This window comes from Choristoneura fumiferana, chromosome 6 (genome assembly GCF_025370935.1).
Source record: "Choristoneura fumiferana chromosome 6, NRCan_CFum_1, whole genome shotgun sequence".
NCBI lineage: Eukaryota > Metazoa > Arthropoda > Insecta > Lepidoptera > Tortricidae > Choristoneura > Choristoneura fumiferana.
In genome coordinates, this window is record NC_133477.1 from 8,786,743 (window position 1) to 8,858,117 (window position 71,375).

A 71,375-nucleotide genomic window follows, 5' to 3' on the forward strand; every position below is an offset into this window, starting at 1 on the left:
CTAGTCCCAAACTAACCACGTATAAACATTTTGATGTAGATAAATCATTATATTAAACGTTCAAGACTCGGAAACAAACATTCGTTTTATTCATACAAATATCGGCCCCGACCGGGCCCGGTGATCGGGCCCGGAACCCCAAGGATCATTGTCAGGTTCTCTAGCCCCTTGGCTATCCGGTCGTCGTATAACTGCAGTAAATTTCCTTTATATTAAAATGTATCTCCACCAAACCAATTTTATTTCTAAGTTACTACAGAACCTTATCATTGTGACACTTATGTCATTCAATAAGCATTCGTGGTCGCCACTCGTGGACTTTTCTCCTCCAACGGTTATCTGTTCTTCGAGCGATGTGGCCCGCCCATTGCCACTTCAAATTGTTTTTTTTTCAGCTGTGTCGGTGACATTTAGTTCTAAGACAAATCCCCGGATCTCCGGAAGACGAAGCGTTGGCAGGCCTCGCACCAGGTGGACTGACGACATCTTGAAAGTTGCGGGAAACCGGTGGATGCAAGTGGCGAGTTGTCGTTTATTGTGGCGTTCTAAGGGGGAGGCCTTTGTTCAGCAGTGGACGTCTTCCGGATGATGATGATGATGAATAAGGATTGTTACTGACAAACAAAACTATTTACTTTGATAAGGTTCTATGCTGGCCCAGAAATCAAATAAGCTGACTGTAGTACTGCTATGAATATTTTCACACATACTCAAAAACAATCATTTTAGCTTTAAATTGCACACGTTTCCTTGAATCTAAAATATACTCAGCGATACAAAATATTGCCCACTCTACAAACAAAATTAGAACCTATTACTGCATACATTTGAAGGCCAGACTTTTTGCTGCTCAGTATAGTTTTTGCGCACTTGCAATATTTTTGGAAGACTAGACGAGTAAAAATATTCATGCTCATTTGACTTGTAGGGACTCAGAATAAACAAATTGTTTTTTTCAGCGAATCTACCACTTTTTCGGCGAAAGTATTATTATGGACGTAGGTATGCCAGATAACAGCTTTCTTGTGCTAGATATCACAGACGAACAAGATGGACATGGTTCTTTTTGCCATTTTAGCTACAGAAGTAAACCCAATAAACTCAAGTCAAATTAGACAACGAAACTAAGGCCTTAATATCACATTTATTATCATAAACTTAGACATAATAACATATTAAATTCGCGCAAACAATACATCGGATCTGTTAGAAATACTTCGCTGCGCCTCAGGAAAGAAAGGCAGGATATGTATCCAGGAATCTAAACTCAACGTTAAGATGCTTACCTAGAAAGAGAAAAACTCGTTTCATACAACGCGCCATTTTAGGCTGCGGCTCCATTGAGACGGAGACGAGCGGAGCGCAGAGGAGACGTATAGGGATCACCCAATCCCTACACGTCTGATGATAATGAGGCGGAGACGAGATGTGGATTTAACTAATATGATTGGTCATTCCCTACACATCTCCTCTCCGCTCCGCTCGTCTGCTCATCAAAACCAAAAATAGGATTAACCTCAGAAGGATGTCACTGCCAAGTCAACTTGAATCGGTATAGACTATTTTTTATAATAGCCAGCTTAGAGGCCTTATTATCTAACGCACTCGGAATCACAATCGCTTTCACGACTTTTTTCTGTCAAACAAAATTAGATGAGGATAGAAAAAGAGATTGTGATTGCAATCGCGAGTGCCGGCGTGCTAGACAATACGGCCTCAGGTATTTCTAGGTCGTTCTCCTGTCATTTTTCACTCCGAGGATATTACGGTTACTGACGTATTCAACAAATTTTCTATACTTCTTCTGTCGCTGTTTGATTTTGTTGAAATGTATAAATAAATAAAGTTAAGAGAGTCATAAAAATGCATTAAAAAAAACGTATTCAAAACTATACCATTCATCCAATAACAATGGTAAAATTTTTAGGAATCAAAGCAGGGTTTAGGTAGTCCGTCGGCCAATAATACCTACTTAAGCAAATAAAATGATGTTTTCTTCGTATGCCTACTAAGGTACTTTTGCACGCAATAGCTCCCACCAAAAACATGAACTATTTAATTTCACCTAAGTTTCTGACACAATGCATCCCATAAAGTATACGAGGTCTTCTTAGGTATACTATTTTCTACGTTTTCTTCATCTTAAGTAGGTAAATGACACAGCAGTGGCATCATACAAGGAAACGGAGTTCTTCCAATAAGTTTCTAAACGACTTTAAGCCGATTCCTTCCGCATGAATAGGCATGAAATTAATAAAGCAACAGATTCTCGGCATGTACTTATAAATCTTGACATAAGTCATGCTCCTTCCTTGCCCTGATTGTATTCTATCCGGCATTATTGCTTTTCTTGCTCTATGGAGCCTTTTGTGTAGGTTTTCGGAACCGTACGGTATCAATAAAAGGATATGTCAATTTCGAGGAACGAATGTATCAGACTTGGTTCAATGCCGTACAAATTTACTACTAAACCAATAATCAACACAACAACAAATAAGCAACACTTTCTTGTACTATAAAGCGCGATGTATTTCTACGTTCTTTGAAGACACCAATTTGATGAGACATATTGGATGTTTTGGGTTCCGTGAGCTTACGTTATTTTCAAGAGATTTGAGCCCAGTGACTGTCAAGATTCTTCGCGAAGTAAGCTGTTGATGTTTTGCTTTAACTGTTTACTGTTTTGGTTTTCAGTGCGTACCTTGGTTTCAGCTCTATAGGAGAAGCAGTGGTTGACGCCTCTGTGCAAGCCCTGTAGAATACCGAAGACATCACCAGCTCCCAATAGCTCGTGAGTTGTCTCAGTCAAGTCCGATCGGACCGAGACTACGGACACTGTTCCTGATGACACCCAGTGCATCCTGGCATCACAATCACCTGCCACCACTATGTAGTTCCCTAAAAGAGAGGAATATTATTACATCAGTAATTTTAGGAAGATATTGACTGACCGGTTAACCTCAAAGTCAACGGTTAACTTCAAAGGCGTTGTACGATAAAGTTGGTGCAAGCGGTCGCTCAGTCAAAAGCTCGCACTTCAAATTACATTACTCCTCTCCCAACCACCATTAGCAACAGACATAATAAACTACACCAGGTCATGGCTTGCATATAAGAACGATTCAAATAAGAATATAAATTTAAAGACGGGAAACTTTTCCAGCTTAGATAAAAGTACCTAAAGTTTATTCCGTAGTAAAAACAAAGGTATACCGTAGGTGACAGGCTAGCAACCTGTCACTATTGTACCGTTTTTGTCAATCATTAAACCTAAAATTGCTAAAAGTGGCTCCGAAGCGGTAATGTTTCGTGTGCTCTGCCTACCCCATTTGGGAATACAGGCGCGTTTACCCTATCATTGAGATCTGAAGACCTGACCCGGTTTAATATTTGACGGCTGAGAAGAAGGCATACTAAATGTGTCATAAACATGCATTGGCTAACCACTGGCTCAACTTAATTAGGTGCAGCACCTATAACTAGCTCTCAACTCTCCATTGATGTAAATATCTCATTAAAATGTTCAGAATAAATATATAGTTGGTAACTGCTTTGTCTTTTTTGCACAAATTATGAAGACTGCAACGGATGTATATTTATTCATCTGTCATATTGATCTCTTCTTTTCTATATTATTTAATACAAAGGATCATTATTTCAAAACAATTTTCTTAATCGCTAATTCCTTTCCGAACACAAATCCTTTTTTAATGAAGCAAAAACTTAATTAAACGGGCTTTACCTGGAAAAAATACCGTGTAATCCAGAGCAACGGTAAGTTGACGAAGAAATGGCTCCCCAGTGTCTGCGAAAATGTAGCAGTTTCTCAAATGTTGGCCAAACATCGCAGACATGAGATCGCACCGCCTCACGTACGGGGTTTGAGCCAATAGTGCCGGCAACTGCATATGAAACAAACATTCGTTACCAACAAATACAATGATTCTTTTTTGATTCTATTTTGTTGGGTATAGTACCTATCAACAAGCATTCTTGAATGTTTAATGCATAAATTATTGTTTTATTGGTGTTTGTTTTTTAAGTTTATCAAATATTTTATCGCAAAGATACTGCAAAATATGTAAATAAATAAAATTAAATGAACGAATGAAATTTATTGTTTCGGAATAATATTTTTATTAAGTGATTTGCAGTAATTATTTTATTGCAAACTTAGAAAGGAATGTTTCCCTTGAATACTTCTGCGTCTGTATGAACAGAGATTTCCTAACGCGCAGAGATTTTCTAACGCGACGGGAGCTCGTGATCGCATTCACTATTTCTTTCTACACTCATCCTATACCCTGTGATAGACAGAGGTGGGTAGAACGATTGGAATATCAAGTAGATACACTAGACAACTGGTCTTGAGAATGAATATCGACTGCGTCATACCTGCCGTCCGCGCTCCGTCACCCAAAGTTGTTGAATGTATTTCCACAATTTCTTTAATTGATAATCTTAAACAATAAATATCATAATGAACAACATTTTTTTTTATTCGACTGGATGGCAAACGAGCAAGTGGGTCTCCTGATGGTAAGAGATCACCACCGCCCATAAACATGCGTTGCCAACCTAGAGGCCTAAAATGGGATACCTCAAGTGCCAGTAATTTCACCGGCTGTCTTACTCTCCACGCCGAAACACAACAGTGCAAGCACTGATAGCGAGCAAGATGGTGGTAGCAATTCGGGCGGATCTTGCACATGGTCCTACCACCTGCATAACAGTAATACCTAATTACCAAAGTTAGTTACAGGTTAATAGTTTTAAATTTGAAAAATTTTGACGCAATACGTGTATTTTCTTTACATCTCAATCATCTGTAGCAAAACTGACCTGACAATCCTTGATTTTTCAGTACATCCATAAGTTTCCCCGTAGCTTTTTCATATTTAGTCAATGCATGTTTCGACGCATATGCGACCTAAAAAATTTAGATAATGTAGATTAAATCAAATTTTGCTCAAGTAGAGCAATAAAAAAGTAACCATGGACATGCAAGTGGCTTTAAGCCTAATATGGCATCATTTTCTGAACAGAGTCTGAAATTAAATTTAAATGTCATGAAATTTGTATGAAATTGTCGCTTGTTATACAAATACGGCAAACTAACATGAGTTCACACAAAGCGTGACGACATCAGAGGCATATTTTGTATGGTTTACCTGCATGGCCGTAGTGACTACAACAGCTGCCAGGATCTTTCCAGAGAGCAAGCAAATATTCTGTATAGCTATTGGAAAGTATAACTCGATGAGGTACTCGTCCCCGCCTGTGACTGTTAGCTCTGAGGCTATCAAGTAGAAAGACATGGAGAAGTCCCAATAGGTAGCCGGAGAATCACTAAAAAAAATTTTTTCTTATTTGGGTTTTTTATGCGGTATACCAAGCGTGAGATTTTTTTTAGGATACCTCCCTCATCTTTAAAGTGCAAATTTTCATTAAAGTCGAGCGTTGTCCCCCCTCCCCCCTCTAAAATCTAAACTGTCGGGTGGAAAATTTAAAAAAAAATCAGGATAAGTATATCAAAGGACCATAGGCAGAAATGTCCACCTACCAACAGGAACAAAACACGTCTCATTTAATAGATCTTGGCAACCTGATGATTTTTTGCTATCACGAGGATCTATTAGTTGAGACATGTTACGTTTCTGTTGGTGTGTGCCCATACAAATTTTCCCATTGTCCTTTACAAGGAAAATTATAACGGCTAAGATTGCTTGAGAATTATTAGTATGTAGTTTAAGAGTAAATAGCAGCCTTAGGTATAAAATATACCTAAACTTGGAAGATTCCATATCTATTATACATAATAAGAATCCTTAGAAAAATATTACTTGATTTTTTCGTAAAGGCTACGGAACTCTATCTTGGGCGTGTCCGCTACGCTCTTGGCCGGGTTTTCAAAAGAATTGAATGCTTATAACTATCCAAAAGCCAAAATGTAACTAACATTCAATCAAAAAGGTAGAGCGAGTAAATGTAAACAAGTAATGAGAAGTCCGTTATAAAATGATGAGAAACGTAATATCATTGTACCAGTTTCCACTGTCCTTCTTTCCAATAAGCTCCTAATGACACAACAAGCGGAGAAAAATGAGCACCTTGTTATAAACTAAAAGATACGACGCAATTTCTTCCGAGTTCTGGAATTACGTCGTGTTGTTACTCAATACATATTGTATTATGTAAGATAGACAAGAAATTACGAGATATTGAAAGAAAGAAAGAAAGAAAGAAAATACATTTATTCACAACACAAGACACAACAATAGTATTAAGTACAAATAGACAACACGTAGGAAAGTATGTGTCATTGCGGTTGTGAATCGGACACTGGCTCAGCATAATGCTGAAGCGTTAATAATAAACACCCCAGCGCTGATTTTCAGCCAGCACCGTTGGTGACCCTCGGACCGCTATTGGTATATTATGTGAATTGAATGGACGTAACAGACCTATAAAGGCACTATATTATACCTTAAATGGTACAATTATAGCTCCTCACTGAGTCATAGGTACAGTTTTTTTTATCAGAAATGAAAAGAATTGTTTAAATTAACATAATAGTCGAAATGTTTGCCAATGCTTTAATTAGTAGGTACTAGGTAGGTAACTGAACCGTCCAAGCTACAAACGGTTTTTTTTAAGACGACAGTATATTTTTGAGTGTTTCAACTCGTCAAAAGTTGAACGCAGTGGTGATGGTGATAATTTTATTTATATGGTTGCAGTTTTTTGTAAAATATATGTAGTTGAGAAGCGCGTAAGGTTCTAGGTCAGGGCTCGGCAACGCGCGGCCCGCGACTGTTTTGTAATATCGCTTATAATACCTACCTACACAATAGGTAATAGGTAATAGGTAGATATCTATTAGGTACAAAATTATCTTACAAGTGCGGCGCGCCTTTATCTATTTTTGTTACTATGTGGATCATGTCTGCCAAAAGGTTGCCGACCTCTGTTCCAGGTAATTCATTGTAGTTATACTTACTCGTCAACGTTGTGCATTTTGAGCGTACGTATAGTACTGATGGGCTCCAAAGCACTTACAACAATCAGCCACATACATGTGAATGTGTGGACGAAGAAAATTACTGCGTGCGCTGTCATGGCGGCCTGAGACAAAACAAAAGAAAGTTATTCAAAGGGTATGACGTCAGCTAATACACTTTCGCATTTTTTTTAAACTCATGATCAAGTAGAGACTACCTACTCGTGACCACGGCCGCTACCGATGCCGATGGCGGTTCAATTCAAATAATAAAATAATGGATAATATTAATCGAAAACAGCAAAATTTCCGATGTAAATAAAATTTCAATATGAAATTAAAATAAAGTTTAAAAATATTGAAAACAAGAATGCACAGTAAAATTAAAATATGTCAATGCCAGCTAATGCAATTAAACTATTTCGTTATCAATACTTTTTTTTATTGAACGGGGACCATTGATATTTATTATTATAATTTATTACATAAAAAGGTGAAAACCTATAAAAGACCAATCAAATACTTCCACACAAAATTGTTGCCATATTCAATATTAGGTAGGTATGAAGTGGCGCATTCATTTATTTTTTTATCTACACCCATATAGTAAATCTTCCATTATGTGTTCAAAAACCATAGATAATGACCAGCATTACGACATTGGATTCCATTATGTACACGGCAGTATCGTAATGGTATTTACGATACCGAAATCGATATCGTAATGAGCATTAGGCTACGTATGCACTATGCGGCCAACCGCGCGGTTTTAGCGCGTCGTCTCTTTCTCGACCGATACTTTGAAGAGGGACGGCGCGCCAAAACCGCACGGTTGGCCGCAAAGTGTGTACGTAGCCTTACGCACCGGAGCGGTGGCGGGGCTTCATCTTCAGGCGCAGGAGCTCGTGGGGCAGACATAGTTCTGGTTGCAATGCAGGTCGTTCTCAATGGTTCTTGAACGCATGATAGAGGATTTAATATAGTGGATGTAGATAAAGTAATGTAGGTATGCAACTGTACGTAATTAGGCCTTAAAACACTCGTGTGATCCTTACGTGTAAACCATACTCGTGTTTTAAGGACCCTTATTACGTAACAGTTGCATAAATAAACTACTATAGTATTCTATGTGGAAGTCTGTTGCTTGTTGCCAGACTACTTAGGTCTAAATTTCAACGTCAATTTTTTTTTTTATAATTATGGTTTATAAAGTCAAAGACCGCCACTTTGAACATCCTTACCTGCAAAGCAGTTATATTGTTCGTAAGTTCAGCAGCCGTGTTTCTATAAAACTCGACCAAGTACTTTAGACGAAACAGTTTGTTTGCTCTCAGGTAATGCATCGCAGTCTTTGGTTTTCTACAATATGTAAATAAAAGTTGTCAGTAGTTAATTGAACATGGTTATTTTATGTCACATTACTACTCAGCGATTCTGCGGAATAACTACGTATAAAGGAGACGGCGCGACGATTACGATATATCAAATAGAGGATATAAGTATGATCTTAACAAAGACGATAAATAATATATAGGTACGCTCGAAAAACAAAAGAACGAGCCATTGCCCTGTAGGTAGTGGGATATTACAATACAATACAAAGACTCTTTATTGTACACCAGACATAGTAAGCGATACAGAAAACAGATACATAGCGAAAAAAAATAAGCATATCATAAGATAGATATTCCAATAAGCATACCTAAAAAAATTAATAACGCCTTTTACCAAACTTATACCTAAGACTAACTACTCAAAAACAGCTCAACAATTATTGTCATCATACCCTTTGTTTCATGTAACAAAGATAATCGATCTTATATATGTAAGTAAATGTAAACTTACGGGAAACAAAACGCAAACAACATAAAGGGAAAGTTGACAAATACATCCGAATAGAACTGCAGTTTGCGCCTAAAGTAACGCCTACGGCACTTGACTGCATCCATCACAAGCTCGCCACGTTTGCTTGCGTAACCCTAAAATATATTTTTAAATAAATATCATTCTCTATGGTTCTAAATAAATATTTGATAGGGTAACTATGCATTATTTTCATAACCCCTCGAGTGGAACCAGATTTCGAAAAAAAGAATCTTAAGTACGAAACATCAAACTCTTCTCAGACTTGGAAAATGCATGATCTCTGAACTTAGACAAAGTAAAGATAGAATTCTTCGAACAACAAAGTGAGGCCGGGTAAAAGTCTGCAACTAAACGTATGTTACCGGTCTCACTTTGCCGTTCGGTCCATGTTTATTTTTAATTTATTATGAGTGTTTTGATGTTAAAAAAAAACTTAGTTTCGCGTTAGTAAAAATTACAAAAATGGTCTATAACTAATTATAAATAGGAAGTACCTGATGAATATTCAAAAATATGTTGATGTAGAAGTAGCAATCAGTAACTGCGAACGTCCAGCTTATAAAAAAGCAGTCGTTAAGTGTTATAATGGCGTACAGAACTAGCACGTAATTCATCGTCGCCATGAAACAAGTCAAGTATCCAAAAAGCTGAAAATACACATTTTTAATGCCTAAGCCGGCTTAGAGTGTAATTATTTAAAACGAGGAAAGTATCCTACTGGCTGAAAAGATTTAAAATGGGTAATCCGAACGATGACAATGACGAACGTAAATTTCATAAATTCAATGAACGCAAAGATTCACTGGGCACTTCATACGGGTATTAAAAACTGGATACGGATTGGTATTATTTTTTCGTGCATATTTAAGCTTGGCATTTATAGCTGTTGACAGTTACGACTACTACTGATGTGCCAAAGGAAACTTTCCAAAATTGTAGAATTTTTTCATACAGGAAAACTTCGGAAACTTCTCACAATTTAGTATTTTTTCATTTAAATTTCCAATATTTTTACAGGTTGCTGCGAATGTCGCTGTTTATACCTTTTCAGAGATTTTTAAAACTCATGCGGGATAAAGAACTAGCCTTAAGTAACTATTTATTATTTCACGTGGGCGATAAAATGCAGATAGAAAACTTTCAAAGAAAGCTTAGAAAAAACTTGATATCTATACCTGATAGAGCCAAGTGCCCGGTCGGAACAAGTTGTATAAGTTGATATGACTCTGGTATGTCATCGTACTCATTGACGACTTGGCTTGACTCGTGTTCGAATGTGATTGTGAACTACGGAGAGATATTTGACCAAGACCTTGGGAAACATAAATAGATGCATCCTACATGAAAGTTTTATTATAAGTTTCCTAAACCCTTAGTGAAAAGTGTAGGGTTTAATAAAAGGAGCAAGGTACGATTTACGAAGCGCCATATTAACTTAATTTTAAATTATTAATCTTTGACATGCAATTGAGGACCTTGGCCCAACTTAGCCGAACCTCCTAGGTTGCATGTTCGAGATTTATCAGTTAAAGGCGGTATTGGTGCTTCATTGCCGATATCCTGGAATTAGAAACTATTTCATATTATCTATTTTTGCCTAAAAACATTATATGCGACGCACAGATATCACTGTTCTGCGCGTGTGTTTGCGTAAAAGTAAGGTAATCGATTTTATCTTAATTTATAAAATGAAAACAGACAAAACGCCAAAAATCTCCGATTTAATTTAGTTTCTATTTAACAAATCCATTGACAAGTTACCTTGCAATTCGCATCGGCTAGAGCCACTTCGAGAATCCACTGTCGATCCCATCGACATCCCTTCAGCATCTGATCCATCTACATAAAATACCAATAGATAGGTATAAAAAAATATATCGGGTTTTATGTTTTTTTGAAACACAAAACCTGATGTTTTATGCTAGTTAGATGATAGACAACGATTTAAACTGTATTCCTACAATACCTCCTTGTGGGTTAGTATCATTTCGTCTAAAACGCAGCTGGTCTACGTAGAAAATGAGCAATGGGGAATGGATGAAAATTATAGAAACGCTTAAAACTTTTTTTATCGATAGGAATAACTTTTCTAATAAACAGAAAAAAATATCAGATTTTTAAGTAGCATCATTTAATTTAAAGGACTGATATTTTTTATGTTAATTAGAAAGGTTATTCGATAGGTCGATTAAAAAAGTTTCAAGCGTTTCTAAAAATTTCATCCATTCCCCATTGGTCTAAGTAGCAAGTGGTCTAAGAAGCAACTGGTCTAAGTAGCAACTTGTCTAATTATCAAGTGGTCTAAAATTCTTTGCCTCAAAGTCGACGGAGCTGGAGAAGCTGGCTTGCGAAGTGGACTTTGCGGAGCTCATATTCCGCGTGGCTGAGCCGCTTCGCACCTTGAATCAACTGTAACCTTACCTAACCTACCTATGTTTTTTCAAGTTTTGTACAAAAACAGGTTAGGAACAGTTGCTTTTTAGACCACTTGCTACATAAGCCAGTTGCTTCTTAGACCACTTGCTACTTAGACCAGCTGCTTTTTAGAACAGTTGCTATTTAGACTAGCTGCTTTTTTAGACGAAATGATACTTACTAACCCCTCCTTGTTTATATACTTGTTAAATGATAATCTATTTTAACTCTACCTTAGTGGCATAACTGAAAATAAAATAATAATAACACGAAACCATGTAAAGAACAGGCGCTGTCTCATCGTGGTACTACAACGCAAAGCCAAGCCGCAATACTAGTATTCTGCCAGTACAGTAGTATATAGAATGAAAAATTCATGTACCTAAATATAAACATATAAACAGTAGAGCATTAGTGAAAGTGGTGCTCTACAGTGTGTGGCCCAGAACCGGGGATAATATTAAAAACAGAGGTTCTATAGGTCACCGGTAATTGGATCATCATGGCCCCACTTAATTAAAATCAAAACTTAACTTTTGTTTTTTTTCTAACAAACTTAATCTTGAATTCAATGTACCCAATTCTAGAACCCAACTGATCGCCTGTCACGCTACAAATATCAAACATTTTGCTTTATATTGCTTCTTCGAAAAAATACTGCTGCTGAAAGTAATTTTCTAATATTTATCTACACATTTACGTACTAAGTATAGCTTAAACTTCCTTTTGAAATGTTCAATCGAATTTCAAGTAAAATTAGAAGCACAATACTAAATATCGTACCACTCGAAGAGTCGTCGGCATAATTGACAGTAATCGGCAAGATATAATCTTTGGACACTTGAAACGCATTGTTCAGGGGCTCCTGTATTTTCGGATAGTACTTGACCAAGTTGAAGAATGTCTGGCTGGAAATAACCAGAAGGTCGAGGCTGCGGCTCGCGTAGATTGATACTTCCGAACAGGATATTGGTTGCTAAAATTACAACAGTCATTACAAAAAAAAAAATGGGGCTGTCAAGTATCACACATACAAGGAAAGTGCAAAAATATGTATCCATTTGATCCACTCAACATGATGTTGGTACTATGACCTCATTACGTCAGTGATAAAATATTAAGCTTTAACTACGACAAAAATCTACGTTTAATGAATTAAACCACGTAAACCATTATAGAAACTCATGGTTTTAAAGAGTTATCCAGGGGATGTAACCACGGCATAAAGGTAAGAAAAAGTTATTCCAAATAAATATCATTATTCGTCATCCTTACTCCAGTAAAATTCCCAAACATACCGCCAGGGCCCATACAAGTAATCATTTCATTGTACGAACTCATAACGTCAACCTGCAAAAAATATTACCAAAACACTATTATACTTATGGAGCGGTTATACCTTCCGGTGGCTTTAGAAAGCGTAATAAATTGCAAACCCGCCATTGAAATTTCCTTACCTTTCCTCGATAAATTATATAAATATAGGGTTGTACATCCTTGTATTGTATGACGGTCTCGTGTTTGAGGAAGTACATTTCCGTAAGGTGCTGAGTGATGACCCTGATGAAAGACCGCTCAACTTTGCCGAATAGTGGTACTTCGCGCAACGTTCTCTCATACATGAAAACGAGGGTATCTTCCATTAGAGCTGAGTTTAGACGCCGGCAGATTTTCTAGGGGAAAGAGATAGAACACCAGCTTTTATGCTTTTCGTGCGTTTGGCATGCGAAGCAAATTGATAAAGGTTATTCGACTTCATACGTATCTAATACAAAATATACTATGCACTAGACCTATAACCGAAGATATATTTGACCTTTAGAAAGAGATATAAAATATATAAAGAAAAAAATATTTATCTATACCGACCAAAGATCATTTATGTATCTCTGTACCGTCTTTATTGTTCAGTTAAGTATCGTCTGATGTGACAATTTTACCTTCCCAGGTCAAATCTAATAGAGGTTGTTACGATATCAAATATTGTTCTAAAATTGCAATATGAATTATGGTCAACTCTATTGTCCTAAAAAGAATTGGCCTAGAAAGAAAGAGTCACATGTGACTGACGTATTAGACAGCTAAATCGATAAAATGTGTTTGAATCGACCTATTTAATTTGACTTACTTGCGGACTACTCCCATTAGTTCTCTTCCACAAATATTCGAAATATTTAACCGTCTTCGTTGTCAATACTGGATCAACATTTTCTTGATACAAGAAATTAGCCAAGTCCGAAGTCTTTTCCTGAAGTAAAATCAAAAATGTTGAAAACGTTACCTATATATACTTATATATATCCCATAGAAGATTGGACTCGTTTAACATACTGTGTGATCCAATAAAGCATGTCCGGCAGCTGTACGGGTGGACGCAATATATCCACACATGAAGGCAAAGTAAAGAAAACCTGATAGTTCTAGAAACATTGTTATCCATGCTTCGGTTTCGTTTGCCACTTGCGTCGGCGTGCAGCCAGAACCTAGCAGAAAAAAAAGTAGCATTTTGTACGAACATGGTCAATAATAGAAGTGAACAAATTTGTAATAATTATGAATAATTCAAGCTTTGTTAGAAAACAGTTATTCTTCTTACCTATAAAGATGTTAAAACAGCGAATAAACGCTGATATGTACTCCATTCGGGCATCTAAAAAGTCCAGAAACAGAAAAATAAGCATTACATGATGCTGCATAGGTTTAGGAATTATTTTAGGGAAGCTCGAGTTCAAAACGAAACGACTAACATTAATTTTTCCTTCTCGAAGAAGCGTGATGAAACTGTGCAGAACAGCACCGCTTACACTGCATTTTTGTAATAGCGTAGTTCATTACCACATTATTTCATTTTTAATGGCAACTTGCGATCAATTTACCCAAAGTGAAACAAACAACTGAACGTCTGAATAATTTAATTGCATTGGTACTAGTCTTAAACAATTTTCAGTTTTGCTGGATTTCGTAAACGTACAAAAGATGTAAGAAAAGGGCTTATATCGCTTATCAATATTAGCCGCAATGTTTTTTTTTTTGGTGACGTAGACATTCGTGGATATTACTTATGCTATTACTAAAAAGTGAATAGCCCACTTTTTGCATGGCCGGCAACGCACCAGGAGTTCTTTTCGGCAGTAATTACTTAATATCAAAAATTCTTCGGTTTTTACATTTAAAAAACTTACTTTTTATATCAAACTTATTCCCATTAACGACCAGTGCTCGAGTGCAGTTAGCCATGGTATGCAGTGACCCTGGCCGCCTAAAAGGTACGCAGTAGCTGATAAAAGAAAATGCCGCAGCGAAATTTGTGACCAACAAGGCCAGTGGCAGGAACTTCAACAATATTACTATTTGGTTTACGCGCATTATATCGCTCTCCCAGTACGATAGAGCTCCCATTATTCTCACCACCTGAAAGCATTATACATTTTTAATATATAAATAATAATATATTTCAGGTAGCTATAACCCATTACATAATACTTATGTACGTAAAAATAAAATTTATATTTTTGATGATGATGGTATTATATAGATAAATCAAATGTAAATCAAATACGCCGTTCACAAGACACCGGCAGTTTTCTAATTTGGGACCCTTTCATGACATGCGCATATTTTTACTTTTGTTCTTTTTTTTGTGCAAGATCCACGTTAAATGTTTTCTTTCTCGCTTTCTTTCAAATGTCTATCTATCTAGCTATAATATATTAATTAATATTATATAATTATCTATATAATACCTTTAAACGAGCAATTTTAGTGTATATATGTATAGATATATAATATATAATACATTTTGAGGATCTCGGAAACGGCTCGCAACGATTTCGATGAAATTCGCTATGTATGGGTTTTCGGGGATGAAACATCAATCTAGCTAGGTCTTATCTCTGGTAATTCGCAGAGCAAAGGGACGCGGACTAGGAATAATCTGATCCGCAGACTATTTTTCACCAGTAAATTTCGTAATTGACATATTATTATTGGGAGCTCATTAAAGATACTCACGGTAATCCCTTAAAAATAACCACCACAATGCTTACAAATTATAAATGTGAAAGTAACTCTCTCTGTCTATCTGTTAACTTTTCACTCTTCAGCCGCTGAACTGATTTAGACGAAATTCGGTCTACAGATAGTTGGAATCCCGAGAAAGGACATAGGCTACTTTGAATTCCGTTAAAATTCATAGTACCCGCTGAAAGCGATAAGCGAATTCTGCGCAGACGGATTCACGGGCAACAGCTAGTAGGAAATAATTGAAAATCGAAATCTCACTTGTATTATTTTGTTTATTCGGAACAAGTCCAAATTTGTTTGAGCGTTGATAATTTTGATCTGAAAGCAAATAGCAAGCTTAAAATCAGCACTTGGAAATTCACAATTGGAATGTCAAATATTACTTTGTTGAACTTACCACTTGCTCAAAAGGAAACGTGCTAAGGAAATCGAGCAAAAAAGCATGTTTGACGTATCTAAAGATAGTAAATAGGGGATGTGTAACTAGCAGTGAATGCTCGTTATAGTAGGCTACGTAGCTCATTATTAGAATGTCAAAGTATAGCACTATATCCGTGTAGTACCTTCCATCGAATTTGTAATGAGAAACCTGCGAAAGTTAAATAAGAGTATTTAATTATTATTATTATTTTCAGAAAAGATAATACAATTTGTAGCAACAAATACAGCGTGTATTTTTTTAAACAAACCCAGAAAGTCACCAGATAGCGCTGTGAAGCGATATCACAATAAATTTTAGGTTTTGCTAAACTTATCAGATCGTAATTGTTTTTTTTTTGCAAGCAATTTATTACGTACAATTAATAGGGATGTTGACACTACCAATCAATTGCTGTACTTTTTATGAGCTGTCTAAATACAATTCTCCCAAAGTTTGAATGGAAATAGCAACTTATGACATCACTTGTTCGCACACTCAATCAACTAACTATTTATTTGTTTTAAAGCAACAAATAATCTAATTTTGCAGTTAATCGAAAATTAATCTGGTTTTCAGGGCTAAAATAAAAGGTTTTTTTTGCTAGAGTCGTGTCTTCGAATTATTTTTTCATGGTGTCAACATCCCTTTCTGACAGGAAAGGGAAGCGGATCTGTAATAGCTGTCACGTCAGCAAGAACGGGGTTAGGTTAACCAAAGTAGTGATCAAAGTAATGATACATTGCGTGCTAATTTATTTTATAAGGAAAGGAAGGATAAGTAAAAAGCAAGTTATCCAAGTGAATATTTAAGAACAGAAAAAAAATAGAAAAGTAAGATTTAACTTTCATCCAAATCTTTTTTTAATCGTCACGGGCAACACAAATTTAAGAACTTTATAATTTCCAAGTTGATCGTTTATCGTTTTTTACGTGTAATGTCGATATTTCAACATTTTGAACATAATTCCTGATTGGAATCCACTCTCATACCTCGTAGGCAGGTGAAATAATAAAAAGTTTCAATGTTCCGACCGTTTCAGGAGAAATGGACATATTTCATGGTTATAACTTTTTGTTTTTTGTGCGACTAAAAGTAATTTTAGGAAACTCCAACTCCCTTTCCAAACGCGTGAAATGTTATCAAATTAAATACTAACTGTTCATCATTTCTTCAATGTACAATCGAGGAAACCAAATTGCGTACCAGGCCCTTTACTACGAAGTGCGAAATTCGAACTTCGTATCTTGCCATCCCGCTGATGCTAATAATTATTTAATACGAGAGTGAGAGGGACGGTACGATACGGAATTCGATTTTAGCAGCTCAAAAGTTCCACCCTGAAACACGATTCAGTTTGTTCGATTGTACTTATACTGTGTTTTTGATTCTGAAAGTCGACGCAAAATACTTAATACACAGCAATGATACAGCAGGGCTACTACGAAACTCGAAACTCGTAGTTCGTATCGTAGCGTCCCGCTTCCTCTCGTATTAAAAGGAACCGCACGACACGAACTTCGAGTTTCGATTTCGTAGTAGCCCTGCTGATACAGTTGCCATCTGATATTTCGGAACGCCCTGGAGGCGAAATAATAAAAATTTCAATGTTCCGACCGTTTCAGGAGAAATGGACATATTTCATGGTTATAACTTTTTGTTTTTTGTGCAACTAAGGGTAATTTTAGGAAACTCCAACTCCCTTTCCAAACGCGTGAAATGTTATCAAATTAAATACTGACTGTTCATTATTTCTTCAATGCACAATCGAGGAAACCTAATTGCGTACCAGGCCCTTTACTACGAAGTGCGAAATTCGAACTTCTACTGTACTACTGTACTATCGTGTTCGACTGTACTATCTACTAAGTATTATTATTTTATTACGTACCGCAATGTTATAAGGAATAGCGAAAAGATAATATATAGCAAGGCAGCATCGCACTGTAGACCAGAATTTTAAAAACATCCCGTGAGGTGTAATAACTCCAGGTATCACGACGTATCTAAGGAACCTGAAAATAAAAAATATCATTTAAGACTGAAATAAGTTTTTGTTAAGAAAAAAACATTTTTAATTCAAGCTTTTTTGCTGACTCTACTTTTGTTGACTAATTGCATTGTCATCCAAACTACATTTCCATACCAAATTTCAAGTTGATGCTATTAACCGATGAGGAGTTCCGTTCTGCGAGACGATCCTGGCCGGACTACCAGAATGTGACTAATACATTATTGTGTTGTCACCAGATTTACATAAGTATGCCTTGCAAGTCAGTCAGACTACTGAAAGTCGGTCAAATTTGGCTTCCAAGATTTGACCCAAATAAATAAACATACAGGGCAAGCTAAAGAAAAGCTTGTAAATAAGGTTTTGGTAAAAAAAACATTTTTAATACAAGCTTTTTTGCAGACTGTACTTTCTGTTGACTATACGAGCATTGTCATTCAAACTACATTTCCGTACCAAATTTCAAGTCAATCCGACCACAGGAAGTGGGTCAAATTCAACTTGCAAGATTTGACCCGCACATACATAGATACATACGAGTAAATACATACATTAAACGTACGTTACAAGTTATATAAAAGCTTTAAAAAAAGAAGATTGGAAAAAAACTTGAATTTATTGAACCATTGATAAGAAGTAGTGAAATAAGGAATGAAGACACCATTTCACAATAATATTACGGCCTAATAAAAATAATTAATGCTCAATTTTTCCAATGGTCCAAGATATTATTAAGATTTGAAGAAATAAACATAGGGGTCCCTTCCAAATTATATTTTTTTAAGATGTTTAGCCACAGAACACAAACAACGTCGAGAACTGTGGATTAAAGAAAATAATATTTCTTTGTGACGCAGACCGGTCTAAAATGCGCGGCTCGGCGTAAATAAAAGCATTAGAGAAATGGAAACACGGGGCAGAATAGCAACTCTTTAACTTACATAATTACAATTTCTCAGAAAAAAAAAACAAAATTAAAATGGCGTTAACCTCACTTAAGCGACAAGGAAAATCCGGGGTACGCTGCGACGCGGAAACACTGGAGAAAACATTTCGTTCACAAAAACATCACATTTTTCACAGGAATCATTTGTTATGTTTACGAAAATATAATCTATCTTAATTAATGCTTGCTCTAAAAAATTACCTAATTTAACAGCGCTTCTCTGCAAAAACTTATTCGCAAATAGATTAATAGCACTACAATGAAAATAGATTGCCTAATTTGCAGCTGTTGTACAATCATTGTTAATGGTAAATGCTGTCATAAAAGTATGTAAAATCATAGAAATGGGCAGGTCATGAAGTACCTATTGACAAAATGGTTTTTTAACGTACTAGTTATCATACAACAGGGCCAACACTCAGTTCTATAATGGAAGGTTATATAGAAATTTGTTGATGCCGCAGAATTCATAAATGTATTAGACTAGGTTAGCTGGAAGAGATACCTTTTTAGGGATAACCTCGCCTTTGCTCTCCTTTCTGTGTATTTGTATTTCTTTGTATTTTATTTTTATGTGCAATAAAGAGTTTACATACATAAATACACACATACAAAACTGCGTTCATGAATCATGTGTGTATTATTGTGTTGTCACCAGATTTACATAAGTATGCCAAATTCCAATAAAGTCCGACCACTGCAAGTTCGTCATATTTAACTTGCTAGATTTAACCCGCACATACATACAAGCATACAAACGTACATTGCAAGCTAAAAAAAAGCTTGCACAAAGCTTTTGCTTCTGTGATAAATCCGATGTAACATGGCTTAAGCCATAAGCGAAAATTACGGGAGCGTGCGAGAACTTCAGATTTACGTGTTAATCGACCTCTCGTAGTTGCAAGCCCATAAATATTTACCTCATCACGCCCAACTTGTCAAAGGCTCGCACGTAGTGTTCCCGCACACCGCGACCGGCTAATACGACGAAACTTTCCTTTATTTCTTGCTGCAAGAAAACAAAGTTCGTAATTACAAGTTTGTTGCAGAAGATAATTCAACAATTTTAATGTATAATGTTAGGAGAGTTACTTATACAGCACTCTTCAACAGGGCTGTTTTTATTGAAATCTTAAATATTGTACTTTTTTGCTTGTATATTTTTTATAATGTCATCTGAAATTATCATGGTGTCTGCAAAGAATTCATTTATTGCACGTCCGAGGGGAATATTATTATATTCGGGATAAAACTATCCTGTGTCCTTCTAAGGGTTTGAAACTATCTCCATACCAATTTTTTTTTAAGATTGGTTGGGTACTGTAGACATTAAAGCGAAACTAACAAACATACGCACTTTCACGTTTATAATATTAGTTAGGATCATTCCATAGTATGTCTTTACCGCTATCCGATTCGTCTTGATGTCCAAGCGGCCGGACATAGGTTGGGCTGTCTCATATTGTGCCGCATACCTTTCCAGGTCAGAGTCCCGTAAAACCTAAACAAAAAGTTAAATTAAAACCATGTTTTCCTGATAACATTTTCGTGACATCGTTTTATGGTACCGTAGTCCTATAAGGTACCCTTATAGTTTCGCCGTGGCCATCCGTCCGTTCCTCTGTCTGTTCGCGGCTTATTTTACCTACTGCTAGAAAGCTGTACTTAATGCATGAGTTTATAAGTTAACTACGCCGACAATGGAGTATTAAAATATGTTTTTATACTAAATCGGTATCGTTGAATATTAAAATTTTGCTAAGATTGTTTACAAAATATGATAGATTAGCTTAGCTTTATGATGCTAATTATAAGGGGGAGAAGGGATCGTCCCCCTCCTCCACAAGGTAAACCCATGGCTTGAAAAAACTGGAAAAATCACGATGACAGTATATAACGTGAATTAAAAGTTTTTATTATAGTTTAGTACCTAACTACTTATGTATCTCCCGCTAAATTAACTGCTAGGGGACAGTCAACGTCAATTATTTCGCGCTTGCAACGCCAAACGGCTATTTTACACGCAAACTTTCAGTTCACATAACATAGTTAAAGGGTTAAGTGACAGTTTCATTTTGTTGTCAGAGTACGTACATTATCGTCTTTGAAAATGTGAATGATCAACGCAGACACATAATAATGCAGACCAAAAATGTATATTATGTACAGGGGTCGGACAAAAAGTGCCAATGATCAATGACGTCAAACCACTTATAGGATGATTTCAAATAGTATTTTTGATTTTCATAAACAATTATCACTTATCATTTATCAACCTCTTTATTAAACGATATGAAATTTTTTTTATTCACTGAATTCTATTGATTTATTTACGATTATTTTGTTACTTCATTAATGCTACTTTGTTACTACATGTCACACGGAAGTTTAAATAAAAAAATCATCTTGTGTGCAAGATTACGTAATTTTTACGTCGTCCGCACTTTTTGTCCGACCCCTGATTATGTACAATAAATACTATCTAACATTCAAAATAATAAATAACATAGTTAAAAACACCGTACATCACTGCAGAGAGTGCAGTTAGCAAACGCATGAATCACCTTCATAATGGGGTGGCTGATGTCCGGGAATGTGCTCCAGCACTGCAACAGCGCACTAAATTCCACGTGCAGCAATATGCAGTTTGTTGACGTCAAAACTGTGTATACCTGGGGAGTGCGGCGAACACTGAATGTGTGAGGCAGAATAATAGAAAAAGCGCATTGTTTTACACTAGGTATTCTACTGTTTGGATAAAGATAAAAGTGAAGTGACAAAAAACAATCAATATTTTTATGAAATTAAATTCTAAATTGTCATAATTCTTTTATTTTTATAAGAGTCAGTACCAGGAAAACAAAAGGTAGCCCTTATAAGGCTTTTGTTGTCCGTCTGTTCGTCTGTCCGTTTGTTTACCTTTTCATCTGTCTGTCATGACCGTTTTACTGAGAAATAGAGAAAGATAAACGAGGTCCTACTGAATTATTTATTGGTATTACAGGAGAAGCAGTAGGGCTATATATTATTTTAGACAGTATAAATTCATTTTACATTTTGAAGTTAGATATTAACTATATTTGTTCTGTGCTTACTGCGCACGTCATACGTGTATTCATACATCGTTATATTTCTCTAAACTGGCGCTGCAGTGCAGTAAGTCATAAATAAGTATGCAGAACATAATATTTCAATTATAAAGCTTACTCCTGACGTACAGCATTCTATTCCTGTTTTATCTACGACGAAAACTTATTTATGAGCTCACTCGGAGTTTATAATACTAACTAAAGTTTTTAATAAACAACTACTAATTCAAACTTTTTACTCAACGGAACATTCCGGTTCTAAAATTCCGCCGAACTCAATCTGCCATGTGGTCTAAAATGGATTTATGACAATTGCCCACATATTACCTAATATGTACTATTCAATAACTTTAAAGTTTTTCACTTGTTTTCTTTATCGAAAAGCTCACAGTAAATACCAAATTGCACACATAAATTACAAAAAAAAAACTTTGATGCATCCTACCATCTGCTTCGAACCTTCTACTTGAAAGGGCCATTAGTTTAAATCACCGGGTCTTACGGCTATCAAAAATAGTGGTCATATTGTTTTGATTTAAAGTTAGGTAGGTCCATATTATCAAGGCACTTTACTCTCTTGTTTATGAAAGCTTTTTTGAACTATACATTATTTTACGGCTCCGTACCCCAAAAGGAAAAAAAACAGTGTCCGCCAAAATAATAAATAAATTCCTGAATTTGAAAAAAAAAACTGCAAACTTGATAGTGTGATGAATGGGCTTATTTTGAGAATCTTAAGAAAATACATATGCATGTGATTCATTTGCGAAATATTCAACTTTAAGGTGCAAATTTTCGTTAAAATCGAGCTTCCCCCCCCCCTTTATAAGCTAAACTGTTGGTTTGAAAATTAAAAAAAAAAACATGATGGTAGTAAATACTTATATCAAATAAGGTAACAAGAAAAACTGTGACGGCTAAGTTTGCTTAAGAACTATTTGTATTTTAAGAATAAACAGCATCCTACCAAACTTATAAAATATACTACTTGAAAAATTCCGTACAAAATACTAAATCCTAAGAAAAATGTTACTTGATTTCTCGTAACGGCTACGGAACCCTACCCTGGGTATGTCCGACACGCTCTTTGATGGTTTTTTACCTTTGGTAGTCCAAACAGCATCTCCATGAGTCCAAATTGGCTTCCCGGGCCCACAGACGCCACAACTTTCCCTTGGCTGTCTAAAACGTTGCAGTGCCCCTAGAAATATTATAGAGGAATAAAACCAGTCTCACTTTGAAATATTTTACTGGTGTACAGTCAACTACAAAAAATACGGCTATACAAAAATATGTATTGTAATATGAGCTTAATTTTTAATTTATAAAGTCGTGTATACATAATTTTGTATCTTTGGCCGTCGATCTCTTTGTAGTTAATTTTACAATGTTACGGTGCTCCTAGAAATAATGGGGAATGTCTGAAAAATTTAGAAACGCTTGAAACTTTTTATATCAATAGGAATAACCTTTCCAATTAGCAGAAAAAAATATCAGATTTTTAATTAGCTTCAACTACTTAATTAAAAAAATAGATAGAGTTTTCTTTACCGCCAAATTACGACAGTCCCGTCGGTTACGGGTTGTTCCGTAGTCCAGAATAAAAAACATTAAAAAAAGAATTTGTGTCTTTGACTCGATCATTTTGACAGGTGACACTCCCATAGGAACTGACATGAGCTTCTATGGGCGTGTACATGAAAAACAGGGTCGTTATTTCCATGTCAGTATTATTCGGCCCGGTAAAGAGTGTCGCCTGTGAAAATGATCGAGTCAAAGACACAAATTCTTTTTTAACGTTTTTTATTCTGGACTATGGAACAATGCGTAAACGACCGGACTGTCGTAATTTGGCGGTAAAGAAAACTGTTTCATTTTTTTTTTAATTAATTGGTGCTACTTAAAAATCTGATATTTTTTTCTGTTAATTGGAAAGGTTATTCCTATCGATAAAAAAGTTTCAAGCGTTTCTAATTTTTTCAGACATTCCTCAGTATGGAATATAACCATTTTTAACTTTGAAAGATTTTAGTGGTGTACAATAAACTATAAAGATACCGATACGGCTAAAGATACAGACACACACGAACGAGCTTAATTTTAAGTTCATAAAATCGTGTGTACATATATTGTAACTTTGGCCATATCGATCTATTTGTAGAACCTTAAAACGTTACGGTGCTCCTAGAAATAAATCTTGGAATTCTTGGATAAACCAGTCTCCCTTTGAAAATATTTTACTGTTAAATGAAATAATCTCGCATGTAAAGTGTAGATATTTGCCTAGGTTTAAACCTTAACCGCATATTTAACTGAGTGCTGCTGGAACTGAAATCCGGTAAAGTGAATAGAGAGTAGTGGGTAAACGAAATGAAGAATTTAATATCCGTTCTTGTTACTTGGTGTATCTGCTGTTTTAATCGAGATTTAGAATATATTTGACTTGTTTCTCTTTTACAAAGAACTGTAGAGAAATGTATTCAAAGTATCAAACTTTTATAATTCATTCTAAGTAGAAAAAACACACTCCAAATAAATAATATAAAGGAATTAAATTAATATTCAAGGCTTCGTGTCCTAATATAAAAAAGGAACCGATTAAATCCAGACATTTTGACTAAATAAATAATATTAGGGCATTATTCAGGGCTCCGTGTCTTAACAGAAAAAAAGAACTGATAAAAGCTACATATTTTGACTAAAGTGTAGAGTTTGTGAAGGTAGGCCTTGTAGAGTTAGGGCGTGTAGTTATAACTTTTTGACAGTGCGAGTCATGTGGATTCGTCTTGGCAACATTTTACTTTACATGAATATGTTTTAGGTGGGATCAGCCTGTCTGGGCTCTGCTTAGGAACGTGTATAGGTATAAAGTTGAAATTAATATAATGCAATAAAAACTATAGTCCCTTGCAACTGTAAAAAAATTAAGTCTCCGAGTTTAAGTTTGAAAGATGTTATGTGCTTTTGAAAGTGTATCTTCAAACATTCCATGGTAATCAAAACTAATTTGAAATACATGCTCAAAGGCTAACTTATCCCTTTTAGGGATTTCTACCAGTCAAGCTTTGACTGGATAAGAGGAGCTTTTAGTTAGGGACTGACAAAGAGTGAGTTTAAAACAATAGTGGAAGCTACATTACAAATACAGTGAAATACAAACTTATGATTGGTTTGCTTTAAGATGTGCACGGAACTCCCCACTGAGAGTTGCATGCAATGAAGTTTTGAATCGCATTAGGCGCTTTTCCACAAGAGATGTGCGAGTATGCGATGCGAGGAATATGTTTTTCATGAACCAATAGAAACGCTTCATTTACCTATCCTCGCTCAGGACAGCTCTAGTGAGAAGAGCTCAGCGGAGCGAGGATAGGTAAATGGAGCGTTTCTATTGGTTCATGACAAACAAATTCCTCGCAACGCATCTTATCCCATCTCTGGTGGAAACACAGCCTAAGGCTGGTTTATAAGCTTCTTAAATTATGGACTTTGGCATAGCAACATATCCCTAATTAGTTTTTTTATGTCTTTTTGTGTTTTACAATATAATACAATACAAAGACTCTTTATTGTACACCAGACATAGTAAGCGATACAGAAAACAGATACACAAAGAAAAAACATAATTGTGGCGTTATCTGGGAAAAGGTACCTTGTTGTCGGTATTGAGTTATTGATATCCCCATAATCTACATACATTTAGCTATCGAACCATGTAAGAAACATGCATGTAGGTTTAATAGATATTTAAAAAAAAAAATGTTGAAGCTCAAAAGCCAGAAAAGGTGATTATGAGAAAATTGAATTCAAACTTATACACCCAATAAAAGTATGTTATTGTTGGAAGTTACATAGATCACATGCTATTTGAGGAGTAGATTGTACGGGCTTTCAGGTTTCAAGAACAATTTTGTAATTGGACAACGGTTTTCCTATAGTTTACCTTGCCAAAGTGCATAAAGTAAAAAAAAAAGGTTGATGGATTTTTTACATTTTTTTCTATTTATAGTATATTTCCATTGGATTTTATCGAAGGAAAAAATATTATGCGTAAATTGACACTTAATAAGAACTACTCCGTTTTGAATTACGTTGTTTATTATATAAAAAAATACTTTAACAAAAATAACTTTGTTGTTTACAAATGTAATTAAACAGTAAAAATCAACAAACTTTTATATTTAGTACGCTAAAACATAGCCAAATGAGACCAAATTAACTCAACAAATCTTAAAAAACTAGTTTTTTCAGTCTCAAAATTCAAGGTAAAGTTTAGTAAAAAGTTGGTACAATCACTATATATTTTCTAAAAGGTACCTTATCGTCGGTGGTAAAATATTTAGTGATTATGAAGTGATATCATTTGAAAACGACTAATAACTTACGATTAATTTTAATAGTCTTAATTTAAGAACACTGTAGTATTAAAACTCTTACCAAAAACCTATAATTTTGTCTCAACACACTAAATGATTAACGTATTTGAAAAGGTACCTTATTGTCGGACGTAAAATGTTTAGTGACATAGTTAAGAATAAGATCTAAAAAAATGCTTTGATTTGTAGTTTTAACTATTAATCGTTATTATTATTACTATAAATCAACCTCTAAAGACCAGCAGGTGGTAGGACCTGTGCAAGGTCCGCCCGGATTGCTACCACCATCTTGCTCGCTAATCCTGCCGTGAATAGCAGTGCTTGCATTGTTGTGTTTCGGCGTGGAGAGTAAGACAGCCGGTGAAATTACTGGCATTTGAGGTATCCCATCTTAGGCCTCTAGGTTGGCAACGCATCTGCAATCCCCTGGTGTTGCAGGTGTCTAAGGGCGGTGGTAATCTCTTACCATCAGGTGACCCACTTGCTCGTTTGCCATCCAGTCGAATAAAAAAAAGACAAATTGGCGTAAATAGTCAATAAGGGCCTTATCACTCTAGCGATTCGTGGGAGAGTTGAAAGCGAGGCAAGCGTGCAGTGAATTCGCTGCGAGCGTATAAAGATTTCGCCGCAAGCGCGCAACTATGTCGCTGCTGCGAGCGCATGGCGAGTTCGCTGCTTTAGCGCCAAAAACGCCATATTGTAGACTTTCGTATAATAAATAGGGCGTCTTCGGCGCTAACGCAGCGAACTCGCAGCGACATCGTTGCGCGCTCGCGGCGATATCGTTTCATGCTCGCGGTGAAATCGTTACGCGCTCGAAGCGAACTCGCTGCGCGCTCACCTCGCTTTCAACTCGCCCACAAATCGCTAGTGTAATAAGGGACTAACTGGCTACCGCCTAAGGGTGGCCAGTTATTGATGATGTACCTTACTCTAATTAAACGCATTTTATGATGATTCTTGACGTTTTTTACGCGCCGACAAGCACCGCAATGGGCCCGCGTGGGAACTAATGCCAAGCTCTCTCATTCTGAGAGGAGGCCTGTGCCCAGCAGTGGGACGTATAGGCTAGGATGATGATGATGATGATGACGCGCCGACAAAGTACCAACGTCCGACACGTCTTCCAAACCGATACCGAGCGCACAGAAAGCATTCAAGAGCGGCACCGACAATAAGGTACCTTTCTTACTAAACTTTAAGGGATGTTTTAACTCATAAAAAATCGATTTAAAAACTTGTGTCTCTGTCAAATTAAAATTTAGACCCTGCTTATTAATATAGAGTAAAAAAAGAAAAAATGATTTTTTTCGACATTTTACTTCAAGCGCGATTATCTCGGAAACTAGAACCGACGACAAGGTACCTTTTACCAGATAACGCCACAATTATACATTATTTGTTTTATACATAATTTGAATTTTAAAGCGAATTGGTTTTTTAGCTGCTGTAATTTTTATTGACATTTAAATAAATTAATAAATAGCAACGTCCAATTTAATACATTACTGACCCTTTCGACGATGTACATGTCTCGCCCGATATCAGCCGCGTGTTGGACGACCTCGTCATCCGGTAAAACGATGCTTCTAGTGTTGACCGCCACCGTTTGCAGAAAATCGCGGCTACAATCCTAGTCACAATAGTACATTATTTCCTAGACTTGGAAGTCAATTAAGTACCTACTGAGTTGCTGGTTTAATACAAAATATAAAAACACTAGGTATAAAGAAACTTGCACTTAATTTAATCGAACAAAACGAAATCAATAATCGGACAAAAGCTTTAATCGTATAAAATAGTTGTATTACAACTGAGGAAACAGTGTAAAATAGGTTAATAGTTTTTGGGATAGCGGTTAATTGAGTATTAGTCATTCGGAAATTGTGTCGTATAGGTATAATATTTACTCAAACGAAAAATATTAAAAGCGTAAAAATAAAAAATAAATATTATTATTTATTAAAGTAAACCGACTTCAAAGCTGCATTTAAAAGGGAGAGAAAAGTTTTACCTCATAAAAATCAAAATTACCTAGACAAATCTATTTTTATGCCATTAAAAAAATTAACTTGAGTAGGTACTTCTGTAGCTATATATTTACACAAGCACCGACCTCAAAAAAGTTTTTGATATATTTACTTCAGGTTTTATTTAAGTTTTTTTTTTAATTTCTGGTTGCAGTTTTGAAGTCAGTTAAATTTTATTAAGTAAATAACTTTTCTTATTAAAAGCTTTCTACTTCAATTTACGACATAAGCACGGACCTAGAAAGCATTAATATTCTCTTAAACATGGTCTCAGAATTTTCATAAAATTCATTTTCATTAAAAGCTCTCAAAGCTAAGAGAATAATTAATAAAAGTTTAAGTGTAAGGCTACCTGAAATAGCGGGCATTGTAGCAACGTCTCCACTGTCACGATAGATAATACTTCCTGGCGAATATTAGTCGACATATCTCGAAATAATTCTTCTACAGACACTGCGTTATTGTAATACCTGTAAAAATATTATAACAACATTCATTCTGCTATATCTTTATTCGGTGATCAAGAGATGAAAAATATTTACCAACCAAAATGTTTATTTTAGGTTGCATATACACGTTGAGTTACAATATAAATATGTTGATATGTATTTATACATCTATCTATACTTATGTAATATGTGACATTTTTATGAAAATCTTGAGACATATATATCTCATACAACAGAGAAAATTGTACTGATTTCGTACATGTATATATATAACTCAGTATCTTAAAAAAAATGTCGCTTAGTAAATTTCTCCTTTCTTCTGTCGATATATATACAGGGTGTATTTTTGATACTACCTCAAACTTCGGACAGTTGTCGAATCATAAAGAGAAGATTTCAGTACAGAAACAGAAGGAAATGCAGAACAAACATTTAGAACTACAAACAAAGTATTTAGACCGGATACGTTTTTAAAGAAAAGTGAACAATAAATAAAACTAAAGTTAAGGTATTTTTATTATTCGTCATCGATACAACCTTTTGCTTTGTATTATTGCCATTAGGCAATAATGCTTCCACTAATGAAATCCACTGCCAATACATAACAAAACGATGTGTGCGCAAGAATGTAATTACAACGATACTCCAATTATATTAAATTACTGTGATACTCCAGGCCAAACTTCAATATACTAATAATAACTTAGCAAAGTAAAACCACTCACCACTGAACACAAAAAAACTTTTTCACTCGTGCCTTGATTTTCCCGCTAACATGATTAACCGATAGGAAATAAAAAAGTTCTCGCATCGATTCCTATTGAACAGGGAATTGGTTTTATTTCACAGACTTTTTCATCAAATTTACCCGAAGAAGATATTATAAGTTTGTAATCTGACCTTAAACCTCAGTCTTCGTTGAGTGGCCAGCATGAAGAGGCTGCAAACTTTGGCTATGTAGAAACAACTGAGGTACGACCCAATAATAAATATTGTCACCACCTAAAAATAACCTATCTTTATCCACTTATATAATACCTATAGCCGTGGTGGCCTAGTGGTTTGACCTATCGCCTCTCAAACAGATGGTCGTGGGTTCAAACCCCGGCTCGCACCTCTGAGTTTTTCGAAATTCATGTGCGGAATTACATTTGAAATTTACCACGAGCTTTGCGGTGAAGGAAAACATCGCGAGGAAACCTGCACAAACCTGCGAAGCAATTCAATGGTGCGTGTGAAGTTCCCAATCCGCACTGGGCCCGCGTGGGAACTATGGCCCAAGCCCTCTTGTTCTGAGAGGAGGCCTGTGCCCAGCAGTGGGACGTATCTAGGCTGGGATGACGATGATGATGATAATACCTATAATAACTAATTTTAATCGATGAATAAATTGATAAATGAACATAGGTAACATTTGCTACATTATCGCATTGGGTGTATAAACTGTAAAGATTTGTAAAAACAACCGTTTTTAGAGTTACAACAGTCGTAATTGTGAAAACGAAACCCTAAAAATGTTCTGTTGCGAAAAACAAATCTGACACTCAACTATTTTTTTTTTCAGATTTCAGCGATTTTGACTTAAAACCTACTTTATGTTTTGACCCAAGTTCGGCAATTATAATCTTTTTGAAATTCAGTGGAGGAAACTGAATTGCGTACCAGGTTAGAACCTTTTCATACTCAATTTCACTGTGATTTCTTTGCCACGTGTATGTGATGTCTGTATGACGATAGTAGTACAAAAGTTCCACTCTGGTACGCGATTCAGATTTTGACTGTACAGTAACACTTACAAACAACAAATCAGTAACACCGGGAGATATGTCAGAGGTACCGGCCAAAGTAAAAGCTGATGTCCCAAACAACAGCGAAGTAGTCATCGGCTTCTCGTGCTTTGCATTGTTTGTTAGGAACACCTTCGTCTCCCAGTATATGAGTTGAGTCATCCAAGAGTTCTGGAAAGTCGCAATCCATTAGACGTTTCTATATCTTCATGAAAAAACCGTGGATTAGGTACATGTATACATATAAAAGTTGCTACTTTTCGCTCTGGCATTGCATTAAAGAAGTGCCATTTCTGGACAAAACATAAAAGCAATTTGTAGATCCATGTAATTATTAATTGGTGATTTTTTTAAAGCCTGGATAGAGTTCTGAAGTGTGTCTACAGCCCCTTCCCGTGTGTTACGAATATCGACTATCATACAGTCACCGGTAATTGGATCGTCATGGCCCCACTTAATTAAAATCAAAACTTAACTTTTGTTTTTTTTCTAACAAAGTTAATCGTAAATTCAATGTTCGCTATCCTAGACCCCAGCTGACGTCGCCTGTCACGCTACAAATATCAAACACTTTGACCCGGATAACTCACGCCTTAAATCGAGTTTAGCTCAACATGTCTCGGTCTAATCCGTAGCCCTTCGTCTTCGGAGCAACGCGACTCAGGGGCTGCTGCAACACGCGCACTGCTACTCAAATACTAAATACTCGTGCTGCGTCATCGGTGTGTGTGAACGTACCTTTACAGAGCGATGTTGTTAGTGTTGTGTGCTACCCTACAATTGACAGTTGTAATGAAAATGATGATGAAAACGCGGGTAGTTGTGTGCCCGTGTCAGTTTCGTCGGGTAGTCGCGCGAGCAGAGCGGCGGCGCGCAGTGCGCGTGTTGCAGCAGCCGCTGAGTCGCGTTGCTCCGAAGACGAAGGGCTACGGATTAGCCCGAAACATGTCGAGCTAAACTCGATTTAAGACGTGAGTTATCCGTGTCAATATATTTATTATGAGTGAGTCTCACGGTAGTTTCATGTTCAAAATCAAACACTTTGTTTTACATTGCTTCTTCGGATAAACTTAGTGTAATAAAAATTAAAATACTAATTATTTTTAAAAGTCGCCGAAGTAAAGTTGTTCAGTTTGACGAGCACGATCTATGTTTTGATTATTTGCCCGTGTTATAGGCCACACCCGGTATCCGTCAGCTAGAAATTCCAATCACCACCATCATGGGTGATGGCAGATTAGTTTTAATTCATGGACATTAGTATCCTTAGATGTTCATACTTAACTCAGATAACGGCGGTTGAAACGCTTCAGAGCCCCAGCAACCTAAGATATTATGTACACTAAACAGTGTAAATGAAGATAGAACTTATTTTTTCTGCATATTTTAATGTTTCCTCTGTTACGAACCTTTACATTCATTCTCTAATTCTTGCTTAGAAATAAATATCATCATAAAATAGGTATGAGTAGATCAATGTATATAATGTTGATTAAAAATAAAATAAAGTACCTACAACGCTATGTAGCCATTTTGGTAGAAGTGTAGTAACTTATGTTAAGTAATGAATTGTGGAAGAGCAATAAAGTATTGAGTAATTATCAGTTACTACTCGGCATCGAGGTGATTGAATAGAAAACTTACCTCTCGACACAGTTTTCTTGGACACGAGATCAAGTATAGAAAACATCCAGACCAGTATGAAAATATTGAGAAAACCAGAAAATATTTTATAGCACACAAGGCCTGAAAATATAAATTATGTTGAATCAAAAACTTTCGTAAGTTCAGCAGAAAATATAAAGAAGCTTTATCAAGTTGTTTTGCATATTTTACTCTAATGGAAACCGATAATATTTCAGAAAAACTTTCGTTAACTATAACTGTTGATCTGACCTGATGATGAGGTCTGCAGGGCTACTACGAAACTCGAAACTCGAAGTTCGTGTCCGGCGGTCCCTCTGACACTTATTCTATTTAAAACGAGAGCGAGAGGGACAGCACGACACGAACTTCGAGTTTCGAGTTTCGTAGTAGCCCTGCTGATTTTAAATTCTAAGATTCACAAAGACAGGAATTCACAAGGAAAGCAAAAACGTGCTATGTAGTCTCAAGCAAACCTGGTAATACACGATGCAGGATAAGGTAAAAAAAACAGAGAACCTCTTGGAGTGAAATCAAACGCAAAGCTCAAGACCGATCGGGATGTAGAGTACGTTATGTCAATCGAATTTATAGAAAGGGTAAACAAAGATGCCATTAACCTGACCACAGACATTGAATGCTGTGAAAACCTAGAACCTATTGCAAAATAATTTATCTGTTCAGTAAATCGATTAATTTATTAATTGAATAGATCAAAGTATTTTTGTCTATTTTATTATTTACAATACTTGATTTAATTCCAAAAACTGTTTATTTAATTATAAAAGCAGTAACTATTTTTAAATTTTATGGTAAATAAATAATAATCGCTTATTCAATTGAGTAAATTTTAATAAAATAAAAATTTTAATCGATTTTTAAAATGTCAAATTTTCCACCATCTCTACGCTAGTCTATACTACCAAAGATTATACACGAGTCTCATTCAAGAAATAACGTCAGATTTTGACGAAGATTTTTCAAATTAACATTAAATATTGAAATCAAGTTAATTTTGCTGAAAAAAGTGATTAGACGTCTCGTTAAAAGACATGAATTGTAGATAAATTATGTGTTATTGATTCGATCCAGTTGGTGTTTATACAAGAATTTTGATGAAATTGGTTTGTTTACACTTTCCATAAATTGGATTGACATAACGTATAGTGAACGCGCTATGGCCAATCAAGGGGAAATAGAGTATAATTGTAAAATTGTGTTGGACAAACGTTACTATCGATAAATTAATAATTAGGTACAGTCAAGTGCAAAAATATTGACTTCAAAAATACCTATGTACCACAGACTCTTATTCCGACGTAAAAGATCGTGGTAACATATTTTTGAGTGGTTCGAATAGATAAATATGACTTTTTATGCACTTAACTGTACCTACCTAATACAGTTTACCCACAACCAATTGTTACTGATTGCTAATTGTTAGTAATGTTAGCTACAATTTTTTTCTTTTTTTTTTTGTAATAAATTAAACCTTGATATTGCTTTTGAAGTTCTTTTCCCATTGGTCTATGTAGTCCCAAATGTGCCAAACTTGAAGTATGGGGAACAGCGCGGCCAGTTGGCCAGCCGCTGATTCTCCGTAGGGGTCCAGGGTATCCGTAAATATATAAACGGGGAAAACCGACAAGATGTCCAGGTAAAAGCCAAATGATGACATTTTCACTTCTGCTATTTCCTTCACGGTGACTTTGACGACATTCTTTGAACAAATAAAAAGAAATCTTTTGAATGGAGCGTATCAAAATATTTCTTTTCTACAGGTTAATATTATATCCCACGGAAAACGTCCAACACAGTTTAAGCGCTCGCTCCTTTCAATAGAATGTATGGAGTCAAATTATAGTTCACTAGCTGTTGGCCGTGACTCCGTCTGCGAAGAATTGGTTTGTCGTGATCCCGCTGGATTTATCCAATTTTCCGGGATAAAACTATCTGATGTCCCTCCCTGGGTCTCAAACTATCTTCATATCAAATTTCATTTAAGTCGGTTCAGTGGTTTAAGCGTAAAGAGATAATAGACAGACAGCGTGCTTTCGCGTTTATAATATTAGTATATTGGTGATTACAGTTACCTATATCATTTAAAGTTAATACCTAATGTAAATTATGCTACACTTACTTTATTAAAAATAGCAGTTGTGAGTTGTAAGTAGATATTCAGAAGAAGTCCCGCAACGATGACAATATTAAAAACTTTCTCAAAGTCCGTCTGTGTAAGTCTAATGATGGTGCAATTAGGCACCATGATGCACACATAGAGAATCATGAAGAAATGAGCTATTTGAAACATGTAAGTCTGGAATGAATACGAACTATTTTATTAACATTGATTAATTATGAGTATAGTTAGTGTTCACAGCTTACAAAAAATATGATAATAAGCGTAAAACTCGATAATAAGCGTTTTCTTAGAGAAGACCAAGCTAGATCGATTTGTCATCCCCGAAAATTCCCACATACCAAATTTTAATCGAAATCCTTGGAGCCGTTTTCGAGGTTCTGATTATAGTTTTCGAGGTTCTGATTATATGTACGGTATATATTTATAATATATATATAAGAATTGCTCGTTTAAAGGTACCTATTAGATAGATTTGCCGCGAATTTTTCTTCTAAGAATTCACTTATCGTGTCGTATTTATAACATCAGCAGGCCCACGTAGGATGTAAGATTTCACATTTAAAAAGTACCTACTCGTACTATCAATACCAGAAAATGTACTCTTACCCATATCTATTTGTAAGTAAACTGCTCTGTTAATTTAATAAAGTCAATTTGTTAGAATTAAATGTGTTAACACGTACGAAATCAGTATCTGGTTCCAAAATCCACGGAAACTGTGATCTTATGCATATCCTGGGAGCGTCTACGGTTGTCACTTTAGGAGCCATTTGATACAGCTCCAAGAAGTCATCAGTGAACTTCGGCTGACGGACGTTGTTTTCATCTATGAATAATAATCATTTATGTTACAGCAAATAATATTTTAACATAACATTGTTACGTATAAACCTATTATAAATATAAAAGACACGCTTGAAATGTACCTACCACACTTTAAGTATCAGTACCTGGCTGACCGAGCTTTGCTCGGGCTAAAACTCGATAGTAAGCGTTTTTTCTAGAGATAGAGATAAGACCAGGCTAGATCGATTTGTCATCCACGAAAGCCCACACATACCAAATTTTATCGAAATCGTTGGAGCCGTTTCCGAGATTCTGAATCAGATTATACATACATATATGTGTGTGTTCCGTACAAATTTGTAGGTGAATGTGTGTATAAAATGTGAAATAAATAATAATCCAGTGTTAGCTAGATCAAAAAGACAGACATATGTTTTTAGACCACCTATTTTCTTTCTGGTTATAATTTATTATTTATTTATTTTAATTAGGAGCTAACTTTATACCGAATCGCACGTTTCTATGACAATTGGAAGTATCCTATAGGTTTTGATTTCCCGGCAATCTTTATGGAAACGCCTTTCTTTAATTACTGTATCTTTGATTGCGTTGACTTAGATCTGGGGTCGGCAACCTTTTGGCAGAATTGGGCCACATGGTGAATAAAATAGATACAGGCGGGCCGCACTAGATATCTACCTAGTTATCTATTGTGGGTAGGTACTATAACTGATATTACAAAACAGGAGTCGCGGGCCGCAAGGAGATAGGTCTCGGGCCGCGTGTTGCCTTCCCCTGACTTAGAATTTTGATTTTTTCACAGCTCCAAGGGGTCGCCGAGTTGACTATTTGATATTAATTTCAACCTATAATACCTCCACGTGTTTCCGAAAAAGGTCTTGAGAGAGAATGGACGGACAACAAAGTGATCTTATAAGGGTTCCGTTTTTCCGACTGAGGTACTGAACTCTAAACCGAAAATCTAACATAACGAGACAAAGATACCAAATCGACAATACCTTTGTAATACAAATGAGAGTCGTCTACAAACGTGGGATCCTCCTCTTTTCTTCCAGCTAAGCGGTTTTTGAGCACTTTCATCGGTCGGTAGCGTGTCCTAATTAATCTTGAATCGGCTTTATCGTATTCTGCTATTGCTTTCTGAAAAGTAATAGAAATATTCAACTGGAGTGCGGGGAGGAGGGTGGACTGAAATTCAGCGCTGCGCAATGCAGGCTTACGCTTGCACTCGCAGCAAATGCTGAGTCCGCTCCTTTTGCCACAAAAAACTGTTTTCTGGTTAGGTTTAGTGTAGTTGTTTTTCTTTTTCAACTGTTAATTTTTTTTTGTGGCAATAAATGATTTCTTTCTTTCTTTATTTAAGATCCATCGGTTTAATTCTGGTCATTTTATGAGCAAATTTCATAATTTAGATAATGTGGCTGAAGCCAGATGAGTTGAGATGAGTGTAATGTTTTGTGTTGTGAGTCGCGTCGTGTATTTTCAGTCGCGTTATTTCTGCTGCATTCGGTTTTTCAAAGTTCAGCTTGTATCACACGGCGACTCAAAATGAGCTGTACAGTCAAGTGCAAAGATATCGACACAGCCATAGTTACAAATATTTTATGCACTTTACTTTTACGACTTTATGCACTACACATTAAGGTCGTGTATACATATTTTTGTAACTTTGGCCGTGTCGATATCTTGTACAATTCATTTTGAGTCGCCGTGTGATACAAACTGAACATTGTCTGTAACTAAAATTACGCGACCGAAAATACGTTAATCACAACTTAAAAAATTGCGCTCACCTTGCTTCAACCTAAGATTGTTTTGGATTAATGATCGATCGTCACCTGTTTCTTCCGGGCACTCCGGAGCCTATTCTCTAGTTTTTCGCGCACCTGATGTAGCAACGATGATTGCTCGGCCATCGCGCGCATGAAGTCCGTGCGCCGTAAAACCTAACCGCAAACACGGTCAATTTCATTATTGCAGTAAAACCGTACCAGTAGCACGCTGCGGTAACTCGTTAGGTATTTAGAACGAGCAAAGGGCGCGGGTCAATCAAGGAAGAAACCAATGGAGATAAACAGAAGAGGCCGACCCAAGCACCCCAACGCATAACGCATAAGCAATCTAACGGGAAAATGCATACTCCTCTCCCGGCTTCCCAGCAAATGTATGTATAAGAAACGCCTCCAATCCTCCCTTCCCTCTTCTTTCTTCAAAATTTTTGTAGTTACACGCCTCAAATTTTGCACTACCGTTTTGCCTAGGTCAAAAATATTGAAACGCACTTCATATAAACCTTTATGGATTACGGAATGGACAGTATCCTTAATCTCCATGAATATTAGCAGAAAAATGTAACAATTTTTCAAACCCAATGTATAAATTAGGATTTTCAAAATACCATGATTAAATCTGCGAGGTATTAAATTGGCAATCATTAGCAAGCGTAAAACGCCATTCGTTGTCATGACGCGGTGGACAGATGAGAAATTACTGCTGCTACATTTTTTTGTTTTTATTTCACGTGGAAGGTAGTCTGCGTGAATTATTAGGCTATTAAACATTCGTCGCGAAATGTGTTAATGTTATTTTGATTAAATATAATACATACCATGACTTGGAGGCATTATTAAAAGCACCTGACTTTCACTAATAGTATTGTAACTTTTAATTACAAGTCTCAACAATACGTATGTACATTACAACTAGAATGTTAATGTCGCTGGGGACACGCCGGTATCCTTCGTTTTTCTGAAGATTCAAATCTTTTGTTTCCAGTTCCAAACGACATTAGCAAACTAGTTTAAGTGGATATTACAAGTAACTAGCTGTTAAATTGAGTCCTATGCTTTTTACCTACAATATGAGCATTAATAGAGAAACTCTAAGTTGCCATCTTTGTCACTAAAAAAAAAATAACCAGGACGAAGATGGTAGTAAGTATAATGTAAATGAAGTTTCAGTATCTAGACGCTAGATTACAAACCATTTGTTCGGTACTGAATAAATTGAATGACTTTCAAAATAATATTTCAACATCTGATTATGTAATAACAATAAATAAGCTTGATTAAACTAATACTTGATAATGAAATAGCTAAACCCACTCCGCAATTAGCATAACGAGGCGTCCACTGACAATCCAATAACAATCTGATCAGAATAACTAGATAAACGACGGACTGGACAACGTAGCCAGCAATATTACAAAATGAGATTGCGTTTAGCCGAATGTATAGAATACTGATTTAAATGAAATTCACATGAAACCATTATTTCAACTTGTGTAATTTAATCTGCAAATTATAATTGCACAAACAATATCACAAAGTCGCTCTTTTTAGTACTAATCCAGAAATCTATTGTCTATGATAGGTACATATTCGCTACCGACCCGAAAGATTTCAATTTTATTATTAGCAATTTTTTGTCTTTTAATCGACCGTCATTGAAGTACTGAAGTAAAAGTACCATAATACACGTAACACATAAGGACATTTAGAAGGGAAGCGGTTCACAATGAAATACGCTGGATAAAACACATCATGGATATCGATCGTAAATAATCACGTCACTATTAAAATGTTACTCTTACAAACAGTGGGGTAGCAGAATTCGCAATGTCGTTATTTTGTTATTTAAACACTAAAAAAACTAATTATAGAAGCGTAAAAGCGCCTGACCGGCACTACTGGAGGTGACCGGGCTGACAGCCATCTCTCTTCACAAATAGCCATTAGGTACTATTCAAGAAGGGAATGCTGCCAGCCTGTTGGGTACTACGCAACGAAAGCCTTTTTAGGGTTCCGGAGCCAAAATGGCAAAAACGGAACCCTTATAGTTTCGCCATGTCTGTCTGTCTGTCTGTCTGTCTGTCTGTCCGTCTGTCCGTCCGTCCGTCCGTCCGTCCGTCGTCGGCTTTGCTCAGGGACTATCAATGCTAGAAAGCTTTAATTTTGCAAGAATATAAAGGTAAACTATGCCGACAAAATGGTACAATTTAAAATTCAAAAACAATTTTTTTAGGGTACCCCCCATAGACGTAAAGTGGGGGTGATTTTTTTTTCTCATCCAACGAAATTTACGAAATCCTTATAAAAATATTACTGCATTGACACCTCCTCTTAAAGAAATACATTTTCACTTCTCATGCCCTTAAAATTTTACTGTAGTCTCGACATATCGGGACTAAAGCTCCTTTTTATTCTCTAGGGATTGAAGTATTTTTTATAAAAGAAAAAAAACCCTGCAACATTTTTTTTTATTATTTGAATTTTGAACAAATGGCCTGTCCTTTAGTCGAGCGTACGTTATTAAAAAGTAATATTTTAACTTTGAACAAAACATTGTTTTCTTTCCTCGCATTCAAAGTGAAAATTAGAGTGTTTAACGCGAGACAAAACAACTAGAATGATTATGACTTGTTTTAGTCCCTTGTTGAACAATCTACTATTACATGTTTTGGAATAGCTACTTTTGATAAATAGTTCACAATTCATCGACTTGCCTGTAACTCCACGTATGTAGCAGCTGTGACAGTAACTTTGGCCGGAATCGAGTAGAACACGCTCAGCTCCCCCAGTACCTAGCAAATCAGAAACTTTACTCCCATCATGAACTTATGCAATTTGAGAAGAGTAGCATATTATTATTCTTTGAAAACTCCAACAGTCGCGTATTATGATATTAAATCGTACTCGTACATATCAAAGATCTTTGCAGCGTTAAGTTTGGTAAACTATGTGCCTACCTACTTTTACACGTTTTGATCAATAGGTACTTACTTTAAATTTGGCTGATAAAAAAACGATTTTCATATCTTAAACTTCATATTTATGCTGAATGTATATAGGCGGCATAAAATGTTATTTTTGCTCTAGTGCATAAAATAAAATCTTCGTGTAAGACCAAGACAAGCGTCAAAAACAACGAATAATGGAAATATATTAAAAAAACAATTCGTGGTTCATATTGGTAAACTAATACCTACAACTAGACAATACCCACTAATAAGAAATTATAGAAACAGCAATGCATGAAACATAAAAGGTTGTAAATTATTATTTTTTGCACATTGCTGTTTCATTTCGGTCATAAAAACAATTTTACCCTTAACTTTTCGCTTTTTAGCACTTGTTCTAAAATCTACTATTTCCCAACATTTTGAGCGTTAAAAGTACTTACCATTTACGGGAGCCTCCCACTGGAATACCAGCCAATCTATCAACGGCAAATAATAATGCCGTTTTGTAATTTTTCGTCGTTAACAAAAAGCAGACTCAAAATGTATATTATTTTTACATTTTGTCATCCCTCGGGGGGAGTACTTATAATGGTGCGAGTGCGAACTGAACGATATTTTCATACGAATTTACAATTTATAATACTGTATGTTTCCCAATGGAAATGCATTGTTGTTTCCAATATACCTACTTACATCAGAGTTGACCGATTTTTAGGGTTCCGGAGCCAAAATGGCAAAAACGGAACCCTTATAGTTTCGCCATGTCTGTCTGTCTGTCCGTCCGTCCGCGGCTTTGCTCAGGGACTATCAATGCTAGAAAGCTGTAATTTTGCACGGGTATATATGTGTAGACTATACCGACAAAATGGTACAATTAAAAAAAAAATTTTTTAGGGAACCTCCCATAGACATAAAGTGGGGGTGATTTTTTTTCTCATCCAACCCTATAGTGTGGGGTATCGTTGGATAGGTCTTTTAGAACCATTAGGGGTTTGCTAAGACGATTTTTCGATTCAGCGATATGTTTGCGAAATATTCAACTTTAAAGTGCAAATTTTCATTAAAATTGAGCGTCCCCCCCCCCCTCTTAAATCCAAACCGGTGGGTGGAAAAATTTGAAAAAATTCAAGATGGGAGTAAGTTTATCAAACTTTTAAGGAAAACTATAACGGCTAAGTTTGCTTGCGAATTATTGGTAGTTTAAGAGTAAATAGCAGTCTAAGGTATAAAATATACCTAAACTATGGAAGATTCCGTATAAAATACGAAATCCTTAGAAAATATTACTTATTGTTTTCGTAATGGCTACGGAACCCTATTTCGGGCGTGTCCGACAAGCTCTTGGCTGGTTTTATTATCTAGGTAAATTTAGATTTAACTACTAGCTGTTATACGCGACACCGTCTGTCAAGTTTTTTTATCGCTATCCCGCGGGAACAGTCCGATTTTATAATATAATCATAATCGTAGATCGTCTTCGTCAAACTGAACAACATTGGTTCAGCGACTTTTAAAAATAATGGAGTCTTTGAATTTTCCTTTTTTCATACACATTAAATACTGCTATCAATGTACGCCATCCTAGAACCCAACTGACGTCGCCTGTCACGCAACAAACATCAAGCATTTTGCTTTACATTGCTTCTTCGAATAAACTTAAGTGTTATAAAAATTAGAAAACTAATTATTTCTAAAAGTCGATGAACTAATGTTGTTCGGATTAACGAGTATGATCTATGTTGTAATTATTTTCTCATATTACAGGCCACACCCGATATGTGATTATTTTCATGTTTTGGAATTGACAGCGCATTGGTACGAGTATCAACTTTAATGCTATACATTTTCATTGATTAATAAATAAATAAACTACAAGCTACGTAAAAGGTAAAAGTTTAGTTCACTAACAGTTCCCTCCTTGAAAGCTATGACAGGGCTCTCGTTGTCCTCATCAGACAGCATCTCTATGACCCCTCGCTTCACACAGATCATGCCGTTCTTCACTACACCCTGGCTCCAAATGTGCTGTCCAGCAAGGTATATCTCATGCCGCATCACCAGTGAGATTTGACGCAGGAACGTTTCCACTTGAAAAGATAGAATATACCTAGTCTTTGGTAACACAGCCCGGCTACGCTGGCTTTTAAAATCAGTCCCACCTCTAAGTTTTTCGAGGTAAAGGATGTATGGTAATCTTGCCAGAAAATAGCAGTGTTTGAACTGGTGAATTATGGGATTACATACGGCTATTCTACCTAAACTTGAACTATCGAAATTACCGATCTTATTACGCATGAAATTCAGCCTCAAGAAAAATGTGGGAAAACTCGGAAACACACGTTTTCCCAGAGATACTAAATCGATTGTTTATCTCCAAATATCTCATAGGTATACTAAAAATTTCATCGTAATCGAAAAAGTTAGCGCCCGTCCCCAAGATCCGCGAAATTAATAAATCAAAATACAAGAATTTCTCGTTTAAAGATATAAGATATTCGTCAGCGTTTTAGAGAGCTAACATAACAATTTCTTACTTGCATCACGAAACAGCAACGTGTTATGGAAATGCGCCACGTTTATGTCAAAAATAAGTTCCATCTGCAGAGTCAACGGCAATTTCTGGAGGTGTTGTGACGTGAGCACGCCGTCTTTCATGCGCCAGAGTTGCAGCTTGTACTTCTGCGCCAGCTCGGCCAGCTGCGCCGGCGCGCCTGACACTTTCAAGTAGTTCAGCATATGGTGATACTACGAACATATATTTTTTAAAGAAGAAAAAGTAGTTAATATTTAATAATATAGATTGTATCTATTGCACCATCTGCCAAATACTTAGATCATGCCAAATAAGTGGAGTATCAATTTTTAAACAAGTTCCTATCAAATGAATATGTCGCTAAAGTTGAACTTTCAAGTTGACCTTAAGTCACGTCTATTGGCATTATTGTTTTAAATATGACATGCAAACGATTATCAACTTTAGGGTGGTATACATATTTGGCTGATGGTACCTATTCATAACTTTTTATTTTACATAAAACACATGACTGACATTAACACATTACAAGAGGTAGGTACATTATGAGCAAAGGATACATAACTATCCCTGAAACGGATCTCTTCCAACTAACTGTTGCAAGAAAGAAATTTACAGAAAGAAAGAAACAAATCATTTATTCGTGACAAAAGTACGAGATAACAAAAAGATATTAAAATTTTAAAAAGTTGGATATCACGAAATGGTCCCTAATCAGCAAAATTTCCGGTCTTGCTTCCTTTGGGACCAAAGGCAAGGCAAGCGTCACTTTAGAACAACTAATCGCCTTTTCACGATGACAGAACCTGGATTACTAGCTTTTAGCTATAAGTTGTCACCATTAAATAACATTAGTTAACAAAAAACCAACTAATTTAAGTTGAGATATTAACAATGTGGTAATACCATTACCAATCAACCAGACGCGTGAAGTGAACAAGTATCAACTAACCCGGAGAGTGAAAGAAGCGTGAGTTAAGTATATCCTGTTGATACAATTCCTCAAAGTAAATAAGTATTTGCATTTTGTATTTTTTGTAGTTCCGAGAGTTCAAGAACGGCTTACCGTTCTACCTGAGATTACAAGGGAACCATGGTTTCTTATAAATACACGAGTGACCCATGTGTACAATACCTACCTACTTTAATACCACGACATGCTAATCTTTACACTTAGAGTGCACTCTCTTGCTTGTAGCCATCAGGCTATATTAAAGTTTTCTAAGTTACTGCTTAGACTTAAATTACTGCTTTACTTACTTCGTCCACAAATACCAGGCGCCGCGTGTTCTCAACGATGAGATCCCAAGTCAGTGTTCCGATGAATTGGAAGCGAAGGAACACGTAGCCCACAATCATGATCAAGGATGTTAGCCACATTTCCAGACGATACTTAATAAATAGAAGCAAAATATTTGTACTTAATGAGAAATCAACAAAGTTGAAACAGAAATTGGAAAAGTTGAAAAACCCCCGACATTGTCATTTCAAAGTTTAATATCTCAAAAACGGCTGAACTGATTTTGATGAAACATAATATCTAAGAACCATCGCTAGAAAATCTGCTTTCTAACCAAAAAACCGCATCTAAATCAGTTCACCCGTTTCAGAGCTATGGTGCCACGGACAGACACACAGCACACACACACAGAGCGGTCAAACTTATAACACCCCTCGTTTTGCGTCGGGGGTTAAAAAAAACTTACTAACAGAAAAACGAACTTCCTCCTTTTTTGAAGTTGGTTAAAACGCTCGTGATTTTTCGATTATATTGTTACAAAACGATCGGTGAAATGTACGTGTGTCTGTTTAGTAGATATTGCTTAACAGTTATATAGTTTCTAATAAACTAACCAACAAAAAGTTGGAAAACTCCTGACTTTGTCACTTCAAAGTTCTATATCTCAAAAACTAACTAACTGTCGCTAGAAAACTTGAATTCAAATAAAAAAACCGCATTCGAATCGGTCCAACTGTTTAAGAGCTACGGTGCCACAGACAGACACACACACAGACACATAGATACAAAGATACACAGATACACAGACACACATAGCGGTCGAACTTATAACACCCCTCTTTTTGCGTCGGGGGTTAAAATGGTTTGTTTTCAGAAAGACAAAGTAGATACAGATTATCAAAGTCGCGTAATGTAAAAAGTTTGACTCACGACAGGAAAAACATCTCCAAAAATAACATTAAAAAGTCGGCATGCGCAGTAATACCAGCACGACAAGTAACTGCAACAAACAATGCTTATAATATCAAAAGTTTCATTCTGAAAAGGAACTGAGGTCTAAAATTTGTATATAAGTTGTTAATTCAATAACAGAACACCTGAGAGTAGATTGCTCAGAATCGTAAGTAGAATCGATTACACTATATAAGTACCTACTTTAAAGGAAGTAGGTATGTCTTTTTGTAAAATCCCCTTTTTTAGAGTGCCCATTCTAAAAGTCACGAATGAATCATACGTCAGTTAAATATATAAGCGACGTTGCTTTATCATTTAGATAATTTAATAATGGCCGTTTTTCTGACAGTTCTTTTTTTCAAAACGGCGATGCGCAAGTGACAAATGACAAATTTATACGAATAGTGAGTGAAGAGATGATAATCTTAATATAATTACCGGTGACTTCGGAAGAACATACTATTCTTTTTTTTTTAATAAGGTATTAGAAAAAATACAACAAAACATATTTAATATAATTACGGACTTCGCAAAACATACAATGGTTTTTTATAAATAAGGTATTAGAAAAGAAATACAACAAATTAAATGTAGGGTTCCGTAGTTCCCAATCGTCACAATAGGCGGACTTAAAATACAACTTTTTTAAGTTAAATAGGTACTAACTTTTATAGTTAAAGGCTAAAAACGGGCCAATTTCCCACAACACATGACAACCCAACAGTACCCAAGAACGAATGAACGAAAGACACCTAGTTAGACAAAGATCAAAGACCAACAGCGCAATTAGAAACGAGATTTATTTGATCTAACATATTCGTCCCAACCCCATTAAATCAGGAAAAATCTTAAATCAGCGCGAAGTATAATTTCAACGTCGGAGATGCAGCGCCATCTATCGGCAAATTGGGTAACTAATTTGCAGGCTAGAAATTCTTTATTATATGAGCCGATTTCAATTTTTTTATTTAAAAGAAGATATTTTTAGCGTAATTTTATAGGTAGGTACTTTAAGAAAAAGAATGCTACTAGCACTAACGGTCTCTGAGCTTAGCCGTTGACAGTTAGACAGATATACAGACGGACAGACATTGCGAAACTATAAGGGTTCCTAGTTGACTACGGAACCCTAAAAAAAACTTTTAGGTTTTCAGCATATTAATTAACACTGTATATTTTCGTTAGTCATAGTCACACAAAGGTCCCTAATAATTAATAAAATAGCTTACTTGTCAAATCTTATTTTCTCGGATCCAACGTGCACTGGATATCCTAGATTGTAGTACTTGGATGAGTCGTATGAATCCTTGTGTATGTAGTACCACAGACAAGTACTGGCGTGCAGGACTAGCATAGATACAGAAAAATGCTCCGCCAATAATAACAAACGTCGGGATTTATGCATCTGCAACATACAGATGAACTCATTGCAATGTCTATTTATGAGACATGTGTTAAAATATTTTGCTCGATAAAATTTACTTTACGTAATCACTGAAGGTTGGAATCATTATCGACCATAAGTATAAGAAAAAAACAGAGGAGCTAGAATCTGAATTTAAGAGAACATATGATGACAATAACAAACGGTATAAGTAGTATTAATTTTCAAAACTGAAGATATTGATAAAAAGATCAAAAACAACTCACGAATTCATTTATGTAATGGTAGAATACGATGAGTCTGTAGATACGACCAATACAAAGCAACCGTCCAGTTAAAACCAAGTAGTGCAGGTTTCCGTAATTACTAACTGTAATGTAAAATTGCAGCATGAATTGAACATATTAGCAATTTTAAATATTCTGAATAGAACAAAAACTGGAGAAATATCATTTATTTAAACAAACGCCTTATTGTAAAAGTACATTTGAAGTACTTATACTAAACTAAAAAAAAACCTAAAAATAAAAATAACTATATAAGTATACAATTTCCCCAAGTCTTGTCCCTGCGGAAGAGTGCCCAAAAACGTAAAAACACTTACATATCAATACGAATGGAAACATGCTGATGACATCATAAAGTATGAGGAAGAGGCTCCTCCTATAGACCCTCACATGCAGACGGACTAAGGTCCAGAAAGCATGCAGGATGCTCACGAAGGTATCGGCAAAGAAGACCAAGTCGCAGACTGTGGTGTCCAGGTAGACGCTTGGCGTTTCAATGTAATACGCTAGCAGGAAATGAATAATGTACTGATACACTATTGTCAATTGGACTACGATCTGAAATATTTTTAAGAAAACTCTTCTTGAGTGTCGCACAAATTAAATGGCATCAGGAGTGAAAGAGAACAACCAGACAAAATGTGTTTAGCGGTTCCTGACAGTCTGCTGACCACAGACGTTAGTGAAATCGATCGGTAAAGTTGTACTCATTTAGTGATAAAAAAAAATATTGCCTGGCTGCAGAATATGTGGCTGATACTTGCACAGAACCTGGCTAAAGTGACGTAAATCATCACTAAGAGACTTTTCCTATAAGTGGCTGAAAGCTGATCTGATTAATTTAAATTAATTGAGTATGTACATTCAAATTAAATTAGAAACAACCTTGCTACCCCACATAGACACGTCCTAGACTGTTCCTATACAATACAGGTACAGAAAGCTTTTTTCTATCGTGGACTTGGATTTTGAGCGTCTCAAAGCTCACGCGTGGTTGCGGAGTGTTTTGAGTCCATTAAAAAAACAAGTGAATACCTGCCACCACGTGTTCCATGGTGATAGAATAACAGCATTGGTGATCTTTAGCAAGCGACCTTCGAAGAACCTTTGGCCCCGCAGCCGATACCGCTCAAACTTAACGTCATGCTGAACATTCAAACTGCGAGATGTGGCATTAGTTTTTACTGTTCTGAAAATAATTAAGTACGAACGTACCTACTGTAATTTGTGGATATTCCTGGTCTTATACTGCGAAGTGCAAAATTTGAAATTCGTGTCTTGCCGTCCCGCTGACGCTTATATTATTTAATACAAGAGTGAGAGGGACGGTACGATACGCTCTTCGATTTTCGAATTTTATAGTAGCCCCCCAGTGCCTAGTATGTAGCTCAATCAACTTTTAAGTGTAGCTTACTTTAAGGCTAAAGTATGATTTTATATACCTAGACAAGAAATTTTATTCGGGTGTTCTTCTTACAAAAAAAATCTGGAATTTCATTTCAGTTGTCAAAACTAATGGTAACGTTGAACTAGTGGTAACGTTAATGATGGGTACTGGTGGCGGAATGCAAGAGAAGCCGGTAAATGCTATTAGTTGTATATTCGCTTACCCAATTGTACCCAAAGAGGGTTCACTAACACTTTGCAACATATTTATAGATAAAACTACAGATATTTTAAAGACTAAAATCAGTTTTATTCATCATCGTTGGACGAAGCGTGACCAACTAGTGTTTATAATTGTTTTGTTTGGTTATTTGACGTGTAATGTACATTTTATTTTATACCAAACGAGAAATTATGACCAGGAAAAAGATAATTAATTTATTTACATTATTTTGTAAAATTATGAGTTTACATACATAAAAACCGGCCAAGAGCGTGTCGGACACGCCCAAAATAGGGTTCCGTAGCCATTACGATAAAATTAAGTAATATTTTTCTAAGGATTTCGTATTTTATACGGAATCTTCCAAGTTTAGGTAGATTTTACCTTAGGCTGCTATTTACTCTTAAACTACTAATAATTCTCAAGCAAACTTAGTCGTTATAGTTTTCCTTGAAAGATTGATGTACTTACTACCATCCTGAATTTTTTTTAAATTTCCACCCACCGGTTTAGATTTTAGAGGGGGGGAACGCTCGATTATCATGAAAATTTGCACTTGAAAGTTGAATATTTCGCAAACACATCACTGAATCGAAAAATCGTCTTAGCAAACTCCTAATGGTTTTAAAAGACCTATCCAACGATATCCCACACTATAGAGTTGAATGAGAAAAAAAAATCACCCCCACTTTACGTCTATCGGAGGTATCCTAAAAAAATTTTTTTACAATTTTAAAATGTACCATTTTGTCGGCATACTTTACTTATATATCCTTGCAAAATTACAGCTTTCTAGCATTTATAGTCCCTGAGCAAAGCCGTGGACGGACAGACAGACAGACAGAAAGACAGACATGGCGAAACTATAAAGGTTCCCATTTTGCCATTTTGGCTCCGGAACCCTAAAAAACTAAAACAAACAAAAAAAAGGACCTAGTGTCTTTGGCCCCAAAAAAATTAGTAAATTTTTGTGCACAATGGTAATAATACCTACACACGCCATCTATTTAATTACGCACCCCCAGAACATTTGCGGCATCCTCAAGAATTCCGCTCGGGTCGATTAGAAAAAATCTAATACACTTTTATGTTTCATTTCGGCTATATCACTAAGCAGCCGAAATGAAATACCATATTTCGGCGGATATTGAAATTTTACTGCGAGCGGGCTCACGACGGCGTCAGTCGTAAAACAGGAGACGGACGGGCGCGGTGCTAAACCGGGGAATACTCGGAATGAGGTGAAAGTGCCGAACTGCCAGCTACGGGCCCCTCATAAAACGCCCCTGTCATTGCTGCGAATCGGTTTAGCGCGGGCAACGTTCGGGAATTTACTCACGTTTTTAGCTAAATAATAGAAAAGCGAGCGCACTTACAACCGTTTGGAGAGATAGGTCCTCGCGAGGCAACGGTTGTGCCGGCTGTCACCGAGTACTCCACCGTCAGGGCGAAGCTGTGAGGCTGTTTTTCACCATAGATGTGCGAGGATGAGTTGCGAGAAATGTGTTTGGGAGCCAATAGAAACGCTTCATTTAACTATCCTCGCTCCGTCGAGTTGATGAGCTGAGCGAGGATAGGTAAATGATGCGTTTCTATTGGTTCACGACAAACACATTCCTTGCAACACATCCTCGCATAACTCTAGTGGAAACGCAGCCTAAAAGTAGCAACACTAACAGCGTAATAAAATTATGCTATCGAAAAAAAACTAGGTGGACTAAAGACATCGCGAGAATTGCGGGCAAGCGGTGGAAGCAAGCGTGTGCGAGTTGTCATTCACTGTGGCGTTCTCAGGGGGTAGCCTCTATTCGACGATAGACGTCTTCCAGCTGATCACAAAGAAAAGTGAGCCATGGGTTTTCCAGCGATTGGCAGATGCATGTACATGTACAGGAACTCACTATTGCAGGCTCATAAAAAAATAGAGAAACTGTATAAATACAGATACTTACTACTTTATCATTCAGGCAGCTTTGCGGAGGCCTATATCAATGATCTACACTAATTTATTTTGCCCCAAAATATGCTATTTTTCCTGTAGTATATCTTGCTTCTCGGTTACAAACCATGCACCGCCGCTACGTCTGCGCGACAAATATGTGTTAACATACCGGACCATTAGCGAACAATCGGGCCCAACTGTCACAAAAACCATTCAAAATACTAATGCATTTCGAACTTACACAGACATCGCATCAAATAAATCGACCTCACTGGTACAAAGACAAAGAGTGGTACAAAAAGGTTTAGATATTTTTGACGTCTTGGTCACATATATTTATAATATTGACTATGCCTAGTGCCTTATTAGTTTAAGTCACCAGGGTTTCAATCAAAATATACCACGTGACGTGGGGAGCGCGTGCTAGCTGGATACTTTCAAACTCAATTTTTTATTTAATCCAGAATACTTATTAATCTGACAGCAAGATATTTACGAGTATCTTCTTATGCTGTGAAGTGTGAACTATAAATTACACACGCATAAAGTTTCAAAAGTGCTGGCCGAGCGAAATGGGTACGCAAATTTACGTTGTAGGCAGCCGCTCATATAAAATGGAAATATGCGTCCAAGCTGTAGCAGCGAAAGAATAATTCATATTCAGGTGAGGGGCGGGGGTGGCCATTCACTTTGCATAGGTAGGTAGTTATTTTGGTAAAATTCCGCGCTCCCAGCTCCCATGTAATTAAGAGATTAAAGATCAGCGAATGGCGTGGAGTGCGCTCGGATTTTTAAATATTTTAACGTGGCGTGCAATATTTCGCTTTAGCAATATCCATAGGTACCAAAACGTGGGTTGTTTTGTGCTTACAACACATTTCCGATTCTGTATCTCTTTACGTTCAACGAAGAAAGTTTTGCTCGTTATTGTGATTTACGTGGGAATTATAACAACTATGTTGAGGGAGGTAAGATATTGTACTTGTTGTTAGGAATATCATTAGTTGTTATTCAGTTTTTAAGACGAAGTTTTCTAACTTTTGTCATTTTTATGAGTTTGCTAAGTAGCTGAAAGTACAGCTTGTTCAAACTACTCCCACATTCTTATTATTTTAAATTTTATTTGACTAAACTGAAACTTTACTGAGACTATTTTGAAAATTATTCATATTATACAACTAAAGCATAATTATAATTTTTGAATAATTAAGTAGGTGTATTATGAGATAATAAAGTAATGTTCCACTTACTGAATGTCAGTATTCCGTGTTTTACTAAAATAGTAAATTCTTTTCTGCTGGAAATCTCTCTTAAGTGATGTTTTATTAAATTGCTAAACGCTAACTATTTGTTGACCCCAAAACAGCTTGCAAAGTACTGTAGTCCTGAAAGTTGGCAACACTGTATCAGCTTTGCGGTGCTACTCAAACATGGTTACCACATGTAAATTAGGAAGATACTGAAAAAAGTTAATTACCGCATGTCTATTTTCCTCATGACCCTTGTACATAGAGGAAAATTGTGCGCAATGCAAATTGTGATAAGTAATAAAATTATTTTGAGACGAACCCTCGCTCAATAATATTCTAGTTATGCTATCACGGCTTTGCAATTTGAAAGCACATTAGCAAATAGTTTGTGAGTGTTTGTGCGCGTGTATGCGTACGTGTGTTTCTTGCTCCTTCACGTTAAACATATAAAATAAAATGAATAAATAAATATCACGGGACAATTTCACACCAATTGACCTAGTCCCAAAGTAAGCTTAGCAAAGCTTGTGTTATGGGTACTAAGCAACGGATAAATATAATTATATAGATAGATACATACTTAAATACATAGTAAACACCCAAGACCCGAGAACAAACATTCGTATTTTTCATACAAATGTCTGCCCCGACACGGGAATCGAACCCGGGACCTCAAGCTTTGTAGCCAGGTTCTTTAACCACTAGGCCATCTGGTCGTCATATGAACGGATATTAATGAAATTGATAAGGAGATATAACTGTATCTCTATAAATTATAAAGCTTTTTATTCCATGTTCCTGTGCGAAAATCTTGAAGTCTCAATGCTGTCATAAGATATGAAATCTGGCACTCGTCTTAAAACGTAAAGTACTTGGGCGACCGAGCTTTGCTCGGGCTAAAACTCGATAATAAGCGTTTTCCCAGAGATGAGACCAAGCTAGATCGATTTTTCATCCGCAAACTCCCACATACCAAATTTCATCGAAATCGTTAGTGCCGTTTCCGAGATCTCCGAAATATATATATTTGTATACATACATATATACAAGAATTGCTCGTTTAAAGGTATTATATAGATTAACACACGTTTTCGTTGAAAATTTAATAAAATACCAAAATTTCAATTTATCTTCCACATCTAATGATTGTGGTACTCGCTAATCCTGCCATCAGGCAACAGTGCTGCTTTCCTCCATGGAGACTAAACCAGTCGATAAAATTAATGGCTATTTTATTATTCTTCAGAGTGCAAATATATCATTTGTTGTTAAATCTTTCATTTTCAATACATACCCGACGAGACATTAAATTTGTAATTCTGCGTTGCAGTCTGTCAGGTCACAGGCCTATGCCAACAAAAAACTGCAAAACAACTCGTTCCCTCAGTCACCACGTAAAAATGGTGGAGCAAAGTGCTTGCGGCATGAAAGGTAACTTTGTGCATTCCGCGAGACTTCGTTTGCTGCACTTCTAATTAGCAATGTTCGCTTTGTGCTGCATTAAAGCAGTGCGTAGCAGTTTCCCGACCCTATTGTATATTCCACTGAATTTTTCATATCTTTTGTTAGAGCCAATTGCGTTGTTGAAATGCTTTAACGTTTTTTTTTCAAAGGTGTTACTGCATAATGCTTAATGAGGGTTAAAAGACAGGCGAAATACCGCTAGATGGCATTAGTATCGTGAGGTTTTTTTTGACGTTACGGTCTTGCTTGCGATTGGCTAATAACTAAATGAGCCACCGTAATGTCAAAAAAACCTCACGATACTAACGCCATCTAGCGATATTTCGCCTGTCTTTTAGCCCTCATTGATAATGTGTTGAAACAAAAAACGCTAAGATGTGAGACGTCGAAATATTTTGGGGTTTTTTGTTCGATTTTTCAGTTAGTATCTTTACTTTTTGCTGAACGAAAAGTAGTATTCCGTAAAATTCGAAGTCGTGGGAAATATTGAAAAGCTGTAACTTAATTTTTATGTAAATAAATAAGTGCAAGTTGTCCAATAATAAGTTTTTGGTAAAAATGTAATTTTAATACAAGCTTTTTTCGCTGTCTGTACTTTTTGTTGACTGTACTTGCATTGTCACCCAAACTATATTTCCGTACCAAATTTCAATATAACCGATGAGGAGTTCCGTCCTGCGCAGACGATCCTGGCTGGACTACCAAGATGTCATGCCAGATTATTGTATTGTCACCAGATTTAAATTAGTATGCCAATATACAAGTAAATTCAAATACTGGAAGTGGGTCAAATTTTGCTTCCAAGATTTGACCCCAATAAATAAATAAACGAACAGGCATAAAAGCTTGTAAAATTATAAATATTGTGGGACATTTTCGCACCAATGCACCTACCCTCACTAAGCAAAACTTACTAACTGTGGGGGCTGGACGATGAAGAAGTTATATTATGTAGATAAATGTGTATCGACCCACAGTATCCACACTGCACACATCCATGACTCGAGTACAAACATAAATATTCATCATACGAATGTCTGCCCCTAATAGGATTCGAACCAGGTGGCGGTTATCGCTCATTGTGAAGTTTTAGGAGGGTCTTTGTTCAACAGTGGACGTCTTCCGGCTGTTGACGATGACTCCTTTCTCCTAGCGGTGGCAACGCACCCGTAATTTCGATCACTTATGACATGGGTGTCCATGGGTGACGGCGATGCTTCCCGCCTGCTCAGTTTTTTCCGCCTTAATAGGTTTCCGTGCCCAAAGGGTAAAAGCGGAAACCCTATTACTAAGACTTCGCTGTCCATCCGTCCGTCTGTCACCAGGCTGTATCTCATGAACCGTGATAGTTAGACAGTTTAATTTTTTATAGATTATACATAATATGACTGTGGCCGCTATAACAACAATACTAAAAACAAAACAAAATAAATATGTAAGGGGGGCTCCCATGCAATAAACGTGTTTTTTTGGCGTTTTTTGCTAATGTCTAATGAATGTTGTATAAATGGTACGGACCCTTTCGTGCACGAGTCCGACTCGGCCGGTTTTAATAATAAAAAGTTAGGAAATGGTATTGCAGGTTGTCATATTAATACTCGTAGTTAAGAGGTTTGACACCTGTAGGTATAGTAATTTATAAAGTGTCCTAAAAAATCTAATAAGTCTGTAAGTTAGAGTATAAGAAAAAATTGAACACTTATTTTTCTTTTGTTAATTAAACAAAAAATGATGAAGATATAGAGTTAAAGTTCCACGAGACGTCACGTTGTACAGTCGCCATCAGATATTTTGGAGCGGCCAAGGTGGTCAAAAATATCGGCGCATGCACTTTATTATTAAGGTATTAGAGTTCATGTTTCGATATTTTATTGATCACCTTGGCCGCTACGGAATGTCTGATGGCGACTGTACTTCACTTTTTAGCACAGCGTACGTCACCCCACTCCTGAACTTTGAAGCGCTTCAGTATTGGGCAATATATAACCGAAATACAACAGATTACTGATTGCGGTTACATTTTGTAGTTAGTAATCTCAGCAACAGATTACAAAAAGTAACCGTAATGTAGTTAAAAATTTCGTTTACTAACTACGAATTGTAGTTCCAATCACGGTTACTTGATTACATTTTCTAACTACATACTCGTATTTAACTTAGTACAAAAAGATTATATCAAATGAAAGACGACAGATACTCGTAACAGATCTACCTAGATAAGCCAAATTCCTCAATCTATATCAGGGTTTCTCAAACTTATGGCTCCATGTACCCCTGTTAAAGTTTCTAGACGACAGCGAACCCCTACCTGCCCAGCCCCCCCCCCCCCCCAAGGAATGTAATAAAATTGACTGTTGGAGAAACTAAGGTTATTTTTATTTCAATCATCATCATAATATAATGTACCTATATTATTTATTAATTAAAATAAAAGGTAACAAATATAGGTAAGAATCGTCTTGCCAACTTTGGAGTTGAAATTAAAAATACAAAAAGACTCCAAACACCAATCTTAATCATCTTGCCAGCCTTGCAGCCACCATCACGTAAACCTTGTCGCGATCCCCCTACCGTCGAATAGCGAACCCCTAGTGGTTCGCGTACCCCACTTTGAGTAACCCTGATCTATATGAATATCACTTCCCATGTATCACTTTTTTTTACAAGCTTTTATTTGCAATGTATTTGTGTATTTATGGGTCAAATTTTGCAAGTTATATTTGACCACGTATTTGACCCACTTTCAGTGATCGCAAAACAAAACAAATTATTTTTAAAACTAAATCATATTTTAACCCAAGAAAATACCCAATTGTCACCGTTAACCCTTTTCTTGGCATTGTATCATATATATCTTAATCTTACTTTTTTTACAAGCTTTATTTGCAATGTTTTGTGGGTCAAATTTTGCAAGTTATATTTGACCACGTATTTGACCCACTTTCAGTGATCGCAAAACAAAACAAATTATTTTTAAAACTAAATAATATTTTAACCCAAGAAAATACCCAATTGTCACCGTTAACCCATTTCTTGGCATTGTATCATATATATCTTAATCTTACTAATATTATAAATGTAAAAGTTTGTGAAGATGTTTGGATGTTTCGATGTTTGTTACTCAATCACGTCTAAACCGCTGAACCGATTTAGATGAAATTAGGATAGTTTTTATCCCGGCAAATTGCATAGTTCCCGGGATAGCGATAAACTAATATTACGCGGACGGAGTCGCGAGCAACAGCTAACGATACATAATTTTAGATCATCTTTTTTTATTTTTTAAGTTATTTTTTTTAGCTCTACAAGAATTCAACGAGGCTTGAATTCAGTACACTGTTTCAACTCGCCAAGAAAAGGGTTAAAACCTTTTGGTTGAAATTGCCTAACATATTCCAAAGGCTTGTTTGTTACGAACGTACTTTTAATTGCACGCCACAAGGACAGAATGAATGAATACGTTCATTGTATCAAAATCCAATTTATACTCTACAATACAATACAATAACTCTTTATTGCACACCAATACATAGCAAGCAATTACAGAAAACAGGTATATACACAGAGACTCTAGGTATTGGGCCAAAGGGATTTCTGTTTGTAAACTCCGTACGACAAAAGGATGGTAGATACGAAAATTGCTTTTACGTAGCCTATTAAAATGAAACTATTGGTTAACAGTAGCATACTTCGACTAACATTGTAAGCCAACCGACCTTATTGTATCGATACTTTAACGAGCAACTCCGCTTAAAGTTAATTACAGGTTATTATCAGGATGAAGAAGATGATTGAGTAACTAAGCATCCGATTTTTATTGAATTTGAACCTAGAATAAGAGCTATACAGAAAACGCCTTCATCTAACAGATGTCTTACTTTTTTTATTACGTGATCTTTTATCAATTTCAAAACAAAGTCCTTGAATTCAAAAAAAAATTTATCTTGTAATGTTATATTGAACACTTAATAAACTAAACATAAATAATCACTTTTCTAATAATAAAAGCTAGTGTATTCTCGGCAATTTCATTTTATTTACGAAGACAAGTTCTCAATTCTATTCCCGTATCTTTAAGCTAAGCCTTGTCTTAAATATCTTAAATATAAAAACTAAATGACTTTTTTGATTAATCGTGGTTAAACAGGGTCCACCACAAAACGGACACTACGGACAGCGAAACCCTCGCCCATACACTTAGCGAGAAAAACAAATAAAAAGCGTCTCCTAAAATCCGAAAGCAAATAGCTGAAAGGTCCACTTAGGGACAAAGCAAAGGGAAAATACCGGCGAACTTTATTAGGGTGACATCAGACAGTCTGGTTCTTCGGACACGTTTCTCGCTATGTTAACAGGAGGGAAAAATCCTGTAGAGCGGTGATTGAGTTAGCGCCTCGCCCCAGGAAATGGACGTCCGCTGTCGCCTCTGTAACGTAATACCGCGGCTTCAGCTCTGGGCGGCCATTTGTGCAGGATTGAGTTAAAGGCACACGGAGTTACGAGCGCTGGAAGTGACTTTTAGTGAAGAAAAATAACGCTTTCTATCGCCGGTGTAACAGTGTGAATTTAAGTATGGCGGGAGTGGGTATTTATTGGATTTTTTACTGTTAATCGGAGGCTACATTTATTTTAAAGAAAAATATAAATTGTGAACTCTTTGGTCATGAATGATAAATTTAAAATAATCTGCATCTGCTTACTACTTATATTTATTCAAACTCGCAGGTAAACATGAGTCGATAAAAATGATTATGAATCTTTATAGTGAAGATTTTAGGCAATTTCATTCAATACCGATGTTATTCAAGTTACCTGAAATAGTGAATGAAAACCCAGTTTTCTCCAAACACTGACGTGCGTACATTGTGGAAATTTACTAAAACATAAAACTTCACTGTGTGTACTTAGTACGTATTAAGTAGTCATTAGAAGAGCCTATACAAGCAGGTAGGTAATCCCTACATGATAATAAACTAATTTATGCTTTCCTCTTCCTCTATATTGACCTAATCTTAAGAACATCCTAATCTTAGGTACATACCTACAACGTGAAATGCAATGAAATTTGAATTTGTTTTTTTTTTAAATACGCTTCGTTGCAAATTTTATTCTGTCAACGTCTCGTTTTAGTGCAGTGGCTGTTCTCGGCACAATAAAAGGCCAGTCTGGACAACCCTTGGGCACGAAATTAAACGCCGACTTCCTGCTTCGAGAAACTAGGACTAAAGTAGCTATTAACATTTCACATTTACAAAGATTTTGAGCAAGCCACGAGCTTTGCGACCTATTTGGGACAACTTAAAATGTGGCTTTAGGTTTTGTAATTATTAATCACTAACTTTTTTAATTTTTGTTTCAGACTTTCCCATACTGACCAATATGAATTTTATACCCTGTACTAATGCAAAACTTTTTTTATTACTTGATAATTTATTCTTTATTGTGTACGAATTTAAATTACCATTTAATATATGTACCCGTTCCGTAAAAGCAAGTAATTTTTTGTCCAAAAATATATTAAAGTGACGGCGTCCAACATTTATCCCCAAAATCCAAACAGAGACACCTCAAGGCACTTAAAAAGACTTCACTTTCCTGCTATCCCACACAAAAATACAACTTTATCCAAATCCTTCCAAGTAATACCGCTGGGTCAGAAGGTCGGAATACTAAGTTGAAAATTCTGGACACTTCTCATAAGCCCTCGAGGCTTAGGTGTAATAACACATTCAGCCAGACCCATAAAAGGGTCCGGGTTGAGCATTATAATATTAGTTTAGATGCACGGTTGTGCCTCTGCATTTCAATGTACTGGGGTAAGTGAATATTTTGTAGAAATAATGCGTTTTATTTTATTATATTATACTAGTTTTATTTATATATAATTATATTTTGCTTTGACTTGGCTTTCATGTAAGTACATTAAATGTTATTAAAAAGTAAACTATAAGTATACTATGTACTATGTATTATTAGTAAGTTGGATCCTAGAGATGGCCAAAGGAGCAGAGGCAGACCAAGAGGAGATTGCGGGACGAACTGAGCGCTTTTCAGCTCGATTGGCAGGTGCATGCCCAGGATAGGGAAGAGTGGCGGAGGAAAGGGGAGGCCTTTGCCCAGCAGTGGGACATAATACAGGCTACATAAAAAAAAGTAAACTCCTTTATGTTTGTCAGAAAGCTTCTAACATATCTTGTAAACCAATGACAATTACCGACCTGGTTAATATCGCGGGATCGCGATGGATGCGAAAAGTACAAGACCGGTCTGAGTGGAGAGCCTTGGGGGAGGCGTATGTCCAGCAGTGGACGTCTTTCGGCTGATGATGAATGACAATTAATTAATATCGGGCAAGGTACCGCATTAATGGAAATTAGCGATACTAAAAAAGATTTCGACAAACAGAAAACCTCTTTCTTATTTGAAGTCGTTAAATAGTTAAAGTAGGTTTAAATTTAATTCAAAGAACTCTTACGGTCTTTTTGTTCTCTTAACGTGTTCCCTCGCAAATGAAACTGCGAAACAAATATACAAAAACTCAAAGTACTTCAAAATTTACCTCATTACCTTCTTCTTTAATTAGCATAAAGATGATGCCACAAAAAAAGGAAAAAGTTCAGCATTTGCCTTAGATACAGTCACGAGGATTCAAAGAGAACTCGTTAACAACTCGCTGTTTGTTTGGGTTGATGATAAAAAGACTCGGATAATTAAGACGGCATCCAAACTTTGGCATAATTTTAATGAGAACACTGTATACATTACTCGCCTGCAACCTACTAAAATGCTGCCATAGAATTTTAACAAGCATACGTTTCGTTGCATAAAAAGTACTTAAAAATTGAAGTTGTAATTTTGATTTCATAATGTCTAATAAACAATTTTAAACGTAGTGTATTTACTTGATTACTTTGGATAGCTACTTTATTTCATTAGGACTTCGATAAAATACTGTGAAAACCGCTAAATAAGTGTTCTATTATTCCACTTCTACTTATTCTGCGAACGCTTTCAGAAAGACCATCATCGCCAATGATATAAAGTAATCCAAAATCTAATCGTAAAATGATGCGAGCTAAATTAAAATCGAGGCATGTCGTGAAATCGTCCGTATTTCCAGAGAAATCTTCCTCCATCAGCCAATTGCAATAAATGAGGGAGTCTGATTGGAATCCGATGTGGATTTTTTGCCCGCAGACGTCAATGCCGGGTACGAAGAAACGGAGGCAATTTTCCGTACTTGAGTTCATTTATCACAAACCATTAGATACTTGGATGTTTGGACATTAATTACGATGGAAATCATTGCGTATAAAACTCAAAAAGTAGCTTAGAACTTTAAGTAGGTAAAGTTTACTTTGGTGATATATGGAAAATGTGTGAAAGATGATCTTTCTCTTTGAAATATTCTCAAAATTCATTTTTTTTAATAACTGCATTGACCTGTCATATTCTAGTATCACACCAGGGTCTTTTATTCACATAGTTGTAAACAAACGTTTGTTTGTTGTGGCTAAATAAGAAACAACACAAGCTGAGATATGAGGTGCATCGTGTCTGTATCGTTGTCCAGCGGTGGTGTAGCGGTATAGCACACGGCACGGAATGCCGAGGACCTGGGTTCGATTCCCTGCACTGGTCTTATTTTTCTGGTTTTTCTGTGCATCTATATTTCAGTTTGTATTTTCGATATAGGTTTTACGGGATGACCGAAAAAGTAACAAAAAATTTTGGAATTGAAATAAAAAATACAAAAAGATTTCAAAAAAAAAACAACCTTAAGTTGTAAACAAATCAACGCCATCAGCATGCCTTTCGCTCCCGATTCCCGACTTAGTTTTCCTATGTACCAACATTGTCTGTACCTAATTGCTATACAATTATTTACCGCCCAGGATTCGTTACGGTGAGTACTGGATGCTTCCATTAAGGTTAATGGAGCTAATCCCCTGACTCTAATGGGTGATTGGATCCCTTCCCGAATCCTCCGATAATTCGCCCTTGGTCCAGTTCGCTACACTTTCTTACACAAACATTATATGCCTTTCAGTGTGTTGAAAACAAATATTTTCACTGTTAATCGGTAGGTGGTGATTCCGCAAAGCGTTTCAACCGCCATGTCATTTGTTCTTCCAAAATCGAAGATGTGTTCATGAATATTACCAATTATAGGTCGTCTCCGTAATAAGTCTTAGTTTTTGCACAGAATAAGTTTTAGTTCATGGGCATATTTATCGATTTTGGTAGCCCAGAAGATACGTATGAACCGTTTTGCTGGGTAACCGAATTACGGGATTTAGAACAGGTGATGCTGGAGATGTGATCTGAATCAACCTTATGTAAGTCAGTAAATACCTATTGACCTAAATTGGAAATTGAACTCGGATAATACCAGGTAGTTAATAACCGCCCTGAATTATCTTTGCGGGAATAGGATAGGAGACTGTCGACTCGGGCCAGACTTCTTTCACAATATCTGTGTTAAAAATAAAGTTGTGTTAAATACTTGTGATGTATACATATCATTTAATAATATTGTAAATCTGTTTAAAAAAATATATACCTCGTTGAGTTTCTTGCCGGATTCTTCTCAGCAGAGGTTTTTCCTAACCGGTGGTAGATTTTTTTTTGACATTCATAAGTGCTTGTTATAGCCTAAATTGAATAAAGATATTTTGACTTTGACTTTGACTTTGAATATTGACATTCGTTTTTCCCGCGTCCAGATCTCAGGCTCTGTCAAGCGCGCCACACATGGCAACACTGGCGTTCCGTAGATGCTATAATGCCAATATGTTTAATAAACCCCGCATGTCAATGATCAATATTCATAACTCTTCATAAATAAATATTTAATCTTAGTAGTTATCCCATGACAACTTGCATTAAAAAACTAACTTTTAAATTTGTTAATCAAGTTAGGTTTTCTTTCCCCTCAAAGCTCGTGATAATTTTCAAATATAATTTTGCACTTGTATTTCGAAAAACTCAGAGGTTAAAACACGGATTTGCACCCACGATCCTCTGCTTGAGAGATTACAGGTAAAACTACTAGGTCTCCACTTCACTATAATTATTAGAGTCGAAATACCCAATTTAGAAAACCATTTTCTATTTACAGTACTTAAACTTATAATTCAAACTAGTAATGTGATCCACTAGGTATATGTACAGATTCCACAATCTTTGCACAAGAAATGTATTATGAGTAATGAGTGAGTAACAAAAATGGACAACAATTCCAATGGTTTGTTTTTACGCACTTACTGTGCCGATTATGTATTTTAGTAACAAACATAAAGTAACGTAAAACTAGTTCGTTAGTTAGCAAAATAGGCTCTGTCCATCAGAGAACAATTTTGACAGTGTCTAGTGGGTTTCGCCGTTGTTCGGTAAAAAAAATCAAAAACAGAATATGAGAGGTTCTGGTGGATGAATGATCGAAGACTCGATGAACGTAAAACTAAAATGGGAAACTTGTATAGAAGCAAGTGCTCTTAAACTTATTCTTCCGTTCAAAAATCAATTTCAGACCTATCTATCGAAATATTGTAGCATAATAAAAATATCGGTTTACTAATGTTTCGGCGAATAACGTTTGGCAACCTGTTTGATTTCCCAACTGTTTAATATTTCTGAAACTGTAAATATTTAGGATTTTTATAAAACTAACCTAGCCTAAACTAAAGGATAGCCCTGAAATAAATCCTGAAATATTTACACTTTTAGAGTTTGCGAAATGAAACGGTTGCCAAACGTTACGTTGCGAAAAGGCAGTACCCGAAAAAGATCATTTAAGTGTATAGGTAGGTACCTACCTAACTTGCAACAAAACATTATAAAGGAACGCATTAAAACATAAATTAGTGAAATACAGACCTTCAAAGTAACCATTTGATTTAAAACTTTAATGTTTAAGGACACGCAGTTTATACAGATAGGTTTGCCAACGGGCAATGGAGCGCAGTATTTTAGGTGTTCTTACCTAGATCTAATCGTATCAGATACACGGATCAGCACTCTGAAACCAGCTTAGCAGATGTGATTGTCTAGATCACGTTAAGATTTCTAAACTTAAATGGGACTGGGTCGTTTGGTTGCCGACACCCATGACCATGACGATGTGCTCGAACCTTTACTCAGATTCCTTGGGATGGCCATCGAAGCAGTAGCAAAGCGACAAGAAGACGGCTGCTAAATGCATAAGAAATCAATGGTTGGACATATTCTTGACATAGAGTGACGGAAAGTGAAACGGATGAAGAAGGGGAGACCTTTGATCACCAGCCTTTCCTACTGTTATGAGACCGTTAATAAGCTACAAAAAATTAATGTTTTATTAACCCCCATGACGCAAAAAGAGGATATAAGTTTGATGCCATGTCTGTCTGTCTGTCATGTAGGTCTCAAACGGGTGGATAGATTTCAATGTGCTTTTTTACGTGAAAGCGAATTTTCACGCGGTAGTTCTTAGTTATGTTTAGTTAAAATCAGTTGATCCATTTCTGAGATATTGAATTTCAAAATGACAATGTCGGGGTTGTTCAACTTTTTTAAGTTGGATAGGTTATAATTATACTTCGTTTTTTTTAGCATTACAAAAAGGGTAAACAATCTTGACGAGTCTTTTTATTGAAAATCATTTTTAAAAATACAGTAACATTACTTTATAATACCAAAAGAACGTAAATGATCATAATGTCCGTGCTAATTGTTACGAGTACATATTCGCTGCGACTTATTTTTCTCAAATGTTTTTCAATAAAAAGACAAGTCAAGATCGCTTACCTTCTTTCTAATGCTAAAAAAAAACCGAAGTATATATTAAGTATACCTTTAGTATCATCGTTTAATTTAACACTCTTTGTCTGAGTAGAATTCTTATTATGAGTGTGTTTATTAATTTTAATTAAAGAGCCACCCGCGCCAATCTGTCAATCTCAGCGGAATAATGTCGTCGTTGTCTGACGGTGAGATTTAATTAATCCAGTATCAAGCACAGTTAGTAGACGTTAACTGTATGTATACTTATCGCAATTGACATATTATACGTATAGAACGTTGACTAATGTACTTGCACATGCCAGGAACGAGACTTCTGTAATCAGCTAACTGTTCGTGTTCAGTTTTCCACTTTATCACATTATATCTCTGTAAATTTTTTATTTCTATTACGTTACGTACGGTTCAATCATTTGATTTCTGGCTCACTGTGAATATAATATTTTTCCTGATCTAGCAATGTTATTATGAAATTTTATATGAAAAGGTTCCACAATACAATGGCCAACGATTCAGTTAATTTGATAATATGCAGCTTTATATCATCGAAAGTCGAAGGATGGGAGTAGCAACTATTTTGGTCATTGACTCTATAGTAGCTAATAAAATAACTGGCCAAGTGCGAATAGGACACGCGCATCCAGGGTCCCGTACAAAATATATATCTACTAGCTTTTGCCCGCGGCTTCGCCCGCGTGGTATTCGGTTATCGCGCGCTGTTCCCTCGGGAACTGTGCATTTTTCCGGGATAAAAAGTAGCTTATGTCACTTTTGGGCTCATAAACTATCTCTATGCCAAAAATCACGTCGATCCCTCGCTCCGTTACGGCGTGAAAGACGGACAAACACACAAACATACAAACACACTTTCGCATTTATAATAATAGTATATAGTATGGATGATTATGAGTATTTTTTAGTGTTAGTAGAGCTCTGCGCCTAAGCAAAATGTAGCTTGCATAAAGTTTTTTAAAATTTTCTAATTTGTCTTCCAAAAGTAGCCTCCTTATTTAAGAGAAGTCTCTTCGTTCCATTCTCCATACAAACGTGGTCCCAGTCTCATTTGAAAACTAGGCAACAGAAATAGATGAAATTTTAAAAGTATGGACTAGACGTAATTATCTATGCCTGTGGTTTTTCAATAAATGTGTAATATCAGAATTACAGGAGTTCAAAAGTCGACAAAAAAATGACAACTTTGCACGAGAATTACAGGCTAATACAGCATTTTTACAAAAATTGAAAAAACCACAGACATAGAAAATATAATGGATATCTTGATTGTAAAATATCATTGATTTCTGTGCTGTACTTTTCGTATAATATGAGGACAACGAAACCCAAACTTCAATCGCCCAAATCTTGAAAAGCCTACAGCTATCTCGATATAAATTACGGACGTTGTTGCGGAAGGTATGGGGGGAACGCCTGCGAGCGCTTATGTCACGAGCGATAAAGACAGCAATATCCCAAACGAATAACTAACGCGGCCGCGCGGCCGGCAGGGAAACTTCTCTTAAAATTCATTTATTTACATTAGACGTTTTTCTATGGGTCACTGACATACATAATCTGTAACAAATTTCAACTTAATCGGTCCAGTAGTTTCGGAGCAAATTAGCAGTGACAGATAGACAGACGGACAAGAATGAGCCTATAAATGTTCCGTTTTTTATGGTACTCTAAAAATACCTAACAGGTTCAAAAAGGTTAAACAATTATGTGTATGAGGATCTCTATGGCTCATTTTAAATGCAGAACTGGTCAAAACATGACGTCCAAAATCATAAAGTGACGCGTGTCATCGGCTCAAAAATTACAAAATTTGTATTTACATTTTGATACCACAAAAATGTTTTATCATTTAAAATAAGGTAACATAATCTTAAGTATTTTTTGTACATTTTTATGTTCGTTATAATGGATAGTTTAACTTAAATACTTCTTGTAGCTGTACTTGGGTGACTCTCCGAGTATGTTTAAAACGGCAGTGCTGAAAATGCCACGGCTGAAACACTAGCTACCAAACCTGGTAGTCAGGTAGAAGTTGAAGCCAACCGGGTATGTTATTTTACAAATCCATTACATGTTCTTTCTTTACTCACAAGGATGGCAATTTGCAATTAAGTTGCAAATAACGCACATTGTTTATCAAGCTCCAAACTTTGGTAACTTGAGTAATAAAAGGCAACGAAGCCTATTGTATTTCACCTATTAATAACTAAGACTGACACGTTTATTTTCTGCAGAACTGTGTGTACTTATATCCAATTGAACCTGAGATTAGCACATTTTCTTAATACTACTAAATCAAACAAAACTAAAAGAAAGCTCTTGGAGAGTTTCCTTCGTGTAATAGCGGATATATGATTCTGCAGGATAATCTTCCTTAGTTATGCTTATTCTGAACTATAAGTTTGTTTAACTTCTCTTTTTTACCTATTCATTTGTTAGTAAACACGTAGTTTACAAAGGTAAAATAATGTATGTCAAGAAACATCCCACTAATATTATAAATGCGAAAGTTTGTCAGTCTGTTTGTTTGTTACCTTTTCACATCTAAGCTGCTGAACCGAAGTCAACGGCCAACAGTAGTCAACTATGAAGTTTTGAATATTAACAATATGAATCATAGACAAAAATGCAATGCACTTTTTGCGTGCGACAGAGGAGTAGGTAAAGGTAAGTATAGCATTTTTTTCAATGGTGACATTAACAATAATCAGGAACTTCATAATTGTGCAATGTGTCAAGATTGACTTCTTAGCGGCCGGGCACTATAGATGAAATTTAGTATATAGATAGTTTGAGTCCCGGGGAAGGACATAGGATAGTTTTTATCCCAGAAGATTGCATAGTTGCCGCGGGATAGCGATAAACGAATTCTACGCGGACGGAGTCGCGGGCAACAGCTAGTTTACAATAAAACTAATGTGAGACTCAGACATAATAAGACTTCAGACTTTTCTAATACTTGAAAATACCTTTATTTTTTTATTAGGTACTCGAATGACACGTGTGTAGGTATTTAGTTTTTACTAACCTTTACGTATTTGGCGCCATCGGCTGCTGGCTGCTCTAACATGGTTCCTTTGAACAAATCCTGAAATTTCTGCGGGTTTCAATTCAAACTTTGCATTATTATCACATTTAAACTTACTCGTTATAAATAACACATTTATCCAGGAAATAGCAAAAGAAGACGAAGACGTAGCCCGTCAAGAAGTGACCTTTCGATTCACAGTTCACAACATCAGTCAGTTAAAAGAACAAGTGTTATCGCCTCCATGTTATGCACGATGTTTACCTTGGAAGATCCTCGCATTGGTCCGAAATACATCCACTCCAGAACGGCAACAAGAAAAAGCTCTTGGAGTATTTCTTCAGTGTAATGGCGAATGCGATTCTGCAGGATGGTCTTGCTATGCCCTTTCTGAACTAAAGCTGCTTAGTTACAATACTGATGGGGAACATTTGTGCAGGAAACTTCATCATATGTATCATAGGTAAGAGTACAAATTAATAAGATGTGATGTATCTACTATCGCAAAGAATAGAAAAGGTTATAGTTCTTTGATATCTGATACAATTTTTACTGCACTCTTTGAAGTAGATTTATTGAATCAATCTGAGCCAGAATATCCCCCTGAAAATCTACTCAAAATTGTAAAATTTTTAAATCTGAGGAAACAGTAGGGTTTATAAGTCGCATCGATCGTTCTGCATTCAAACTTTGTAACCTTATTATTTTACAGTAAAGAAGATGACTGGGGTTTCGCTCATTTCATATCTTGGAAAGATCTAATAAATCCAGAAAAGGGGTACGTCAAAGATGATGCCATCACGTTGGAAGCTCACGTGGTCGCCGAAGCCCCGCATGGCGTTGCATGGGATTCCAAGAAACACACCGGTTGTGTTGGTAATAAACGCGTAGTAGGACCTTTAAATCAGTATTGTCAATCCAATAATTATGAGTCACTAGACTTATTTCAAAAGCTCCTAGAAACCGAGCCGGCCCTAGGGTGGAGCAAGCCAAACGGTCAAAGCAAATTTGCATTTTTAACGGTTTTTGGCTCTAAGACAAGTGCATCATTCCTAACGATAAAGTCGCTAAATTGGCAACACTGTTTTGAATATTTCCTCGTTTACGATAACTACGATAAGTAACAATTAATCTGTTTGATAATGGGTGGGGAATGGATGAAAATTTTAGTAACGCTTGATACTTTTTTTATCGATAGGAATAACCTTTCTAATTTAATTAATAAACTGACATGAGCTTCTATGGGTGTGTATATGAAAAACAGGGTCTGTATTTCCATGTTGGTACTATCCGGGCCGGTAAAGAGAGTCGCCCGTCAAAACGCAGGAGTTTTTTTTCTATTGTTTCTTTTTTTATTTTTTGTTCTGGGCCACCACAGTTTCTGAACCACCCGTAATTTGGAGGTAAAGAAAACTTTACCTCCTCCTCTTTTCTTTCTTTTTTATTAATTAATTGATGCTTCTTAAAAATCTGATATTTCTATTAATTAGAAAGGTTATTCCTATCGAATAAAAAAGTTTCAAGCGTCTCTAAAATGTTCATCCACGCCCTTTTCGTGCGGTATATAAGTGCATTTTAGCTCACATGGACTTTTCTAGTACCTAACACTACACCACTGACCAGAAAAGACTAACTGACCGTCCACTAGACCAGAGAAGTGAATTTGAATACATTTTCAGGTCTGAAAAATCAAGGTGCCACTTGCTACATGAACTCCTTGCTACAAACATTGTTCTTCACCAACGTACTCCGTAAGGCAGTGTACAAAATTCCAACAACTGGGGACGACAGTTCTTGCTCTGTAGCCTTTGGACTCCAACGCGTGTTTTACGACCTTCAGTTCTCAGATAAACCAGTCGCGACAAAGAAGCTGACTAAGAGTTTTGGTTGGGAGACCCTTGATTCTTTTATGCAGCATGACGTCCAGGAATTCCTTCGGGTATTATTTTCTTACTTTCATGGTCAAAACCTTTGACTACAGTTTTTGCAACTTATGAATGAATATGTTTAGATCATTGATTGTGTTCAATATGTTACCATGTTAACACCATGTTAACCACATGGGGCTACTGGACTAACTAATTTCTCCACCCAAACACGAGCATTAACGAAACGTACATTGCTACTTTAGAGTTAGAATAAATAATAGCACCTAATAATACTTAACAAACATGATTAAATCTATTATAATTATTATTTACTGAAGATTTTCTAAGGAATTTGATTTTTCAGATACTGCTAGATAAATTAGAAAGTAAGATGAAAGCGACAGTAGTAGAAGGAACTGTACCTAAATTATTTGAAGGAAAGATGACGTCTTTCATCAAATGTAAAAATGTTAACTGCACTAGCACGCGGGTTGAGACTTTCTACGATATTCAACTGAGTGTTAAAGGGAAAAGCAACAGTGAGTATGACATTATTACTACTACTGTAATTTTACTGCCATAGCAACTACCAAATGAGCTCTGGGCTGTGCATACCTTCGTCAAGTGAATGGCAACGTTGTTTCACTGTTTTTTTAAACGTGTTACTCTTCAAACTTACAGTCTACGAGTCGTTCAAGGACTATATCAGCACGGAGCTTCTCGATGGTGACAACAAGTATGACGCAGGCGAGCACGGGCTGCAAGAAGCGGAGAAAGGAGTCCGATTCGACGTCTTCCCCCCAGTTCTGCATCTGCACCTGATGCGGTTCCAGTATGACCCGGTTACAGATGCTTCTGTTAAGTACAATGACCGGTGAGTATCGAACACCGCACAGTTAACTAAAACTGGTTCAGCTGATTCAAATTACCTCTCTCTAACTACTCTCTAGAGCTCTAGTACGATCATTTAACTAACACCTCCGTCAAATTTAAAAACTAATTTAGCATTTCATAAATAATTATTAGTAGTGGTTCAAGCCATATACCAAAGAACTAAGGGATTCAGTAGTAACTAACTGACAACTCCGTCATGACTGTTTAGCAGAGTATGTGTCTAGAGACAAACATTAATTACCTACTATTACTATTATATTCGGTATCTCTTTATGTTTTCACAATCCAATTAGTTTTCATGACATAAACAATAGATATTAATTCAGAATTTACCAGAAACTAAGGACCACTTTCTTATCACGACGGTTTATTCCCAGTTTCGACTTCTACGAGGAGATCAATCTGGATCCTTACCTCCAGGAGGTGCCGCCGACACCAGCTCACTACACGCTTCACGCCGTGCTTGTCCACTCCGGTGACAACCACGGCGGACATTACGTCGTGTTCATCAACCCTAAAGGCGATGGAAAGGTAGGTACTTCACAACTTTAGGGAGCATTCCCATACTGTGTATGCGCATGTTCAGAGGAGAGGGTTTTTTTTTATACAGAGATAGGCTTGCGTTTGACCGCAATCATGACAGTAAGCGAAGATGTCGACTATGGAGCTTGCATGCCTGATAAATGCCCATTCACCCTAGATTTGAAAACGGCCAGATTGTAGCGATCAGGGAACACAAGCACTAGCAGAGCATTCCACTCCTTTGCTGTCCGAATATTAAAGAACTTGCGAAAACGCTTTGTATGAATCATAGGGTTTTTTTTTTCGAAATATCGCACTTGGTCACGGGAGCGAGGGGTTAGGTATTCTTTATCGAGTCATCATCCCATCAGAGAAATCTCACACTTTTTCGAGCTATATTCAAATTGAAGCACAGATGCTATTCATTATTAGCCGTATTACGACTACTTCTAGTCAGAGGGAGTGGTGTTCCGATAATTTAGGGTTCATCAGTTACTTTACTTTATCACTGTTATATTGAATTTCACAGGGCGTGGCTTTTTTATTATAATCATAGCAACAATAACATTACAATGACATTTTGCAGGTGGTAGGACCTTGTGCAAGGCCCGCCCGAATTGCTACCACCATCTTGCTCGCTAATCCTGCCGTGAAGCAGCAGTGCTTGCACTGTTGTGTTTCGGCGTGGAGAGTAAGACAGCCGGTGAAATTACTGGCACTTGAGGTATCCCATCTTACGCCTCTAGATTGGCAACGCATCTGCAATACCCCTGGTGTTGCAGATGTTTATGGGCGGTGGTGATCTCTTACAATCAGGAGACCCACTTGCTCGTTTGCCATCCAGTCGAATAAAAAAAAAATTGTGTGTCCAGTGGTGCAAATTCGACGACGACGTGGTCTCACGCTGCAGTAAGCAAGAGGCCATCGAGTACAATTACGGAGGGAAGGAAGATGCGCCATATCTAGCGCGACGCGCTACCAGCGCATACATGCTCATCTATATACAGTCAGTTTACCTTCACATATAGTAGTGGTAGCTTTAGCTGTTCAGGTGAGGACGATCTACGGGTGGAGTTCAAAAAGTTCTTAACGACGGTAGTTAAAATTTGTATGAAAGTTTCCGTACAACGAAACTTTCCAGTCAGTCGTTTTGTATGGTTTGAACTGCGATTTAACGTGATCCGACTTGTTGGTCTCCACGCCTAATATTTAAGCAGTTTGTTTAATTTATGTTGCCTGAACCACTGAGCCACCACCATTGAGACCACTGAGACGGTCTCCTAGTTTCATCCAATTTTTTGACTCAAAATGAAGTTGGCACCTTCACGCCGTACACTTTCAATATAGACCAATGCATGGAAAAATTGACAACAATCATTTAAAAATCAACGTACTATTTATTTTCTAAATTTCCTTTTAACTGATTTTTTAATAATTTGTATACTTATATACATTTTTTTTACCCAATACATTTTAATAGAAATTTGCCGTTGTGGTTTATCATATCCTCAGGTAACAAGCAAAAGTCACTAACTGCAAAAAAAGATTAGTGGAATATTAACCTTGCGATGCTATGCATAAGTTTGATTATCCCTCTTGACTTTAAGTGGTAATTAGTGACTTTTACTTGTCACCCGACGATATTATTATGTACTCCATTACTGCCATGTATATCAGACTAAATTGCCTGTACTTTGATATGTATGACTGTGATATGTATGATGTGAATGTACTGCATAAATAAATAAGAAAATAAAAATCTTGAGTTACTGAATCCTGTAACTGTAATACTGAAAGTAAATGAAATTCTGAGTCAATACCCTATCGATTCGCAGTAGCTTATAATTAGGCATTGAAAATC

General features: G+C 36.3%; 2 protein-coding genes across 3 annotated transcripts; one reads left to right on the forward strand and one right to left on the reverse strand.

Moving 5' to 3' along the window:
• Positions 1-1,175: 1,175 nt before the first annotated feature.
• LOC141428607 (uncharacterized) lies at positions 1,176-47,852 on the reverse strand. 2 transcript variants are annotated; one of them, XM_074088609.1, is made up of 47 exons: positions 47,751-47,852; positions 47,176-47,329; positions 46,458-46,698; positions 46,120-46,223; positions 45,699-45,874; positions 44,446-44,515; positions 43,536-43,667; positions 42,277-42,487; positions 41,651-41,829; positions 39,506-39,583; positions 36,840-36,947; positions 36,000-36,141; positions 34,878-35,020; positions 34,192-34,368; positions 33,544-33,771; positions 32,052-32,153; positions 30,417-30,578; positions 29,521-29,622; positions 29,346-29,437; positions 28,524-28,641; positions 27,655-27,774; positions 22,871-22,969; positions 21,244-21,351; positions 20,085-20,180; positions 19,600-19,688; positions 17,614-17,737; positions 15,702-15,893; positions 15,563-15,622; positions 14,464-14,692; positions 13,878-13,931; positions 13,613-13,764; positions 13,410-13,529; positions 12,739-12,954; positions 12,557-12,631; positions 12,065-12,257; positions 10,628-10,705; positions 10,042-10,178; positions 9,361-9,513; positions 8,846-8,979; positions 8,242-8,359; positions 7,001-7,125; positions 5,172-5,349; positions 4,843-4,930; positions 4,396-4,460; positions 3,743-3,902; positions 2,702-2,898; positions 1,176-1,286 (listed from the first exon to the last, which is right to left on the reverse strand). In XM_074088609.1, exons 1-47 carry the CDS (start codon positions 47,789-47,791, stop codon positions 1,176-1,178), a joined length of 6,231 nt encoding a protein of 2,076 aa, XP_073944710.1. In that variant the 5' UTR covers positions 47,792-47,852. The 2 variants fall into 2 exon arrangements, with proteins under 2 accessions (XP_073944710.1, XP_073944711.1); XM_074088610.1 differs by lacking the exon at positions 32,052-32,153.
• A 17,324-nt stretch (positions 47,853-65,176) lies between these two features.
• LOC141428654 (ubiquitin carboxyl-terminal hydrolase 7-like) lies at positions 65,177-70,542 on the forward strand (the record flags this gene model as incomplete). The annotated part of the gene is made up of 8 exons (XM_074088662.1): positions 65,177-65,248; positions 66,374-66,693; positions 66,943-67,106; positions 67,910-68,169; positions 68,463-68,637; positions 68,780-68,972; positions 69,370-69,523; positions 70,387-70,542. Coding segments are annotated over 8 exons (1,494 nt in total), but the record flags the coding sequence as incomplete, so codon positions are not given.
• Between the last annotated feature and the right edge of the window lie 833 nt (positions 70,543-71,375).

Bases quoted from the DNA above. Each gene is read 5' to 3' on its own strand.
- LOC141428607 (XM_074088609.1), bottom strand. From the start codon at position 47,791: ATGTTGCAAAGTGTTAGTGAACCCTCTTTGGGTACAATTGG. The intron at 43,668-44,445 runs GTGAGTCAAACT...CTATTTATTAAG, and splicing joins TTGGAGATGTTTTTCCTGTC to TATCGTCTGGAAATGTGGCT. The intron at 36,142-36,839 runs GTGACGATCGAT...ATTACTTTTCAG, and splicing joins GGAGTGCCCGGAAGAAACAG to AAAGCAATAGCAGAATACGA.